This window comes from Nothoprocta perdicaria, unplaced genomic scaffold, assembly GCF_003342845.1.
Source record: "Nothoprocta perdicaria isolate Ctin4 unplaced genomic scaffold, notPer1 scaffold_288, whole genome shotgun sequence".
NCBI classification, from domain to species: domain Eukaryota; kingdom Metazoa; phylum Chordata; class Aves; order Tinamiformes; family Tinamidae; genus Nothoprocta; species Nothoprocta perdicaria.
This window is the reverse complement of record NW_020455519.1, coordinates 526,889-586,356: the sequence shown is the minus strand read 5'-3', so window position 1 is coordinate 586,356 and position 59,468 is coordinate 526,889. Positions and strand designations below refer to the sequence as shown.

At 48.4% G+C, this 59,468-nt stretch overlaps 1 protein-coding gene across 1 annotated transcript; it reads left to right on the top strand.

Annotated features, from left to right (window-relative positions):
• Positions 1–10,374: 10,374 nt before the first annotated feature.
• Positions 10,375–57,470, top strand: SLCO2B1 (solute carrier organic anion transporter family member 2B1). The gene is made up of 15 exons (XM_026041553.1): positions 10,375–10,429; positions 18,608–18,711; positions 26,622–26,759; positions 26,854–27,016; positions 28,410–28,637; positions 29,700–29,798; positions 32,670–32,800; positions 41,579–41,684; positions 46,311–46,475; positions 48,115–48,307; positions 49,143–49,302; positions 53,538–53,707; positions 55,600–55,664; positions 56,461–56,581; positions 56,948–57,470. Exons 2-15 carry the CDS (start codon positions 18,631–18,633, stop codon positions 57,120–57,122), a joined length of 1,995 nt encoding a protein of 664 aa, XP_025897338.1. The 5' UTR covers positions 10,375–10,429; positions 18,608–18,630; the 3' UTR covers positions 57,123–57,470.
• Positions 57,471–59,468: the final 1,998 nt, after the last annotated feature.

Below are 59,468 nucleotides of genomic sequence, written 5' to 3'. Positions count from 1 at the left end.
TCTCTTTCTCTCTTTCTCTCTTTCTCTCTCTCTTTCTTTCTTCCATCCTTTCTCTCTCTCTTTCTCTCTTTCTCTCTTTTTCTCTTTCTCTCCTTCTCCCAGTGGAAAATATAAACAACTGAGAAACTGCTTGCATAAAAGCAAGGCCCCTCGCTGTTGATGGACCTGTTGTCCAGTGATTTGCAGATCCCTTTTTGACCTACTGCTCCCATTCGGCACCACGACCTTGCCTGGCAGCCGGCTCCGGAGATGCGTAATGCCACATTTCCTCCCATCGAGATGCGAGGGATTTGAGACAGGAACAAAACAATGCCTTTAAACTAAGCCATCCAGCTCACCCCAGTGAGAATGACTCACCACCGCATTAATTTTGAATTTCTGAATTCCTCGGCAGAAAAAAACCATCTCATTTCCCTCTGTGCGCATAAAATGCTGGGTGTCACTGCTCGGTTATCCAATTTCCGCCAAGCGTGTGCGATCGATTCCGTATAAACTCGTTAAACAAGAGAAGATGAATAAATGATTTCGTCGCGACCATGGTGAGTGACGGGGCTAATAAACTGCAGCGCTAAACAGGACTTGGATGCCATATCAATGCATTTCTCTTGAGCGCTTGAACTCTGTAAACTGTGCGCATTTCCTAAAATGTGGATGAAGATGGACAGGAGCAACCTTCCAYGTCTTAGGACACTTGCATTTTTTTCCATGCCTTGTGTTGATCTTAAAGGATCCAGTTAAAAACGGATGAGAAAGTCACTGTCTGCCCAAAACAGAGCTAGTCTAATGAGGGCCTTACCCTGGGACATCTGGAGTGGCTTTCAGGTGGCCTACCCAAGTCCAAGTAGAGCTTGGTCAAAGGACCAAGCTTGGAAGACACTTGGTTCCCAGGAAATTCTGTTTAATTGGGGGGTCTTTCTCATCTGGAGGAGCTTTTGCAATCAGATGTTTGTTGCTAGCTCCTGTGTGGTCAGCGCTGATCTCTCATGATGAGATGTATATTSAATAGCTGTTCAACAGTGGTGATCTGGTGCTGCTGGATATACCCAGGGCACCCATGGGCCTCTGCATGTCCACACAAAAGAGTCTCCCCACTCTTGTTTTAGGTGTGCAAACCCTTTAATAAAACGCTCAAACCACAGAGTTACAGAAGAGCTGAGGTCAGCAGGGACCTCTGGAGTCATCTAGTCCCACCGCCTGCCCAACCAGGTCACCTAAAGAACATTTCACAGAACCTTATGCAGATGGTGAATATCTCCCAAGACAGACTCCACAACCTCTCYGGGCAAGCTGCTCCAGCACTCCAGTCGTGCTGATGACCATGCGTTGGTGACCAAACCCCACATCAAGGATGTTTTAATGTTTAGCTGTTTACCCCTCCAAAATTTTGGGGAAGTTTCTTCTGAAATTGCGCTGTAAAGTAAAAAAAAATTACCCAGGAGAGAACAGCATAAGAATCATCAGCACTCCAGGACTCTGTCTGCAGCTCATGACAAAAGTTTGCTGGAACCTAAACCTTGTAACTTCAAGAGAAACCTTCATACTTTGCTTCTGCCCCCAGGTGCAGCTCCCAGCTGTTCCAAGCATCCTGAGATCTACTCCTTCCAACCACCACTAGCCACACACCTAGGACAGCTCAAACACTGTCTTGACTTTGCAAGTGGAGAAATAGGAGGTCCACAGAAAGAAGGGAATTCCCTCGGATCAGCTAGCAGGCCTGTCCTACAGCAAGAGGGGAACTGAGGCTCTTGGAGGCATCCACCAGCACTACCAACCAGGCAATGCTACAAGGGTTTACAAGAACTTAAGCAGAAAACACTCCACTTTCTGCACCAGAAACAGGATCACRTCCTTARATAGGGAGGATGATGAGAGATGCTCTGAGCTGTGTTTTCCTTGGTGCTGTTTTCTCCAGTCGCTGTGCTGGGGGCACGGCACAGTCTTCATGAACATCTGCTTATCACCATCCACAGACATCTCCATGAGCTCAAAGACCAGAGCAGATGCAAGCCCTGCTCCTGCTATCGTGAGGCTGCACCTGGAGGACTGGGGACAGCTCTGGGCTCRCCAGTACAGGAGGGACGTGGAGCTTCTAGAGAGGGGCCAGCGGAGGGGCCAACCAAGATGATTAAGGGACTGGAACATCTCTTGTATGAGGAGAGACTGAGTGAGTTGGGCCTGTTTAGCTTGGAGAAGAGAAGGCTGAGGGGGGATATGATTAATCTGTATAAGTTCAGGAAGGGAGAATGTAGGGAGGAAGGGGCCAAGCTCTTGTGGGTGGTGTCCAGTGGCAGGACAAGGGGCAGTGGRTGCAGGTTGGAGGCCRGGCAGCTCCATGTGGCCGTGGGGAAGAACTTGTTTGGTGGGAGGGTGCCCGAGCCCTGGTTGAGGCTGCCCAGGGAGGCTGCGGAGGCTCCTGCTCTGGAGACCTTCCCAATGCGCCGGGATRGAGCGGGTGCCCCGTGCTCTGGGTGTCCCTGCTGGAGCAGGAAGGTTGGACTRGATGATCTCTAGAGGTCCCTTCCAACCTCAACCATCCTGAGATTCTGTGATTCTGTGAAATAGGGGCACAAGTGCTTCCGTGGACTCACCAGAGACCCACCACCCAACATGCAGGTGGGTAAATGGCTTGTTCACATGTGCCGTGCAGTGGCAATAGAGAGTTGCTCTTCAGTTTCCCATTTTGCACAGCCCAAATTTTCTGTTAAACTCAGTGCTCTGCATTTCCCGCTTGGCCCGAGGATACTTTCCCAAACGAGCTTCATCCCGAGCCAAGAGGTTCCCCAGAGATCGCTGCTGTGATGGGCTCAGTGCTCTCCGACACCAGGAGCTTGCAAGCTCCAAGCTCGCAGCTTGGAGGAGTTTCCTCCTTCTCCGCTCTCACAGTGCCACCCCCTGGCTGAGCCCTCGTTGCACAGTCTGCACASAGCTCCCCCAACACCCACCAGAACCACCATAGCCCCGCTCCATGTCCCCACGTCCAAGCTGCATCAGAGAGCAGGAGCTGACCGCCCAGCCAAAGCTGCTCCTTCTTGTCTTAGCGTTTGTCAGAGCTGTGTAATTCCAGCCCCACTTAAACCCTGTTAATACTCCCTAAAACCAGTGTGTGGTCACGGGATCGCTGCGAGTGGAAGGGACCTTTGGTGACCATCTAGTCTAACCCCTCATCAGCACGATGTGACAGGGAAGGATTTGGGGAAGTTGACGTTCACAGCTGTGCCTAGCCGGGGATGGGTCTTGGACAACACAATGTGCCCTGAAACCTGGCCTTGGTGCTCAGGGATGAGCAACCTGCCCATCCATCTCTGCTGACCAAAACCTCTCTCCAAAGAGTGGGAATTGTGGCACCTTGACATGGGACTTTCTGTTGCAGTGCATGGAACAAGGCTGATGAGCAGYGTTGGAGAGGGGACCATCACCACATCTTACCCCTGTCCACTCCAGAGTTAAACTATTTGGGATAGGGCTATTCCTGCTCTTTCCCATTAAAAATGTGCCGTCCCACTGCAATTATTGGGATGTTGGGTGGCTACAGGCACCCCATTAACAGCTGTCTGGCCACCTGCTGTGGTTGGTGCCAAGCTCAGGGCTTGTGGAGGGTTTGAGGGGAGAAGAGCTGGTCTGCGGATCCCCAGTTAAATGTAGATAACTGATATAATTTGTTGTGAAAATGAAAGTTGCAGCGATCACCAGTGCTGGGTCAGATCATGACACACATCTTCAGAGTGCTCATTATCTTCCACTATGCCCAGAGGAGCCACCTGGTGCAGAACTCTCCATTTGGGTGGGTTAATCCCAGTCCTCCGGTGAGATGTGGGCTGGTYAGGCCCTGCCAGTCCCACATTCGATACCTGAATTCCTACTGTAAGACACTTCGCCATTTTGACCTATCTATCTGACCTATCTATGTGGACATCCAATGAAATCACCTGTTGGGTGCTTCAAAATGCAGCCTTGATGCTGCTGCCTGTAGGATATTGTGAATGCTGAAAGTTGACATGAATTCAAGCAAAGACTTGGCAAATCCGTGCCAGAGAAACACCTAAATACCTAAAGACTGTCCTCACTCAGGAACCATCAACCTGCAATCAAACGGGTTTGCACTTTTGGGGGATAACCACTGGAGCCATCCCATGGGACGAGGTGGGCCGCTGGCTGGCCAGATGCGTTATGGATGTCCTTCTGCTCTTAGTTGCTCCTGCAGCATTTCCTTGATCCTCACAAGGGGCACAATTACACAGACATGGACATTTCTCTTTCCCGGTTAGAAAATCCAATTATTCTGGCTTAATGAGAAGGCACCATTGTGCCTGGAAGATATTTTCCTGATGTAGCCATGGTTAACCTCAAGCTGAGAAGCAGCCACGTGGCCTGCTGGTGGGAGGCCACCTCTGTGCAAAGCAGAGATCAGTGGAGGAGAGTGTCAGCCCACCACCTTGTCACCTTGGCTTAATTAGTCATTTGTTGAGTTGCTCCAGAAGATGCCAGAGGGACATACCCATCATTAATAACTCCTCTCTGTGACTTGCCTTTGCTRCAAGAACTGAAGATCACTTGCAAAAAAATAAAATAAAAAAGTGAAGTCAAAACCTGGAGKCTCTGGCTCTGAAGGAGAAGCTACCTGGCTCTGAAGGAGAAGACATCTGAGTTTGCAGAATGTCACATTGSTGCTGTGCACCCAAAAGCTGGCTGTGAATTCGGCTTATCTGCACACACAGACAGCACAGCCCGGCGTGGCGAGGCGCCAGTGCAGCTCCGGGCTGTTTTCTGAGCTGCTTTTGCTTTTTTTTTCTGTTTCATCCAGATTTCCAATGTCTCACGTGTTCCCCATGACTTTCCAAAGAAAATGACCCCCTCTCTAAGTCTTCTAAAATTAGTCCCAGACAGTTTTCAAACATTAAGCTCAGTCTAAGACCTCTTTAACTTATTCATTCATCATCCTAGGCTCTGCTTTCTCCTTCTTTGCCAGTGTTTACTCTGCTTGCAGCTGCAGTTGACCTTTTATCAAATGTTGATGTGAGGAAGTCATTAAACATCTCAGCTGATGGTCTTGGCTGGTGATACCACCACGGAGTGGAGAGCAGCTCTCCCTTGGGCTTCATTTGACTTGAAAACACCGGGAGTCACGTCACGCTCTTGTAACCCTTTCTATCCATCTTTCTACAGTGCCAACCGTAGACTGATCCTGGTCAAATTCCTGACTCCAGATTCCAGGATCCTGACTGATCCTGGTCAGATTCCTCCTCTTTGGTGGAGGGATGTTTGTGTTGAGATATTTCTCTACCTGTTTCTCTACTTCAGCTAGCTCAAACCCAACTAGCTCATCAGCAGTGTGCGCTGTTGACATCTACTSTGGTCAGGTCGATCCTCACCTCCATGTCCTGACCCAGGTAGTCCTTTCCTAATACTTCCCTGGCCAGATGAGATCCCCATGTATGGAAACTCCATCTTTGATGACCTTATTAGCTGCTTACAGAAGTTTCATCCACCTAATCTTCATGACTCTGTAGTAAACCYCACACAGGAGCATTTGTTTTCTTCTCCCTTCTCCTACAGACCTTCCGAGGTCTAACCACTGACCATGGGCTAAACCTCAGGACAAATCTGTACCTCCGCAGTGGAACATCGCAATCCTCTGTTCTTTCCCAAAAAGGTTTCTCCTTTTTATACTGATATCCCAGCTGTGTAGATCATTGCATTGCAGCTCTTGTCCCCACCCAAGGCACCAGCCTTGGGGACATTTGATGYACTGACCCATCACCCTCTTCCTTCATCTCCTGTTCCCCTAYGCAGACCTTCTCCTGCAGCACTACRGTACAAGACTCAGCCACTTCCAGTGCTTTTCCAAGGAAGGGGCCCCGCYGGGATTTCGGGAATGCTGCCTTGGCATCCGCTGGGGAAGTCTGTCGTTCCCACATCCTTGCAGCTGCAGCAACGCGCTCCGCTTTCYGAGCTATCCAGCTGGTGGCATTGCAGGGAACGAAATGCCTAAGTGCTTTTCTGTGCGGAAGGGTTTTTATATCTCATTTATTTCCAGGGCTGCTTTTCTCAAGGGATGCTCCTTCTCCACCCAATGGATTTTTAACAGAAATGCTCCCAGATGGGCTTTTATTTTTGTAATGTCAGATTTTTTTTTTAAAAAAAAGTGACTTTGGCCCAAACAAATACCTTGCTTTTTATTGTGCCACAGCATCTAGATTTCTCTTTCCATKATATTTCTATTACAGAAACCAACTAAAATGCTTTCTCATCCCTTTAGTTTTGACGGGGTCTCTCAGCTTGGTAGGATTATATTCCTATTGATAGCTCATGGCCAAAGTCTTCACAAAATTGCCCCACGAGAAAAATGAGGATGCTGGTGAGCAAGGGAAGAAAATAGGGGTTAATCAGAGTTACACTAGCATTTGTTTATGTATTATTTTATTACATATTTATTTTATTATTTTAGTTTGGCTACATTAGCATAGGCAACGTGCAGTGTATTTAAGTCTTAGCTTTTCCCTCTTGCTCTTCAGCAGCCATGTGGCTCATGAGACAGAGTGAGGACCATGATAGCTCCCCATCTGGTTCTACAAGAAGACAATTTGTCTTTTATTCATACCAACATAATTTGGAGAAATTGTCAATATTTGGATCTAGGGCTGGTAAAGGGCTGGTTTTTTTTTTCTTCTTTTTTTTYCCCTGAGTATTTCTATGTATAATTTAATGTAAAGATTCACTTCAGACTATCAGYGCTTCCAAGAAGGAAGTCTTTCAATAATTGAGCATCCAGCAGCGCCCGCATTGAACTCCATCAGCTAAGTAACTAATGACTTTCCAGTAAGATCCTTCCTCAGAGCAACTCTTCCCATCCTCATWGTCGTGCTATCAGCATCCAGGTCATTACAAGCAATTAAAAATGACTCTAAGCATGGATGGAAACGGTTTTGGGGAGCGATGCAAAGTTGCCAGAGGTTGCAGCTCCCCATTAGAGCTTGGATCACCTCACCAGGGCCTGCAGTGRCCTCTCTCAGCCCATGGATTTGCCATGGATTAAGCTTCTGGAAATCACTGCTGTTAACTTGCACCTGCTTGCAGGCTCCGTGGAAATAGCAGAGCCTGTAGGGACCATGAGAACAGATCTASGGGGGTTGCCAGCTGCACAAAAGAGCTTGCCCAGCTGCATATCCTTTGCTTGGGAGACAGCATCGTCTCCAGGATGCTCAGACTTAGGGGATTTACTCTTTTTAAAGCCACTGAGAAAATAGGAAAGCAGCTGTTTCTCTCGCTGCCTTCTTGTTCTCTGCATAGTCCTCCTTTAGTCTGGTTAAGCTGCAGCGAGGGGTGAAAATCTGGACCTGACTGAAGTCTCGTGCCTTTTGCAGCCTGTTTTTCTAGCGGAATTACCAGTATCCACAACTGACACCGGTTCCCCATGGAGCCAACTGTCTATAGAGCAGCTCTTTGAGAAGTGCCTCATGTACAACAAGCAATCCAAGCCTAGTCGGGCTCCTAGTGCAGCGTTAATCCCTCCCTGGAGGACGTTCGAGCCYGAGCAAGTCCTGCAGGAAACCTTGGTGCTTCTGTGCTCGTCCTAAAGACATTCCCATGCCATGAATGGGAAGGCTTCCCACCGAGAGCAGCCAAATAGCAGCTGAAAGGGGATACAAATCAAACGGACACCCAAGGGAACATGGTGGCAGTTTCTTGGGAATTAAATGGGGAAAAAGTTGCTGGTTTTGCCCCTTCTGTTGCTTTCCTTCACCCACAGCATTTCTCTTGGTCCATCTCCAGCTGTTTCTACAGATGTTGAAACGTCTTTGTTGCAACCTGACCTCCCGTGCGTCTCCTCATTGAAGAGAACCCAAATTTCAGCTGACTGTGCCCCTCGAAACGTCCTTCTGCTGTCAGAAAAGCGTCCAACGTGAGGGGTCATGAGCAGAGCAGCACGGGGACTTCTCATCGCGTTTGCACGGCCTGCAAGATTCCTCTTTCTGCAGGACAGGAAGGAAAGTCCCGCGGTCAAGGGACAGGAAAGGGAACCACGAGTTCAGGCTGTGCTTTTGCCTCAGCCCCTGGGTTTTCCTCTTAAGGACATCACCCGCAACGACATCTGCTCTGCAGGCGAGCTATCAATAACCCGCTCCCACGTGCAGCAGTGACTGGGAAAGCAGGTTCCAAGCACGGAGGCGAATGGATTCAATGCCACCGACGGACAAAATCTACACCCCAGGTGTGCAAACAGTTCCTGCAGTGTTTGGGACATGCATATCTTAGGGTTTGGGGCTATTCTGGTTCATTTGGTATGACATCAGGAGGGCCCACGTGCTAAACATTAGCCCCAATCCTGATGTTTTCCAATCCTCCCTGTGTGGAGAGGATCAGACTCCTCCTTGCAAGTGGAAGCGAGTCCCATTTGCAGCATGGGCTCCTCCTATAGCCTCGGCCACCCAGTAAATCYGGCCATTTCTTGCTGCAAACGGGTTTTCATTGCAGCAAGCAAGCATCCTGCATAGCCTAGGGAGGCAAAACAGCCAAAATATAAAATAAAACAATAAAATAGCTGCAGAAAGACGCTTGGTGGCAGCAGCGGGCAGGAGCTGGTGCCACGCAGGGAGGCCACAGGGCTCTGCTCAGCAGGCCCAAGTGCTAACACAGAGTCTTTTCTCCTGCCTCCCCTTCCCCATCTTGCCCCATGCAACATGAAATAAGTCTGGGCATCCCACAGAGCTGCTCACCTGCTGCAAAGCCCCATCTTGTGCTGCAGGGATGCAGCCAGAAGTGCAAAATATTAAAGTGAGCAATGGGAAGCTCTTCCCAAAGGACAAGGCAGGGATGGGACAACGACCTGCAAGAGTTGCCTGTTGCATGGCTAGGATGCAACCCAACGTGGTGCCCACCAGTGCTGGTGGACACGACATCTTCAGCACTCCCCTTGCAAGGTGGGAAGGCTCTTGCCCGCCTCGCTGGAGCACGGAGGCCAGCGGCACTGGAGACCAGGAGTCAATAGATGGTGCTCTTCTTGCACGTGCTATTCGAGGCTGGAGGCCGTGCAGAGCCCGTGGGCGCCCACCCATCCCACCCCACTTTCCACATCCCGGTTTGGGCRTCCACAGCCTTTCTGAAAAAGCCTTTTCCAGCCAGAAAGCAGTTTAGGCAATGCAAAATTATTCATCAGGCGTGTGAGATGCAGCAAGTCCTTCCGGAGACGCGGTGCGGCCCATGCGAGCAGATAAAGTTCATCCTCTCCGCGGYGCATTATCTGCCTCATGCAGCCCTGCCGGCGAGGACGGCTCAGGGTCCCTTGGGCCAGCAGCATTTCTGGGCGCACCCATTGAGCCTCTCCCCTTGCCAGAGCTGAAAGCAAAAGAGGGTTTAATCATTATTTGAGGAGCTCGTGCATGGGCAGCTGATAACCTTCCCCTAAAACACAGCAGGGGAAGAGCAGGAGGGTTGGACAGAGCCCAGAAGTTGACTCCAAGGCCAGTCTCCTTCCCAAATGCCTTGGCCAGCGCTCCGGACTCTTTTCCCCCAGGTTGGAGAATCCCAAAGCTGTAAAATCTTGGATTGTGGAGCTGCTTTTGCCTTGTTCCCCAAAAGGGAGACCCCTCTCCAGGTTGCTGGAGAAGTCTACACTTCTCTGAGGTCTATAATCCAACCAAACCCCCCTTGCAGTTTAACAATCCCAGCAGCTCCCTCCTCATCCCAAGGGAGCAGACGGTGGCTCTGGCCCTCCAGAGCACCAACAAATCTTGAGCTCTTGCAAGCCCTGCACCCTTCTGCTAAATCCCGTCCCTCCCTGCTCTTTTGCACCACATGGAAAATTCAGCTGCTCCGAATATCCCTGTGAGTCATTTTGTTGCCCAGATGCAACAAAACCAACAGGAACCCAGGGTGCCAAATCTTGACTTTAATGCATTAATCCCTCCGTCTCTTATCTGCAATTCCTTAATGATCGGAATAAAATTACTCTGTCCTAATCAGGAGAGTAATTGAAAAATAAGCAGCCAACCTTGGGGTCACATAAACAAACCCTCGCCAGCAAAACTCCCAAACCGGCTTCAAAAGTGGACAAGTTGGAGAGAGGAAACAAATGTGATGGAAAAGCCCCAGGGATGGGACCTTCACGTGGGGTGAAGGGGGAACGGAACAAAGTGGAGCTCAGTTCRTGCTCAGGCTTTGCAAGGCGTTTGCAAAACCCTCTGTGAACAGACCACAACAGCACCCTCCAAACTCCCTTTTTTGGGGGGAAAACTGCAAAATCCTGGTGAAAACCACTGCAAACTTTGCTGCTGTAATTGCTCTCCAGCTTCCGAAGCCGGAGGCTAAGCTCCACCTCCGCACACCCATCCCATCTCCGGGCTGGGAAGTAAAAGTCCCGAATGGCCCGAGCTCCCGCAGGCRGCTGCAAAACTTTATCCCGACCCGAGCGGCAGGAGCGAGCCCTGAAACTGTGAGTACCCTGGTGGGGACCGTGTGTCTGTCCCCCTGGCTGCATCGCTGTCGTTTCTTGCTCATTTTGCATGGGCTCCTTGTATTGGCTTGATTTGGGGAGCTGGAGCTCATCCTGCAAAAATTAAAGGGGATAAAAGGCAAAAAAAACCCAAAGACCCCAGAAAGGTGCAATGACAAATGTTCTTTCTGCACGTGCATTTTTGCTGCTTCCCCTCTGCTCTCAGTTATTTATTTCATCCCCTTGCTTTCCAGTTAAGCAGCAACACTGATTTTCTCTCCCGCCACAGCTCACGCGGAGGCTGCAGGGCTGAGTTCTGTGACGCATTTGCCTCTGCTCCGCTGGCAACGCTGCTTTTCGCCCTGCGCTGCCTCTTCCTGGCCCTTGTGGAGCACTGCCAGGGTGAACCTTTACCTGCACATCTGCAAACTTAACCCGACGGCACAGGGCTGCCAGCCAGCTCCTGCTTTGCACCGATCCGAGGCRAAATCACCCCAAATTGGTTGCAAAGAGCTGAGTTTCTCCCATCTCGGAGGAACCTGCAGCATTCGGATGCAGGAGAGGGTTCCAGATGGAGCAAAAGCCTTTGCCACCCTGTCCCGCTGCAGCCCAAGGCGGCTGCAATCGGTGCCACTGATCCCTCCTGTTCCATTTGCCTTGGATCCATTGCTCCAGGGGGGAAAATTTGTGCTTGCAATTTGCAGCAGAGGCTGAAAAACCTGTTGCTGCTGCAGTTATATCAAGATTTCTCTTAACTTGGGAGGCTCATAGTACCACCTTGCACATATCCTTGCTGGTTTTGCAATGTCCTTRTGGTGCTCCAGCCAAGTGGATGGTTCCCAGTGTTGTGCCAGGAAATGCTGGGATGTGCCGGCCGATGGTCTTTCCAATTGCTGCTGCTTGGAGCAACTGCAATGCAACAAGCAGTGCAGGAAACCTGTAGCAGCAGGGAGCAGGACAGGGACGTTGCATGGGGTGAAATGTCAGGCGATGGGATCCGTGCCGGGAGGAAAGCCTGGGATGGGATAATTCCCTGTGGAGCAGCCTGCAGGGACCCGTTGGCACAGGGCGATGCTCCCGGCTGCAGCGTTTCCTCCTGCAGGTATTTGTAGCCTCCGAGCCCTGCGTTTTTGCAGCCCATGGGAAGTCTTAAACTTCCTCTGCTGTTGGCTTCCCGCGGCAGCGTATTCTCTGCCTCGTTTTCATGGGATTTTCACCCTCAAATAGGCTGTGTGAGCGGCTGCAGGGAAAATAAATGCGTTTGTGCCCAGGTGCAATCCTGCTGACGTACTGATGTGCAATCCTGGGGGTTTTATACAGGTAAGAGATGGAAACCACCTCTGGGTTGCTGAGGAGAGAGTCRTGCAAGGTGCAAGGTGCAAGGCTTTCTGCACCCTCCGCCCCGTTTCTGTAGCACCCACTTCTTTGCAACAGCTTCTCCTTCAAAAAGACGACTTCTGCAGGGCGGGCTGTGCCCCTRTGCATGGGAGACCTCTTGCATTCCCTTTTTTTTGTCTTTCCCCTATTTTGTCTTTTTGTCTTTCCCCCCATTTTCCTGCATTTCCTGCATTTCCTCCTGTTTCTTGCAAATGGCACTGCAGAGTCCTCCCCTCTTCAGGATACCCAGCAAAACCCCATTTTTTTTTCTTATTTTTCACTCTTGCTTTATCAGTAATGAAGTACACAGGGGAGAAGGAAAAACATTCAGGGTATTGTGTACRGTGCATAAAATCCCAGAGCACAAAAATCTATCTTGGGTTTTATGGATTTACCTTCCTACAAGCTCCCATTCTGTCCTATTCCTGTGCTGGAGCCATAGCCAGTGGAAAGGGTCATCATCTGTGGGGAAAGGGTTTATATAGAATCATAGAATCATAGTTTATATAGTTTATATACTATATAAATCATAGTTTATATACTTTATTTTGTGCTTTCCTTCATCCAAACCTTGACTTTTGGGCTGCTTGGAGCAGGGAATATCTCACATATAGCTATTAGAGTAGAAGATCCAAAAGACAAGGACAAAGAAGATCCAAAAGACAAGGACATATATCTTGATATCTCATGTCTCAACCTGACTGATTGAGTCTCCACCAGTCTCAACCTGACTGGTTTCCTCCCAGTTATGAACTGGAGGCTACAATCCAGGGGAGCTCTAACCCTTTATTCATAAAATATTACCAATAACGAGCAAAACTCARCATATCCATAAGAGCTTTGCATGATCTGATGCCCTTGGACCAAGTTGCATTTGCCTGTGAATCCAAGCTCAAGTTCACACCAGTGAATCCAAAGCTCCTGGGGCTGCAAATATCCAAACAAAACAAGGGCAGGAGCTGGGGAGGTCTAAGGATGTGTTGCCTCTGCATGGAGGACCCAGGAAGGGTCTCTCTTCTTGCAGGACCTCTGCTGCAGGACAAAGCTCTTGGCCAGGAGGTCTCCATGGGCTGGATCTTGTCCTTGTTCCACAGGACATTTGGGGTTGGACTAGATGACCTCTGAGGTCCCTTCCAACCTTAAGCATTCTATGATCCTATGATTCTATGACGTGCAGCTCCAGCTCTGTCCCAGTTGGAAGGGGAAGGAGGACTGGGTCATGCCCAGGTGGTTTGGGATGGCTGGGATTGCTGGAAACCACCCAGAGCAGCCCCAAGGTGAAGCTCTGGGGCCTCCATGCCCATAGCTGCACTTCACAGGTTTCACCCCGGCTTTCCTCGTTCCTCATACTTTGCTTCTCATGGGAGCTCTGCAATGCACCACCCTCCTCACATTCCCCATTAATCTCTGCCTTAGAGCTCATTTTCACTTTCTTTTTGTCTGCTGGCCTCGGATGGGGATAGCTTCGGTGCAGATCCATTTTATCTCCCAATCTTTTCCCAGGGAGGAAGCGATGCAGACACGGCATCGTTTCCTTTCTGTGATATTATAAAGCACTTTTTTCACTCACTATTTCCAAATCACCTTCCCATTTAACACCAGCACCCTCACACATACACCCATCTGATGCTACCCCAGTTTCACCTCCGGTGAATATAAATTACCGGGAAATTTGGCCGAAGGAAGACAGATAATGGGATATTTGTTGTCGCTTTGTCTCCCCTGCCAGGATTTAATTTGCTGTGTTACATTTTCCTTTATTTACTCAAGCTCTGCTGAGCCCTGTGCATGCTCCTCCTTGCTCAGCTAACGAGCGCTGTGCTGCTATTAATAAATGTGCTGCTAGAGATCTGTGTCCTCGGGATCGGGAAGGGACTCTTGGAAGTCACCGAGCCCAGGCTCCTGCTGCTGGAGCCAGAATCGTTGCCCCAGGTCTTGGAGCAACCGGAGGGATCGGGGCACTTCTGGTGGCCACCAAACCCCTCAGCGCTAAATTGAGGACATCTCAGGGGCAAGTGGGGCATCTTCATCAGTRATAAAGGGACTTATAGCATTGCTTGGCCAAGCTCTGGACAAATACAGGTTGTTTCCTAGAGCATAGTCCCTTCTTTGGCCCTTCTCCAGGTCTTGCGTGCCTCTAGATCGTGGGGCCACTGGAACAGGCTGATAAGACATCGAGGAAGCAAGGTTATAATTAATGGCAATAGGTTATCGTAGCCTTAACATATCAGTTTGTGTGGGACTGGCCTCTTGACGTGTCCAAGCGCATTGTTGTGTCTCCCTGTGCCCACATCATCTTGCTTTCCCAGCTGGAGGAGGGGATGCTGCAACTCAGGACCCCATGGCCAGGTCCCTATGGCCAAAAGAGTGGAGCAAACATGACTTTGGGGGGATAAAAAAAGCATATCCATAGCAGTTGGAATAATGTCAGCTGATGGATCCGCAGCATCTGAAACCCCTGCTCCAAAGAGCCATCCATCAACACCCAGAATCACAGAACAGTTGAGGTTGGAAGAAACCTCTAGAGATCATCCAGTCCAACCCCCTGCTCCAGCAGGGACACCCAGAGCACAGGGCACTGGCTCTATCTAGGCATGTTGGGAAGGTCTCCAGAGCAGGAGCCTCCCCAGCCTCCCTGGGCAGCCTCAACCGGGACTCGGGCACCCTCACAGAATCACAGACTGGTGATTCCCATCAAACAAGGCTCATCTTTTTGGTCAGAAACAGACCAGCAGCTCAGGAAACGGGGCTTAAGCTGCCGTGTTCTCTCAGTTAGTGTCTTGCCAGGAGTCTGCCGCCTCTCTTGGGTTGTCTACCTCAGTGCTGCAGCCCGTTGATCCACATGGAAACATCTTCCTATGGACTGGCTAGACGAGGTTCTGAGACAGCCTCCTAGCTCTTTGCCCACAGATATGAAAAGCAGCACAGAGAAACCCTTCAGGAACATATTGGTCCACAGTCATTCCCATGTGTGACCACAGCCCGTCCTTTAGTGGGTCTCAAGGCAAGCTTCCCAGCTGCTTCCAGGCTTGCAGGCAGCAACGGGTGACTCTCATTAAACTGATTATATAAACACGTCGTGTTGTGCAAGCACAGCCTAATTGCTCTCACTTAGCTAACTGAGGTGGGTGGGATGGCCACACAGGGCTGGTGTCTGCAAGTGAGGATAATGCTGCTGATGCTGGTGATGCTGATGCTCTCCCATGAGTCAGGTATTCACCCTCACGATCCCAAAACATCTCCACTTTGAGCAAGAGGGTTGGATGCTGGTGCTGGTAGAGCCTGCAGCTTCACTGCGTTTGCACAGCAACCATGAGAGCCTCYTCTAACAGAGCCGGGCTTCTTCCCTTGCTTGCAATCCTTTAAAAGTTGTTATTGTGGCCTGTGAAAAAGCCTTGCAAAACATTCTCCAAAGGAAGAGCTTATTCATCTCCTGCAGCTGCGAGAAGCCTCTGCTGCTCCCTTTGCAGCGCCCTGGGAGCCGAGCAAAGCGTTTTAGCGTTTGGCTTAGCACCCGTTCTGCCCGCAGCGTGAGCTCGGCGCCGTCCGAGGAGCCGGGCTCGCGGCTCTTCCTCTTGCAATGCAGCTTTAAATGGGAGCAAGGAGCCGGGCGCGGGGCAGGCTCCGTGGTTTGGGAGCATGAGCAGTTAGGGAGGGCCGTGGCAGCCCTTCAACTCTTGCGTTATTGGGCGCTGCAAAGTTCTCCTACACCCACGGCTGCCTCCTGCGGTGCAGAAGAGTAAACAAGTCCCCGGGCAGCACCCTTTGCTGCCCGGCAGCGCTGGGAAYGGCCTTGCCACCGCACTGCGTGGCCTTGGTTGGGCATGCCGTGGCTAGGCTGAGCCTAAAGTGCTGTCGTGAGACAGCACGAGGAAATAGGATCCATATCCAGCAGTTTGCTCCTGGTTTTAACCCTGTAAAAATTCAGATATCTCCTGAGCGTTTCTTTTCCAGTATCTCATCCCTGCTCTGTGTCTAATAAGCAGCGTTGAGGTTGCTCRTGTCAAGGATGTCCCACATTGAGGTAGACCATGCTAAGGTGGGCACTGAAGTACAAGCAGGAACCCAAGGACTGCCCTGGCAGAGTTTAAGTGCTGAGCTGGGTTTTCCTTTTAACCCTTTTCCCCATCTCACGAATGTTGTGGGTTTTTTCAGTTCTTTTATAGCACTGACCTTTAAAATCAGTGTCACTGTGTAATGCACACAGTTCTGTGAGGGCAGAACTGGCCTGGCCTCCTTGTCYAGAACTGGCCTGGCCTCCTTGTCCATTTGCTGTCAGCAGCCAACGCAGCTTCTTCTTTGACTCAAGAAACCCCCAGGAGAAAGAGGAACCGCGCTCCATTGGGTTTTTTTAACCATTTTATGAAAATAGAGCCACCAARGGTGCAAATCTGCTTAAGAAAAGGTTAGACTTTATGCAGGTGTACCCATTGAAGGGGTAGAAGATGCCCCTAATTGAACCCTGGGTCTGGAAGGGGTAGGCAGGGCAAGCAAAATGCCCTTGTGGATCACACCATTCACAGTGTTGCGGTCATTTATTAGACATGAAATACATTAAAACGGGTAACGCAGGGAAGCAAGAGGTTGAGTCTCAGGTGCTCAGCAGCTCCACAGACATGGCAGATCCTGGAAACCCGGGCTCCTTTCCCTTGGCGCCGCTATTCCCGTCCTCAGTGTCACCTCCGAGCCTTGGAGCGTCCTCAGCGCCTCCAGCCAAGCCGGCGGCTCTAAATAATTAATCCTAACGATGCTCCCCGAGACGGGCGGCATCGGCCGCCGCGGTCCGTGCGGAGACAGGCGGGTGCGTGGGCTCTCCAGGGGCTCGGGGCAGCTTTGCGAGGCTGCTTTAATTTACGGCCGGGTTTGCTTTATCGATCCCCTCCTCTATTTCATGCTCTATCTCAGCTCTTGAAACRGGGCCGAGAGCGGCGAGTGCTTTCTGCAGAGGATGCGGTGGAGCTGGTGGCTCAGCAGCGCATGGGTGTCCATGAGCATATTTGCCTCTGCTGAGGGTTGTGTAGGACAGTTAAGATGCTCTTTATTGCTAGAGCCGACGTCAGTAAATTGTTCATTTGTTCCAGGTTGCAGCTGCTTGTTGTGGGGGAAATAGGATTAAACACACCAAAAAAACCCCAAGGTGGAGCTTTTCACCCCGTTCACTGTAGGGCTTGTAGATGCTGCCCTCGCCAAGGTGGAAATGTCTATTATAGTGCGCTGAAAAACATGCTAAAATCGGATGGGGTTAATGTGCTGCCAAAAAAAAAGTGCCGTGTCACGGGCAGGAGGTGTGGGAACCCAAAACACAGCAAATCCCTCCGTTCACAGGTGCCACCGGCGCTAAAGGAGGATGGAGCTTGGAATTTGGGGAGGGAAGGAGGGAGATGATGGGGTGACACTTCAGATCCGTGCTCATATTGCAGCAGCTCTTGGGAAGGCGGTTGGRCAGGTCAGCATCTCCACAGCTGCTGGTGCATGGGGAGACACCTCAAGTGCACCCTTGCCCTGGTGCAGGTTTAAGCCTGGTTTGAGAGGGAGTTGAAATCAGTTAAATCCCATGAGGACACTTGCCAGCAAACCCGCACCCGGCCACAGCTGGTGGAACAGGCCTAACTTTGCTGGGATCTTCGTGTCTGGGCAGGTCCCTCGGCCCACGGACTGCTCTGGCAGAATTTAAGTGCTGAGCTGGGTTTTCCTTTTAACCCTTTYCCCCATGTCASGGATGTTGTGGGTTTTTTCGGTCTTTTTATAGCATTGACCTTCGAAATCAGTGTCACTGTGTAATGCATATTGCAAAACATGGCTAGAAAGCTGTATCACTGGTGTGATATAATGTGAAAAGAGGCTGAATCCAGGTCTCAGCTGCGTCTAGTAAACCTGGGAGTCTCCTATGGAGGCTCTAGAGCTTCCTACCATGGAAGAAGARCAAAGGCCAAGGAGATTTCCACCAGTGTGGTGATGACCAGAGTCTGCTCCAGGCACTGTGTAAAGCCCGTAGGATGCTCCTTGTGGCGGGATTTGGGAAGGGATCAGGGTATGGGATGGTCATTCCAGGTATGGAGCTGATATCAGGTAAAAAAAAAAAGTTAAGAGATTCAAAGATACGAAGGAGGCGATGGATGGAGCGCTGCAGATGTGGCCTCCCCAGAGCAAAGGAGATGATGCCCTTCCTGGAGCTGCTGCCAATGCTCTACCTGAGGCAGCACTGGAGACCATTGGCCTTCGTGGCCGCCAGGGTCATGGTCACCTTGTTCTCCACCRGGATGCCCATGTCCTTCTTCAGAGCTTCTTTCCAGCAGGTCATCCCCAACCCATGCTGGTGCATGGGGTTATTCCTCCCTAGGTGCAGGACCTGGCTCTTCTCTCTCTCAAACTTCATGCTTTTCCTCTGTTCCCACCTCTCCAGCCTGTCCAGCTCCCTCTGCATGGCAGTGCCCATGGGGATATCAGCCACTACTCCTACTTTTGTGTCACCCATCCCTGTGCTCGTTACTCCAGCTGTTCGTGGAGTAAAATAATTATCAAGTAGAGCAGTTGATGATTCTTTAACCTCTTAACCTTCCTCCGAGAACTCTTAACGTCGCCTTCACCCATGCCCCGGCGATTAGGTCATTAGCGTCTGCATGTTGCTTTGCAGCAGGGAAGTGCTAGGAGAAGAGGAAAACATGCATAATTAATAACTCGTTATGGTGACCGCGCGCCTGTTGCGTTTGCATTTGCAAAGCACGGCTGGATTTTGCTGTGCTGAGCAAAGCAAATTCACGTGGAGCGGTTGGCATCGTGCTGAATGATTTATTTTGGCAGGTGGATCAAACAGACCTGCCAGAATGACAACCACTGCCACCAAGAGCAGCTTCCCGGATCAGTCCCGGAGAACGTTCTGCAAGAACCCGTTTCTCAGCATCAAGGTAACGTTGATATCACGTTTCTATCCCTCCCTCCTTGCGTTGCTGGCTTAGGAGGAGTTTAGCGCTCTGCAGAAAACCCTGACTTGATTTCTGTCTAGCAAACGAAGCGGCTATTTCCACCCAAAATAAATCATGTTGCAACACGAGCTTAACTTCCAGGTTCTGCAGCATTCAGCTTGCACCAGTGAAACTCACAGCACCCAAGCCTGACCTCCAAGAGAAGTAAATATGTTTATATAATATATGCAATATATATATAAAACACTTAGCGCTGCAGAAATTATTATTTTTTCAGTCCTGCCTGCTCTGTCCACGACTTTGCTGGCACGGCTCAAACAAATGCACACATATAGCAAAGGGAGCAGAGACTGAGGGTGGTGGGTGCTCACTCGGGCACACAACAGCCTGCAAAGCTGTGTGCATGTCTGCCTGTGTAGGCGTCTACAGAAGGGCAAGAAATGGTATCTAGTTGGCTTAAATCCTACTTGTGTGACAGCAGTAGCAATAATCACATTGACCACGGTGATTTAGGAGAAAACTAATACTCATCTCGCAACAGAATCCAATTCCTGTATATATTTCCATCTACAAAAGGGACATTTGGAAGTTCTGAGCTCTTTTCTCACACATGGCAAGGAGATAGAAAACTAGACTGTAGTCGCTCTTGTCAGATGATAATTCCTAGGTTTGACGGAGCATATGATGAGGTTTGTGCATATCAGCTTGCAAGGTGCTCTTGTTGAAACAAATGCCTTTGACAGGAATGGGCTCTGGTTATGGGGATATCCTGCTGTGAAGAAGGTGCTTGAAATAGCAGAGACCTGCGAGAGCCCGCGCTCCAGATGGTATAACGTGGGAACAGCAGAAAATCCGTCTGTTGGGTGAATAAAAGGAGAACAAGAGGGAAAATGCTTTCCCTGACATTACGTGGCCGCAGATTTGGGGATTTTCTTTGCACGCATGCAGCAAGTTTGATGTCGCACTGCAACATCCTCAGCAGCGTGGAATTGCCACGACTCAAAAGCTTTTTGCAGCATGAAACATCAATGATCTGCTGCATAAAGCTGYGCAGCCAGCATGCCGTGAAAGCGTGTGATTTAATATGAGCTTCTCTGAGCGTGGCGTTACAAGTGTGTGCATGAAAAGATATTTTCATTTAGTTAGAAGACCTGGTAAATTGGAGTCCAGATTCCCATTCTCTGTTTTATCTCCTAATTGAATGTTAATGTAAGCCAAGATAACTCATTTAAAGCTTGTCACTTCAAAGTTTTATGGCAATGCAACATCCTGCTGGACTTGGTGAAGCCTCCCAGGTCCTCCCAAGAYGAAGGTATGAGGAAATTTTGACAGATCCATGGGGGCTCCTCCTCTCCTGGGAGTGACTCCCTCTGTACTGCAGCTTCTGCTTCATACCTATTTGGTTGAACAATTGCACATTATGAAAAACACCAATGTTATCATCAATCTGTCCTTAATGCTGCATTAGTGCAGTTGGACTCATTACAGAGTCTCAATATTGGAGTACCAACGTTGTAGACCAAACCTGAGCAGGGTAGTGGGCAGATCTGAAGATCTGAGACTGGTTATGGGTGCTAGAGTCCATTGTTTTCAGGAGGATGTCCTAGAGGGCAGGAAGTGTGGGATTTGGGTGGAAATGGGCTATTGAGGCCAGATCTTCTCTTTTTGAACATCTTGCTGCTTATCTTCTGCTTGGCAAGGTCTGCAGAGCAGCTTTGGGGGATCCTCCAAGGTTAGTCCAGTGCTGCAGGAGGGTATTGTCATTGCAGTAGACTGGGACCAACCTTGACAAAGCCACTGCTGGGTATTTCCTTGACTACAGCACATGGCCAGGGTGAGCAAATCCCCTTCCCCATTCTTTTTTACCCTTCACATGTAGCTGTCTGCTGTAGCCCTTGTTTTCACCTCTGGAGCTTGTGTCCAGGCCAAGCTCAACTGGCCATACACATCACCAAATATACAATTAAACTCAACACAGGCTGTTTTCCTCAGATTGCCCTTTTTTTTTTTTTTTTTTTTTTTTTTTTTTTTTTTTTTTTTTTCAAGAAGTTAGGTCATCCTGTTCGGTTTCCAGATAACCAGACGATGTCCTCAGAAAATATAACTTCAAGAGCAGGATTTGAATAGGACTTGCAGAAACACAAAAACAATCATCCAGTGTAGCCTGTGTGTTTGAAGTGGCTGGAGGACTGAAAATCACAGCACTGCAATTTGGATATTTGTATAGAGAGGCAGGAAAAGTAATTGCTACATGTCAAAATGTGACTCGGAGACATGAAGTCCTTGTGGGGAATGGTCTGCAGCTTCATGTAATGATACTTGACACCAAATTTTGCTATATGTCACAACAGATAAAATAAGATCTGATGCTGCTTCTGTTGAAGTGCAGCATCTTGCCTTAAGCTTGAGGAGCATTTGCACCTGGAGCTGGATCCATGAGCTAGGTTCTCAACAGCTGGATCCACAGTGTTCTGAAGAGCTCCCTCCCGGTACTGCGAGGTAGCATTAGGATGCATCAGAAATGCCCCAGTTGAGATGGCTACAGAGGGAGAAACTGGTTTCAAAAGACTGTGTTATAGCCACAGTCCAACTGCAGATGGGAAGAAAGTAGATTGAGAGTGACATGGTTTGCTTGACCATAAATCTGTGGCATCTTCCACTCTAATCAGTGTAAAGAGTTCTTGCCCAAGAAAGCTGGGTCATTGACTRGATTTGAAAGGCCACTTAAGCGTTTTAGTATTGCAATAACATGATCACTGCTCAGCTGTGTCACCCCGTGGTGGCTGGAGGAGTCCATGCTTCCAGCTATSATCACGAGGTCACCTCCTCCTATCCCAGGGCAGTCATCAGGCAAGGAAGGTGAGTGGCTGTTGGAGGAACCCAAGGCTTGGTGTGATCCCATGGCCACATGATGTTTGTCCCATGGTCACACAGCTACATGTTGGCRTCTTTAGCTTTGAGGATACATCCAGGCGCATAGGACCTTCACCCACAGAGGGTGGCCTCCAGGTTCACAGAATCACAGAATCACAGAATGGTTGAGGTTGGAAGGGACCTCTAGGGATCATCCAGTCCAACCTTCCTGCTCCAGCAGGGACACCCAGAGCATGGGGCACCCGCTCCAGCCCGGCGCGTTGGGAAGGTCTCCAGAGCAGGAGCCTCCGCAGCCTCCCTGGGCAGCCTCAACCAGGGCTCGGGCACCCTCCCACCAAACAAGTTCTTCCCCACGGCCACATGGAGCTGCCTGGGCTTCATCCTGCACCCACTGCCCCTTGTCCTGCCACTGACCACCACCCACAAGAGCTTGGCCCCTTCCTCCCTACATTCCCCCTTCATGAACTTATACAGATTAATCATATCCCCTCTCAGCCTTCTCTTCTCCAAGCTAAACAGGACCAACTCGCTCTGTCTCTCCTCATATGAGAGATGTTCCAGTCCCTTAATCATCTTGTTTGCTCTCTGCTGGATGCTCTCTAGAAGCTCCACGTCCCTCTTATACTGGGCAGCCCAGAACTGCACACAATACTCCAGGTAAATCRAGGCTCATTTCTGGACTGCCACTGTCTGTGGCAACTCATCTTCACTGAAGAAGCCAGCAGATGTGTTTCTACCCCATGCCTTTATTGCAAGAAGTTCTTCACAACCTCAGTGGAGCCTTGGGCCCAGTTATGTGCAGTTATTTTGGGGTTAAACCAGACCATATTGATTCCTCCAAGGCCCATTCCCTCTTGGTCACAACAACAGCATGAGATTTTGTCGCGTGTTGAGGCACAAAACCAGCTTTTACCATGGCAGCCAATGTCTCCCAAACACCCARTAGGAGCACGACAGGGACGYCCCTGGGACRTTTGGAGTAGGAGCCAGGGTGTATMTTTGAGAGCCCTWAAATAAAGAATTCATTGCCAAACAGCCCTGGAAACACAATGGAGCTTTGTAAGAAGCTTTGCAGACAAATGAAAGATAAGATATTGGTCTCCAGTTATAGATATCTCCAGCTATATCTCCAGTTTTGCAATTTGCTGTCTACTTAGAGATGACTACATTTCTCTTTCCTCTTAAGCGTGTCTCTCTGTAGAGGAGTGGCAATAGAGGCAGCTTGGCAAAGTGGTATGAGATCCTTCAGAAAAAAAAAGAAGAAGAAAAAAGAAAAGAAAACCAAAACAAAACCCAGAAAAATATGCCAAAAAAGCAGTGTTCTCATTGTAAAAGCCCTGGTKGCAGAGAGGCACCATCCAGGGTTTTGCTCCTGATTGGAGAAGACGCATTCTCCCCATTGCTGGCTGGTATTTACTGGTTGTAAATGCTGAATTGCTAAGTTCTCCTTACAGTGATGCTTCAGAGGAGTTTATTAAAAAAAAAAGTCATTGCAAACTATTCCTTTTTTTCCTCCTCAGCCTGCACAAATGCTGTTTTGAGTTGTTTTAATGACAAAAGATTAGAGGGCAGAAGATGTGAACATGGTTCAATCTGTAATGGGAAAGAGGTACCAAACAGCTGGGACTGGATGTGGTTTTGGGATCCCTGAATTCTCTTTTATGGGACTGTGTCCTGACCTCTGGGCCTGGGATCTGGGAAAAAAAGGCTGGTTTCTGTCAAGCCAAGYCACCTCCAAAACATCTTCTTCTGGTCTTAATAACTGCTGTGACTGGTATGGATGGTAGTTATAAGAGGAGCCTGTTCCAAGGATGGCTTTAAATGCCAGGACCATTTTCTCTCTGAAATTGCAGATAAATCAAAATGATGGAGCTTCCTGATCTCCTGGAATAATGAGCCTAGAGAAATCATATTTCTGCTGCTTGTGTAGTCCGCCTGGCTCAGCCTGGCRGGTCCCACCAAGGCCAATCATGGATGGATCAAAGAGTCAATTAGATAAAAATGACTAGCTGGAGGCTTGCAATGACTCCGTGAGGAGCCAGAGGAGGACTTCACCTCATAATGCTTTCACTGGAAAGACTAAGAAAAGCAAATTGCCATGTCTGTGGCAATTGTGAGAAAAAAAATGAGTGCTAAATGGGTGGCAGATCCTGCAAAAAACTAAGGCTTTCTGCTGCACTTCCTAGAACTAATTAGCCTGCAATTGCTCAAAACCTGGAGAAAATGCAGGTGATATTCTTTGCATTCCAACTTGTTTCTTCCCTCTCTGTCCTTGCCATCCTGACTTTGACTTTCTAGCTGCTCTGCTGCTTGTTTTTGACTTGTGTCCAAAAATGTTTGTGCAGGGACCAGCACAGTTACTCTCTGTGAATTCAGGTTTTTGTAGACCTCTTTTTCAGCACACAAAAACCCTGCAGAAACCCTGGGTTTTGGCTGCTAAACAGGAAAAGGCATCAAAACACTTAATTCAAAGACAAAGGAGGCCTTCTGCTGTTGATAGCTCAATCTTAGGAAGTTCTGTTAGGTCATTGGTGGGGTTTTCCTTCCGTTGAGTTCATCCTGTTGTTTCTCACCGGGGCTGGTGCCTTCATAGCTCATAGATGAGCCCCATGGGACATGTCACATACCTGAGGAYTCTCTCTGGGCTTTCTTTAGCCACCCCATGGCTACCTGCCTTTCCCAGGCCCTCGGTCCTCCATGGACCAGCAAAGCACATCAGCAAATGGGGAAGAGGTGGCTGATTCCCACCCTAGAAAAGGAGGAAAGAAGCCTATGAAAACACCCTGCAGATTCCAATTCAGGTGCTTTGTGAGCTTGAAGCCTTGATCTTCCCCATCCGTAAGCTTGGACAACTGCCCCCAAACCTGGGCAGATCAAGAGGCACATGGCCTGTGGTTGCTCCATGGATAGAAGGACCAGGATCCTTCTTTCAGGATCTGCTTGAGTGGATCTAGAAGCTGAGAGAAACCCCAAACCATGTTTTTAAACTGGTGATTTCAACTGGTGAAAATCTACGTGAAAATTGCTGTTGTCCCATCACCTAAAAAGTCACCTTGACATGTTCCTACAAATACGTATTTCTCTCTGCTACTAAGAAACCATAACATTAGCAAAAATTGGCCATGATTGTGTCGGAGCTGCTGTTACGGTGATTTGCAGGCTTGAGGAYTGGAAGTAATCAGTGGAAAGACCTCTGGAAAAAAAAAAGGAAAAAAGAAAAACATCGTGCTATTGTCAAACTCCAAGAGCCTTGGAGTCGCTCCTAGCAGATGTTGCCAAAGCATTTCCAGTCCAAACAAGCTGCAAATAGTGGCCTGAGTCTGGATGGTCCTGGTTTGCATCCCAGCTTTGCTTCGTGAGGACACAAGCTTCTGCAGAGAGCAGTTCCATATGCTGGTATTCCAGATCTCAGGAAYCGCCTGGGCTCCGACATACCCTTCCTCCTTGTCCCCTTTTTGCACCGTAAATATCTCCTCTGCTTACAGAGCAGTCCAGCTTGGCAGAAGCCCTGCTCTGCTTCAGGAACAGAATGAGACATAGCAGAAAAAACCAGTAAGTGGCTCCTTGGTGAGAGGTTCCTGCCAAGTGCAGTGCAGAGAGCCACAGCAATGCCCGGCTCTGTTGAAAGGCTTGAAAACATCTGCTAAAAGCAGCTCCCTGGGGCTTTCTGCAGTGCCAAGGCTGAGGGCAGCATCTCTGCAGGAACCGAGAGATATCCACCACCTCTTGCAATGAGATGGGGAGGCCTCTCTCATTAGATGTGATGCTTAGCTCCTTCTAACTCCTTTGGGGACAGRGGAAGGATGACACAGAACCACATGGCAGCATGGAAGGATCTTGCTTGTCATCCATATTCAGTCATGGAGCRTTTTGGAGAGCTCTAGATGAAGGGAAAATGCTCCTCATCCATCGAGAGACTGAGCAAGTTGGGCTTGTTCAAGTTGGGCCTGTTCCAAGAGAAGGCTGAGGGGAGATCTGATTAACATGTATAAATACATGAAGGGAGATTGTAGTGAGGAAGCGGGCAAGCTCTTCTCGGTGGTGGCCAGTGACAGGACAACAGGTAATGGGTGCAAACTGYGACACAAGAAGTTCCATCCCCAGGTGAGGAGGAWCTTATTGACTGTGAGAGTGACAGAGCCCTGGCACAGGCTGCCCAGGGAGGTTGTGGAGTCTCCTTCTCTGGAGGTCTTCAAAACCCGCCTGGCTGCCACCCTGTGCCACATGTTCTSGGTGTGCCTGCTTGAGCAGGAAGGTTGGACTAGAGGATCTCTAGAGGTCCCTTCCAACCTTGAACATTCTGTGATTCTGTGACAGTCTGCTGGGCAGCTCAAGCCCCCATCCATCCGCATAGCCCCATACTACTAGCTCCCAAACTCTAGAGGAGGTGAAGTCAGAGGATTTTTCCGAGAGCTAAAGGTCCTTGGCAAGGTTTCTGTCAGGGATTGGAGTCAAACCATCACTTTCTCTGAAGGAGAAATGTCTTTTTCATCCAGAGCTCTGAACTAGGGAAAAAAAAAAAAAGAATAATAATAAAGCAGAAGAGGTGATTTATTTGCAAACACTGTTTGATGCCAAGTTTGGTGGTGGGACTCTTTCCTATCCTGTAGGAGCTCCTGTCAGCACTGGGGATAGCTGCCTGGCTTGGGCTGGGCTGGAGCAGGAGGTTGTGCAACCATCCTGCTCTGCTGACGGATGTGGAAGTCAAGGCCAACACAAACTCCTGTCAGAGCAAGAGAAGGGATTCCTATGTCCAAAGCTATTTCCTGCTGAAGAAACCACTCGCCTTGCAAGCAATAACCCTGGTAACGTTTTGGCCGAGAAATGTTTGTTGGCCTTGACCTGGTTTCAAAACACGATCAACAGCAGGAAGAGGACAGTATTTCAGAGGTGGCTATTCACGTTCAAAACCCCAACATTTGTGTATGAAATGCACTTGTTTTGTATGGAAAAATAGCTCGTTGATAGGTTGCAGCTTGCAGTCATGGTGCTGGACCGTCTCCTTTGTGTCTTGGCAGTTCTTCGTCTTTTGCCATGGGCTYCTGCAGCTCTCCCAGCTCCTGATCTCCGGCTACTTGAAGAGCACCATCTCAACCATCGAGAGACGCTACGGCCTGTCCAGCCAGACAACAGGACTGCTTACCTCCTTCAATGAGGTGACATCTCCTTTCCCTTGACCTACCAAATGCTCTACCAAATGCTCCTCTCATTCCCTTGCCCAGCATTTATGAGGCTTCTCCTATGCCACAGGTTGGAAACACTCTCCTGATCGTCCTCCTGAGTTACTTTGGCAGCCGAGTTCACCGGCCTCGCTTCATCGGCTGTGGAGCCATTCTTGTCTCCTTGGCTGGATTTCTGATGTCTCTCCCTCACTTCATCACCGGACGCTACAAATACGACCAGTCCATTGCCAGTAGGTACTCTAGGTGCATGTTTTATGCCTTTTGGGAAACATAAAAGGAAATAACAACCTTTTCTTGTGGGCCTGCAAGCTGTAGGCTTGACCTGGGGGAATTGACTGTTGAATTTTAACTTTCTGCCAGTGAAATGGCCTCAGCTCTGAGATGCAACAGCCCYGCAGAAGCAAGGATAGATGACAGCTCATGGGCTGGAACCAGAGAAAAGGGCATGAAGGCTGTTAAAAGTGGAGGATGTGCTCCTGATTACCCTCATCTTCCACATATTTACACAGCAGATAAACCACAGATAATATGAAGGTCACTCCCCAGCCATCAGGGATCCAGCTTTCTATGAGGAGAGCTGGCTGGTCTGCACTCACATGAATCAGTCTCTTGTTTTCAGTTTCATAACTTTATGTAAGGGGAGGCCTGGCCAACCCTGTCCTCAAAGCCCTTTGCAGGAAGATAACCAAAAGGATGCAGGAGGGTTGACCCGGGGAGATAGCAAAGGAATGTGAAATGCAGTTTTCTGCAGTGGGAAAGTAGGTGTTTTGCAGCTAATTCCTCCTGCTTATGGGGTATTTCACCTGTGTTTCTTCATTTCACTAAGTTGTCTCTGAGGGAGCACCTAGAGGTTCTAGAGCCCACAGGAAAATCAACCTCTTGGGACACCCACGCAGTTATATATTGCTCATGGGAAACCAGGCCAGGGAGGAGCTGTGGGTATAGGATCCCTTTCTGAAAGCAAGTGGAGATGAAAGAAGGAAAGAAAGAAGAGAGGAAACCTCTCTTTTGTTCCCTTCCCAGATCCAGCCATGAATCTCCAGCAATTTTGATAGAATTCTCCTGTAAAAGGCTATTCTCCTCCTCGACAGATATAGCGCAGTGGATTGACTCCGCTGCAAACACCAAAAAAAGTTTAATAGGTGAATAATTCACAGATAGAAACCAGGATCAGGTTATAATGTCATTTAAAGCATTTAAAAATGGTTAAATTAAACCAATTTGCCATGCCTTTCAGAGCAGCTGGTGCCAGGGCCATGTGTCCAGCACTTGGAGTTGCATGACACAGGGCACAGCCATGTAAATCTGGTTATAACAACCAGATCCTGGTATTTTAGGGGTGAGCTACATGCTCCCTGACCAGCACTCTCAGTTAGGCACCTACATAATCCATTTTGGGGTAAAATGAGTTCTTATTTGCTGAGTCACTCTTGATAAAACCTGCAATTTTTGCTCACTTGACTTCATTTCAAGATCCACCAAAAGCTACTGGAGATGATCTTGGGCTCACATCTGCTGCATGCATGCCTTAGGACTTGCTATTACCTTTAGGAAGAACAGATGCTAGGTAGCCCATTGCCAAGCTGTGTCCCCTGCCTGGACCCTCTCCTCTCATCCCTGCAGGTATTTTCAGCAACGCCACCGACCTCTGCCAGCTGGATGGCTTGGGGCCCAGTGAGAACATCAGCGATGAGAGCTGCACTCCCCACACCGTCAAGGAGAACCACGAGCTCCTCCTCATCATGTTTGTGGCCCAGGCACTGAGAGGCATCGGTGGTGTCCCCATCCAGCCCTTCGGCATCTCCTACATCGACGACTTCGCCAGCGAAAGGAACTCTCCCCTCTATTTAGGTAACATGGGCAATGACTCCAGAATTAGCTGTCTGCAGAATCAGTAGATGTTGTACTAGTCTGCATAAGCTTGGCCCAACCTTCCTGCTCTACCAAGCTCCTTTTGCAAAAATAGTGTGTTTGCTTATAGTTTGGATAGATTGGATGCAGACCAGAAAGCGTGTAGATCTGGAAAACACGATTTAGGAAAGAGGATGGAAATATTGGGCATTTCAGCCTGAATGTGATAACCATCTCCTACAAAACAATAATATCTCCTAGGAAAAAAAAAAACCTTCAACAAAGAGAGATAGAATAATCTCATCTCAGAAGGCAGCTATGGACTTAAGCTGCAAAAAAAAAAAAAAAAAGGAAAACATAAAAGACTTTGTTTAGCTATGGGAAATAATATTTAGGGAGCTTAAACACCAGAGTCAATTGCCTGGGCTTGACCTGAGCTGTCAAACTCCAAGTGTCTACATCAGCTTTTCTCCAGTGGATCCTCCAAGCTCCTGAAAGGACCTATTTAGAAAGGTCAGCTGTAGGATGRGAGTTTAATCTTACATGGATTTAATCTTTTTATCGATAATTCACATAGAAGTGTTGGCTGTTAAAAGATAACCGAGAGGCAGTAAACTGTGTTATCTAAATTAGTGATTAAACCACAAAGCGCGGTACAAAAGTCAGTCCAGATGATGCCAGCAGTTCCTCAAGTAACTTTGCATTTGCTGCTTTTCTTATACCGAGGGGCATATCGTAGTGCCAGGGGTATTGCAGCCTTTGCATGTGTCCAAGGGAAGATTTGAGTCCTGCAAAAGGTTTCCTATGAAGCGAGCCTGAAAAGCTCTGTTGGGGTTGTTAATACTTGAGAGGGAAGAAATGAAAGAGCAGAAACAAAAGCATGGGAGAAAAAATCACCATTTTATGGGAAAAGACTGTAAGGGAATGAGATAAAGTTGGTGGCAGGACATGGTACAGTTGGATCCCCATCTAGTCCATTCTGGCCCTGTGTTGATGCATCTCCTGTTCTCCGTGGTGTCCTCGCTTACAGCTGAGCCCCTTTCTTCTCCCTTCCCTCCTCAGGGATCTTGTTCTCCCTGACTGTCATCGGGCCCGGGGTGGCCTTCATGCTGGGCTCTGCCATGCTGCGCTTTTACGTTGACATGGACAAAGTGGCAGGAGGTGAGTCCATGTGTCCATGTGTCCGTAGGGAGCCGTCCTCAACGTGCAGCACCGTGTCCCTTCGCCTCCTGCAGATCTGGGGTCTCTCATCCTGCCAGATGTGCTTAGAGGGAGGCTCCTTTGCATCGTATGTRCAGGGTTGTGTCTTTTGGAGCAGGCTTCGTGTTGGTTCTTCTAACAATGTTCTGCTGTATGCCAGGAACACCAGGCATGAGCAGCTGTCTCGGGGGGAATGTGGAGGACAAGCAAAACTCGGGGAGAGACATGGAAGGGAGAAACAGGACCGAAGGAACAGGTGAAGAAGTGCTCACATGCTCTAGGTGTCCCTGCTTGAGCAGGAAAGTTGGACTAGATGGTCCCTAGAGGTTCCTTCCAAGCTTAAACAAACAAGAAAACAAGATGGGGCAAGATCCTTTGGGTAGTGACTAGGCAGCATAAACATGGGAGCTGGACCAGCATTACATCAGCTTTATATCGCTATAAATGCAATAGCTTTGGCCTGGTCTTCTCATTCTTCCCTGCTCGTTGACCTCGCCAGGCATTTTTTTCATCTGGACTTTATCACTTTGAGTGTTTATGGTACTTATGGAATGGGAACACCCTCGGGTCCTCCCACTGCTTCCTCCTAGTAGGCAACTTCACAGAATCACAGAATATTCAAGGTTGGAAGGGACCTCTAGAGATCATCTAGTCCAACCTTCCCGCTCAAGCAGGGACACCTAGAGCATGTGGCACAGGGNACCCTCACAGTAAAGAAGTTCCTCCTCACTTCCAAGCTGATTGCAGTATTAATCCATCCTGTGTCCTGCCTGGTGAGCCTCGGAGGAGCATCTTGAGCASAGACCACCAGGAGCAGCTGCCTAATGGATGCTCATTTTCCTCAGGCCCAAGTTTTTTGACCTTAAAAGCAGGTGGAAATTTTTCTGCTTGAAAGATCAGTTCAGCATTAAAACGCTTACTATTATACACCAATCTCCAAATGTTCTCTAGTGGTGCAAGCTCATGGCAGGAAAGCACTCCAGATTGGCCCCAAGGAGCCAGATGGCCAAAATTTGAGCAAAACCTCTGCAGAAATGCAATGAGCAGATTTAGTCTTTGAGTTGTGCAGCAGATCCTGTCATGGGCAGTCCCAGCTGTTAGTTTTCTTACTCATCTCTTTGCTCATTGGGTTGAAAAGAAGTATTACCCCAAAGCCTCTGTTTATTATATTTGCTAGCACATATTCTAGATGTCTTTCATTGTCTAGATGTCTAGATGTCTGTCATTGCAGAAGGTCCCTTAATCCCCCTCCTACCTGCCTCTGAAGGAAGAAGAAATGGGATTGGGGGCTGCAGTCTGCCAGTAAACGCTGCTTAAATCTTCCAAGGCACCTCCTGCACACAAAAGTTGAATGAGAAATGTGTTTGGATGGCCACAACTGGAGGACATCCTTTTTAAGAGCTACCCTCACGCTGATTCCTGGGGAAAACTAGCATGTTGTGGCTGCTTCCTGCTAAATTTAATTTGACCTTCCATTTCCTAGGAGGAATCTTGTCAGTGTTTCTCCAGGAAGGGGTTTAAAATTCCATCACTTGCTACTCCCAGAAACAGAAGGGTAGATGTTGCACCACCTGCACCACCACCATGGTGAGAAGAACGTTTCTGGAAGGACTTGCTTGTGATTGCTACCACAAGAATGCCATGCTCTACAGAAACCTTTCTTCTTTYGGACCCACCCCGTTGTGAATTTGCATCCTGGTTTCTGCATATCATGTGTTATTTATGTCGAGACCTCTTCCCACAGAACATGTTATCCTTGGCAAAGTGCCCCGTGACAGGAAAGGGTATTGGAGTGACAGATGAAGAGTGGTCAGGAAAACACGATAAAAATTAAAATCCGTAAAAGGGATATAATCCTTTCAAAGAAAAAGAAAAGGAAAAGGAAAAGGAAAAGGAAAAGGAAAAGGAAAAGGAAAAGGAAAAGGAAAAGGAAAAAGAAAAAGAAAAAGAAAAAGAAAAAGAAAAAGAAAAAGAAAAAGAAAAAGAAAAAGAAAAAGAAAAAGAAAAAGAAAAAGAAAAAGAAAANAAAAGAAAAAGAAAAAGAAAAAGAAAAAGAAAAAGAAAAAGAAAAAGAAAAAGAAAAAGAAAAAGAAAAAGAAAGAAAAAGAAAGGAAAAGGAAAAAAAAAAAAAAAAGCCTTGCATTGGTGGAGCTGCAAATGATGGGTGAGAGTGGTGGGCAGAACTCCAAAGTGCAAGTTCTGGCTTGGCCGTTGAGTTTCTGTGTGGATAGCCAGACTCTAAAAATCCAAATAGGACTCCTGGATGTCTAACGTGAGGGACTAGAATTAATTCTTATCTACAGTTTTATCTTTGGAAAGGATTTTTCCTTGTGTGTTGACAGAGAGCTTGACTTCATACCCGCTGAGTGAGCATTTCTGAGCTTTTTCACAGTGTGGATACCCCTTCTGTGAAAATGAGGTGATTTTTTCCTCCTTTGCTTTTACAAGGAGGAATTTTACAAGGATACAAGGAGGATTTTTTCCTTTCCTTTGCTTTTACAGCACAAGGATGTCCCTGTCCCATTAGTGAAAAATCAGATGGAATTTAGCACCACAGAACAAGCCAAATGCAAAAGCAAATTGCAGATGCTCTGGTTGGTCTGATTGGTCTTAGACTTGGTCTTGGATCTGACTGGTCTGATCCAAGACCAATCCAATGATTGGTCTTGGATCTGAGACTGATGGTCTACAGATTGGGAACACTAACGTCTCCAGCTTGCCAGGACCAACCAACTCTTTCCCCTTGCTAGGTGCATGAGAGGGCAGCAAAGCTGCAGTAGGATCCCTCTGGTGACCCTTGTTGAAATGCTATTTTATCTCTTTGCCCTGCAGAGGAAATCCAGCTCACGAACAAAGACCCGCGCTGGGTTGGCGCCTGGTGGCTGGGTTACCTGGTTGCAGCCAGTCTCGTGGCCGTGTCTGCGGTGCCCTACTTCTTCTTCCCACGGGAAATGCCAAAAGAGGTAGGATGGGTRAAGGTGAGACGTGCTACAGATTGCTCCCGTGAGTTAAAACATAGATGCAAACATCTCCTGGGGTTGCTGAGCTTAGTCCAAACCCTAACACTTCACAGGGCTTTGCAGAGCCTCCTTAGCATGGAATTAAAGCATAAAACACAAGTGATTTTTATTGCATTGTGCATAAATAGGCTCTTGTTCCTCACCACCTTCTGCATCCTTGGGAGACAACTGTGGTAGTGGTTTCAGGCTGTGTAATTTATATATGTACACCCTCAAATGCGATGTGTTCTCTGGCTCAATCTCTTCTCCAGTTTCAGAGAGTCCTTCCTTTCTTCTCAGGTCTTGTATGCTAAGCAGAGCTCGGTTTGGACAGTGAAACCCAGAGTAGTGTAAGCAGTTTAATRAGTCATATAATATATTTACAATAATTACAATGTATTATTATATATGGTATAGGAAATATCATCCATCATATACTATTACCTTGGTGGCACTCCAAAGCAGCTCTGTGTGTTGATAGCCCTGCTTGCATCACTCAATGCCCTGTTCATAGGAAGAGAGATGTAGGCAAGTCCCATGTGGACTGAAGTCCTACCCTCTTGTAGCTCACCCACCTAAGCCCTAAGTGGGCTGTAGCTCAGCCCATTTTCTGCAAGGCTTGAGGCTTAGCTGCTGCACCAGCATCCAGCTTTGCCCAGTGACTTGCCTGTGACCTCTTTGCTGGCCAAGGGCACACTGGAGAACTTCCAAGCCCTTTTCTCCCAGCCAAACTTGACGTCCCTTAGGTTGTAATTCAGAGGCCTGTCATCTCCCTGAAGGGTTCCCTATCTGTCAAAGGGCCAACACAATCCTTCTCCCAGCTCTGCAAAGCCCTCGGAGCTACCTGGCAGAGAAAAGCCTTTCACAGCTAAAAGCTCTCACTGACAGCCAAACAAGCATCTGACTGCTGCTTGCTTGGAGGAAGCCAACGTCTATCTCTCATTGGCATCTGCAGGTGGGACTGGCATCTCCAAAACCCTCCCAAACGCATTAGAGCTTGTGCCAACGTGCAAAACGGTCTGCGAGCTCCCCACGCGCTTGGCTGGTGGCACGTCCTGGTCTCTGGCAAAGAAGCGTGTCTTGGCTTCTTCAAAACAAGCTGTTCTTTCAGAGCAGATGTGATGCCGTGAGGCCTCACCTGGAGTACTGTGAGCAGTTCTGGGCTTCCCAGTATAAGAGGGACGTGGAGCTCCTAGAGAGGGTCCAGTGGAGAGCAACTAAGATGATTAAGGGACTGGAACATCTCTTGTATGAGGAGAGASTGAGTGAGTTGGGCCTGTTTTCTCTGGAGAAGAGAAGGCTGAGAGGGGATATGATTAACATGTACAAGTTCAGGAAGGGAGAATGTAGGGAGGAAGGGGCCAAGCTCTTCTCATTGGTGGCCAGTGCCAGGACAAGGGGAAATGAGTGTAAGCTGCAACACAGGCAGTTCCATCTCCAGGTGAGGAGGAACTTCTTCACTGTGAGGGTGACAGAGCCCTGGCACAGGCTGCCCAGGGAGGTTGTGGAGTCTCCTTCTCTGAAGGTCTTCAAAGCCCACCTGAATGCCACCCTGTGCCCTGTGCTCTGGGTGTCCCTGCTTGAGCAGGAAGGTTGGACTAGATGATCTCTAGAGGTCCCTTCCAACCTCGAACATTCTGTGATCCTGTGATCCTGTGATGCCACAGGTCTGAACGCTCCCTGTTATCAAAGCTTTGGGGACCTGTTCAGTGGGTGAAGCTGCAATCGTCTTGATATCTTGGCCACATTCCGGCCTGTGTAGTTGTCTCTCATAAATTTTTGAGAAAGCATCAAAATTTTCTTGTCTAAACAAGTTGTGTGTACACTCTGGGGTGGAATAGTTCTTCATTTCTTCTACCAGTGACTGAATTCCCTTATGGATGAGTTTGGCTGTGATTTTGGGGCTGCCTTGTTCTGGAAAACATAACCTGCTATATGCTTTTGGGGGCTACAATGATATCCTATATTCACTGCTAGGTTTCCAAACTCCTTACAATAATTATGAATGTTCCCTATTAGCAGAATCTGCTCAGTGTGTAAGACACTGCATCTTAGGATAAAAAATCTTGCTCAGAACTACTGAGAATATTAATTTCATTATCAGCTTCTGAGAGGAAATAATGCACATTTAGCTAAAACAGAGCTCTGTGGCATGTAAAGGWCAATTGGTGGGTACTGATTTAAGAAAGAAACAGGAGGATTTCTTTCCCTTCTACCAGCTGATATTTTTAAGAAATGTTTCAGACAGCTGAGCACTCATTTATTGTTTGCAGATCAGATTTTACTTGAATTTCTCCTCATTGTAGCATCTCCCCATTGGCTTCAACTGGATATTCAAAGCTCCGTAGGAAACCTGGATTAGAGCAGGTCCTTTTCTGTAGGCGTTGTGAGAAAGAAAATAAAAATGCCTTTTTGGGTTGCTTGCCCTTGTAGTAAATCAGTGCTGAGCTAAGGGTGTAAACCTGATGTTTTTTCCATCGTGAAGGGTGTTTCACCTCATGATGATGGGGTATTTCACCCTGTCATGAAGGGTAGTTCGCCTTTCCTCTCCACTGAACTGCAGGTAGCCTCATTTCTGAGGTCACCAAATTACTGCATCATCTTCTTGGAGCAACAGTTCTGCAGAGGAGCATTAGCCAGGCCATTCCTGATGTTGGAGGGGAACCATGTGGACAAAGTCTTTGGAGACCAGTTGACCCCAAGCCAGAGCAGAGCTTTCAATTCATTTGCTTTCCCTTCTGGAGGGTCTCAGGGTGTGATCACCAAGCGCCCATCTCAAGCTCATCTTCTGCTGCTGCCGTTGTATTGGCTACCTGACCTTGGGAATAGCTGGATCCAGGTCTTTTCTCCCAAGTTACAAAGCCCTGCACAGTATCTTGACCCATAACCACCGCATTGAGGCACCACAACCATAATAACCCATGGAAAAAGTGCAAGAATTCCGCGTCCACAGAAGAAGTGCTGATGTTTCCACAGCACCAACCGAGGGCTTCATTTCGCAGCCTTTATATCTCAGAGGCCAAAAAGGAATTTCACGCATTCCCAACCAGTCAGTCCTAACACAATTTTCAAACCCTTGGGACTACGGATGTCTCAGCAGCTCAAGAGACTTCCTGGGAATAAAGCATCCCCACAACACTGCGGATGTCTTTCCCCATCGCAGAGTCTACCAAATGCCATTGAAGGAACAGGGGCCAGAGCGTGACTCGTTTTTTCTTACTGCCAAAAGCACCATTTCGTTGTTTTTTTCTCATTTTCCTCCTTCTTCTTTTCTCCTGGCTCAGCCTATGTAAGTCGTTTCAGTCCTTGGTGGTTTATCCAGACCTAGGAGCATCATTCTCAGTGTACATCATTCAACAAACATTGTAGAGTTACACATCTCTCTGTCTTTTGTTAGACTTATTTGACTCTTCCAACCAGCCAAGGCAGATCTGTGTTATTCTACAACCACATTTCAGCGTAATCTTTGTTTTATATCATTTTTATTGGAAGTTCCTGGAATGACTCGTGCATTTAGTGTTAACAATGTTAATGATAATCAGAGTTTGCTCTTTCATTCTTCTTTCTTTTTGTAAATCAGTCATACCAGATCCTGAACATTTTTGTTGCTTTGTAGCTGCTCCAACTTGTCAGTCAATTTTGAGCCCTGAAATGCCTAGGAAAATCCGATTTGAGGGAGAGCTGCAACAAAGCTATAAAGTTGTCATGAGCTCAGGTGGGGAATGAAGGGAAAAGACTTTTATTTGACAAGCTGTTTAAAATCAGGACCAGGTTCTCCTAATAATTCCAGTTCAATGCAACCTCTCGGGAGTGTAAACCTTTTGCCTTGTCTATGGTGAAGCCATGTCTTGATCTGGATGGGGAAGTACAGCATTGGAGCATTTCCCAGCTGCTGAATAGCAAAAATTCAGCGATTGCCTTAAATGATAGCATGAACATTATCCCTGTGGACCAGGTCTCGTGCAAGACCTGTCTTGCCCTTGCAGTCACCTCTCGGTTCTGGTTTCATTTCGTGATGCTTCAAAGCCCCGTAGAAACCCTAAAAGGCAACTGAGTGACACTTCCTCCTAGCGGGGACAAAGCCACTCCTGTGATGCCAGCACACACTGTTTGCAAGCAGCCACTTCATGAGAAAGCTCGGATGGCTTTTATGGGGAGCAGGTCTGCAAGCCCCAGTCCTTGCCAGGCTCCCATCGGTGCAACCTTCTTCCACCTATCCTTCTGTCATGAGTGTTGATGCCCACCTTGTATCATCAAGCTTTGAGGTTTATATTTCCCATCRTTAGTTTGATGTTCTTCTCATGGTGTTTCTAATCTTGGTTAAATCCTTCCCTGCTCATTATCACATTAGAGTTGTTGTAGAAAGCAACAGCATCTCCTGGTAGCCTTCATTTCACATTAGGGAGACTAGCAAGGCAGCTGGTTGTGTCTTCTGCTGTCAGAGATGTCTTCTCTCCCCTCACCCGGCTTGCTCAGATTCCAGTTTTCCCAATATGGTCCTCCTTGCTCTGGTCCAGATCTGGTCCTTGATGTCTGTGCAATGGGTTCTTCTGTGAGCACCGTCTTCAATATTCCACAGAATCACAGAATGGATGAGGTTGGAAGGGACTTCTAGAGATCATCCAGTCCAWCCCCACTGCTCCAGCAGGGACACCCAGAGCACGGGGCACCCGCTCCATCCYGGCGCGTTGGGAAGGTCTCCAGAGCAGGAGCCTCCGCAGCCTCCCTGGGCAGCCTCAACCAGGGCTCGGGCACCCTCCCACCAAACAAGTTCTTCCCCACGGCCACATGGAGCTGCCCGGCCTCCAACCTGCACCCACTGCCCCTTGKCCTGCCMCTGGCCACCACCCACAAGAGCTTGGCCCCTTCCTCCCTACATTCCYCCTCCATGTACGTATATTTGTGTTGACTCTTATTTCTCCCATTCTCCAATTTAACGTTGATGCTTTTGCAGGTGGTGCTGCTTGTTCCCCTTTGCCCAAGCCTAAAATCTATTAGATCCCCTGCATTCCCTTAATTTATTTATTTAAACAGCAGCGTTACTGAGCAGGGAGAGCTGGCTGCTGTGATCTATGCGCCTCTGCCAACCACTAATACAAGGCGACCCCTCTTGCCATTTATCTCCATCCTCTCCAGTTCCTTTTTCCTCCAGAATTGGTTGCACTTCTTGCTTATCCGTTCATCTTCGCTCGCAAGTAGTATCCGCTGTGATAATAAAACAAAGTGAAACGAGAAGGATCTTCCACGTCTTTTATTAAAAGGCTCAGTTAGGGCGAGGAGGGAGTTAAGGGTTAGTGTTGAAAGCGTGCAGTGAGATTATAAACCTGAAAGTGCAAGGATTTGGTCCCAGTGTGACTTTAGAGTGCCGTAAATCCCACTGTTTTTCCACTCCTTTTTGCCCGGCACCTCTTTCCCTAAACAGAAAACACCTGGGAAGCCGGTGGGTGCACACTGGGGGAGATAAACAGGGCGATGCTCCTTTTGTGGCCTTTTTCACCTCAAAAATGTGGCTCTTCTGCTTGGGCTTAGAGAAGTGAAGAAAAGAAACAGGATGGAAAGGAAACATGAGTATAATTAATGCTTTACTCTTAAGACACTTCCTCACCGTGTCACGGCAAAGCCACGGAGGGGAACGTGGTGTCACAGCCAAGGACAGCACAATCCACCCCAAGTGCAAGCCCYGCCGAGCTCAGCAAATGCAGAGCATTAATTTTGCATTTATTTTGCATTTATTTTCACAAGCCATCGAGCCCTGCAGCCCCTGCCCCGTGCAGCACCTGAAGCTCTCAGCATCCTGCTGGGATGGATGGAGCAGAGCCCTCCTTCCTCAGGGTGGGAAAAGCCACTAAACGAAATCCTTTGCTGGCAGCTCACGGGAAAGATGGGGATTTTCTGAGGGCATTTTGTGGCAGAATGGGAAATATGATCCAACCCATCCAACCCTTTGATCTTGCCCAGGGCAAGAGCAAAGTGGTAGCTCCGTGGTGGCCGAGCGGGAAGGAATTGCTGGGAATGCTGCTCCAGCCCCGTGGGAGATGTGTCCGCTATCATCTGCCCCSCCTAGGTTTTGGGTTAAATTGGAGTTTAAAGAGGGACCTACAGCCCCCGGCTCAGCAGAGACCAGTGCAGCAGCACAGAGGGTTAGGAAGTCACTAGGCTGAGCTGCCAGCACAAAACCCATCCATCCAAGGTGATGTCTCCAATCATGTGACAACAACCTGGAAAAATTGGGAGAAAAAAACTGAAAAACAGATTGAAAAAGCACCTGCTGGATGGAAACAGGAGGGCAGCTGCAGATATGGAGTAACCTGGAGCTTCCAGCTCTGCCTTGATACCACCCTGTGCCGCTGGTATTTGGGATCTTCTGCAGGATCTGGGTCGCCAACGGGGGTCCCAGGGGTCTGGTGTGGTGGGAGCAGCTCCTGCAGCCCCGACAAGTGGAAAAATAGCAATTTGGGGGGCTAAAAAAATTTGAGGGTGGTGAAAATAGCAATTTGGGGGGTTAAAACAATTTTGAGGGTTAAAAATAGCAAATTTGGGGGCAAATTGCAAGTGCAAGTGTTACTGGAAAGGGTTGGTCTCTCTGCTTGGGTTTTCCCAGGGCAGCTTGGCACGAACGGTGGCCAAGAACAGTCCCTGCATTCGCTGCAAACAAGGTGCTGCAGCGGCTGATTCAGCTCGGTGGGAAATAGGGTCCGCGTCGGAGCGCGACCTCGTCGGGAGCCGAAGGAATTCCGACGTGGTGGAGGGTTCGGAGCTGGGAGGTCTCGCGTTGAAAATAGTATCCCTGAGCTTAATTCTGAGCCGGTGCACAGGGCCAGCTTGTGCTCAGCCGGAGGGAAATGCTGCAGAAGCCCCAAATTAAGCAAGGAAAACCTCTTAAAGCATGATCATTCATCTTTCCCTTTCTTTTTTTATTTTTTTTTATTTTTATTCATTGGAATAAACCCAGGCTGCCGCAGGCTCTGGTTGTCCTTCTCCSAGGTGCAAAGCTGTGCAGTATAAGTGAGATTTTTTTTTCCTCTTTCTGCCAAAGCAAGTCCCACTGTTTTCCCAGCTATGTTGCAAGGCACAATTCCGCAAAATCCAAGCGCGGGAAAGTTTTGCAAGACGCTTTCCCTGTTATTTATTGCCTGTTTGGTTTTGCTTGGCAAGACGCAGTGCTAGACAGCAGGGAAGAGCCAAAAGGCCAGAGCGGAGCATTGCACCGACAGCCTCCAGGTTGCCAAATCCCCCACTCGGATGATGGATTGCAGCTCACAATGGCATTCAGGACTGGGGATTATTGAAAGGCCACGGATTTTGCTTTATTTCCCCTCAATGTGCAGGCAGAGCCCAGCATGCCCTTAGCTCTCGGAAATAAAAACTACTGTAAGCTGAGGAAACCACGGGCAGGAAGAGCTTGAATGTATTTTTGGAAAATAAATACAAGCAAATTCTGCTTCTCTGAGACTTCTTTAGCCCTAATTGAAAAGTGAAAGGAAGCTGGATCTAATTTTGCTGTTGAAAAATGTGCTAATCTCCAAATTCAGCCAATCAAAGCCACAAAGGGAGTTTCACTAATTTCACTTTTGCCTTGCCTTCCCTCTTCGAAAATGGAATACGATGATCACGGTGTGGGCCACGTTGACCTCTCCAATGACTCTCTCTGACTCAAGGAGTCTCATTTTCAAAGGAAAAGAAAGGAATTTAGCCAATGAGCTGTAGAGTTCCTTCTGTGACTTAAGAAAATCTAATTCCCCCCGAATGGATTCATTTGTCCCGCTCACATTAGCTTTGTGTGAGCGGCTGCAAATGTGCCGTGGCTGCGCTGAGGGTAACGCATCAGAAATGGCTTTGCTGGCTCTGAGCAACCAGCCGAGAAATTGTTGCGGTTTCCCATGAATAATAATAAAAAAAAAAGCATTCTCATCTGGACACTTGCTGCTATTATGGATGTGCAGTAGCAAATCTAATCTGATTAGGACGCTGTATCGAGTGATTCCCTTGGAAGCTCATAGGGTAGGAAACGGATGCACTTCCAAGAAACTCTTCCTCCCTCATCCTCCTTCTTGCTCATGCAGGGATGGGGTGCTAAACCAGTTGGACTCTTGCCCGAGATGCATCCAGCTCCTGATGGAAGCAGGGATGATCCTGGGCATCCCAATCTTTCCCTTTCTCCATCCTCTGTCTCTCATCACCGTTCTCAGCTCTTTGGCCCAAATTGCACACAAGATGTAACTCACTGCAAGCATCCACATCCAGGTCTTGCACACTCCTGGATGAGTCATTAAAGAGCTGTTAGCACCAACTGCAGTCCAATTAGAGGAGTAATTAGAGCCAGACAGAGCCATGTGACCCCCAGTTCCCAAGATCTCAGGAGGAGGAGGAGGAAGGAAGGCAGAGTTGCAAGACCTGATCCTGTCCAGCAGCAGGACCAGACACAGGAGGTCCCATCCCTGCTATGTTATTAGGTGGGAGAAAAGACACAGCTAAGATGTCGAGCACACATAGGGGCTGCTGGTGAGAGGGGCCAGGACGTTACAGAGTGATGCTCAATGCACCCCAGCTGAGGGGTAACAAGCACCCCATGCCCCAAACTGGGGTGTATTTAGCACCCATTGGGTGGATTCTGCCCCGAGGTCTCAGCATATTTATCCTGGATTTTCCCTGTCTGCATCCCCCTGCTCACAGGGACCCAAGGGACCCTCTCCCAGGCTTGGGGGGGACCGTGGCGTGACAGCCTCTCTTGTGTGTCCCCAGGTGTCAAGCAGGCAGAAGCACAGCAAGGAGAGCGAGGACGCCCTCAGCCAGCTCCGCTCGAGGTCCGAGCGCATGCAGAACATGTCTCTGACCCAGTTCATCAAATGTAAGTCCATGCACAGCCCCACTTGCTGCCCCRGAGCTGGGAGGAGATGCCTATGCTTGCACCAACGTGCTGGTTTGGGGAGCAGACCTGGCCATGCTCCATCCTGCTGCACGCAGCTGATGCTTCTCACGGCCACCATCTGAGCAACTGGGTTCACTTGGAGCAGGGTGAACTCGATCCACTTCAGTTGGCTTGTTTAGGAACCGTCAGCCTCAGGAAATCGTCTTGGGATGAAGGGAATCAGCTGGGCTTTAATCCACTGAGACAGCTGCTAAGGGTTATTTTCAAGGAAATACTCAGTGCTTTGGCAGTGACTTAAGAAAAACGATCTTCTGATGTTAACCCGTGTTAAGCTGCAGGTTTTCTGTTGCCTGGGAATGGGTGCAGTGGTTGGATGGGATTTCCAGATGGGATGTGCTCTTTGCTTTGGAAAAAATGACTCAGAAAGGAGCTACCTGTTCCTGGGTGAAGGCAGATCCTTGTCTCTGCTGGTGAGTTTGAACTCAAGGTCTGCTGAGCTGTGCTAAGAAGTTCCCCAATTTGGAGTATTTGTGCCCTAAAACCCTGCAACACTCCAGTGTCTGTAACTTGTGCCAGCCCAGCAATTCCCCCTTGAGACACCTGGAAAACGCAGTTATTTTGCCCTTCTTTCCCAACAAAACCCTCCCTGAAGCTGAAAGCAGGGCAGTAGCTCCTGTGCAAGGGTGCAAGCAGAGATAACATGGGTTAAATCAAAAGACTTCAGTCCCAGCTCATCGAGGGGGTCCCTTGAGAGATATTTTTCCCCAGGTTTGTGATATCCCTTTTTTCTTTCTCCCAATATTCCCAGCTCTGTTTTTCCTGTGTTTCCCTATGCAATGCTTTATGAAAACAGCATCTGGAGATTTTCCAAGYCGAATCACCTTGAATTTTATACTTTGAGTTGATTTAAAACAAAACTCACAAAGAAACACAGTATTTCTATGCATGGAGGAGCTGCTCTGTAAACACACAGGAGCATTAGGAGATAGATGGTGCTAGACCACCAGAAGAAACCAACCGTAGCACTTCCCATTCCCWGATCTCTTGCAGGAGAAGGAGCAATCGGTTTCATTAGGTCATGGTTTCACCTGTGGCTCTTCTCTGTCTCATGAAAAATACGCTGGTTTTCTGGCAAAGGGCTGGAAATGGCAATGGAAAATGAGCAGAAGTGGTCGGGACCTCACCTGCTCGCCGGTCCTTCTCAAGGAAAGCCATGTACCTGGGTTGACCTCCTGTCTTGGTGTCACCACTGGGATGGGAAGGATGATGTTTTGCCTTTGAAAACTGGCCTCATGCTTTCACATGGGACCTCCAGGGTTGCACGGCTGTAAGATGGATGGAAATTCAAAGAAAAATGAGGAATAGCCCACTTGGAAGGAAGGCGGAGAGCCTGGAATGCTTTCCTTCCGGAGCTGATGTCTAGTGAAAAGGCAGTTGCCTCTCTGGACCTGGACAGAGCCAAGGGGAAACTCCAGGTGCCGAGAAAGATGCTGCATGGGCTGTGATTCAGCAAAGTACTTGAGGTTCTTCTGTGAGCAGAGGAACAGGGAGGAACACTTTTCGAGGTTCATTTTTTAAGGCTGAAGTGAGCCTTAAATTACTGAGATGACCTGGAGGAGAAAGGGATGCCCTGAAACTCTGCTTAGTCACGTATTTCAGCGCAAATGATATTCCAGGGCAAATGATGCAAGAGAAAAGGTGATTATGGAGGAGGGAAYGCAGCGTGTCGCTTGTTCTGCTGCTTCGCTGTGCACGGAGGTGACTGAGAGGAAAAGCCGACTTCAAGGAATTTCTACTGGGAACTAACCAGGATGGTTGGGAGTCGTATTCCCTGAGCTKCTCCATTGTCCTGGTGTCTCCCAAAGCTGGCAGGGAGCTTGGGATATTTCTGGGACCAGGTGCAACGAGCACAGGGAGGGATTTGGGAGGCTGTGGGAAGCGTTCCTCAAGGACAAGAAGAGGTTTTTCCATTCATAGCTACTAGCAACAACAGGATGGAGCTGTGTACACAGTAAATATCCAAGCAAAGCTCTGGGGACACTGACAAACAACGAGGTCAACAACCTGAGACAGGAGCAGGCTCCAGGCACCAGAATCATTCAACCCTGGGAGAGAAACAGGGGAAGGATCCTGGCTCTCCCTCAGATGACATTGGGCTGCTCCCCATATTTATTCCTGGAGCTGCTCATAGCAATAGAGAAAGCAGGATTTAGCTATTTCTCACTCATTTCCATTGCTGATTTCCAGGTGGCTGCTGAAAACACCTGGGAGGATGCTTGGCTTTGACTGCACGTACTGGGAATTAAGGCATTAAAGGCAAATCGTCAAGGCAATTAAAATATTGGGCTTGTGACTTTTCTATGGTGCCTAAACATGCTTTCAAGGGTATTTTAGATATGTTTTTTTAAGATTTTTAAGATTTTTGTCCCAAATTGCTTTTAGTTCAGGGAAGGAAGTTGGGCTGGTGCTATCAGGAGGGCTGGGTATCTAGTGAGATGGTGATTGCAAAGAACAATCTCTCCTGTTGCTTTCTGTCATAGCTTCAGAGCCCTGATTTGGGGTGGGAGAGAGTGGAATAGTTTGATTTAAAAAGCCCAGTAATATCTAGGGAAAACCAACCTCTCCTTGTGAAAGATTTCCACTGCCTTATGTAAAATCTAGAATTAACTCCTGGGAGATCTTTGGGCAAGCACATTGAGATTTCCCATTTCTCATTCATCTAGGATAAAAGCGAGGCAGGAGTATCCTTCAGAAAGCAGCAGCTCTGCAGATCCCTGAGAGCTAAATCGCCTGCCCTTGGGGAGACCTTGGWCTCATCTAGATGAGGTTGCTGGGGCAGGTGGCCTGTTTTCTACTGCAAACTCGTCATCGCAGCCCATTTTCTTGTTTGGTAACTGCTGTCCTCCCCACTTGCTGCCATGCCCATGTGTTGACTTCCTTCAACTTCATGTCTTGCATTCRTGGACCTTTTTAGTGCCCTAAGTTTGATGCAGCATCTCCCAGCATCCGTGTATGGAGCTGTTTGCTCCATTRTCCCTAAGAGAAAGCTACTGAGAAAAGAAGGTTCAAGGCAACTTCTCACCATTGCAGAGGGACTTTTGCTCTTGAGGTAACTTTGTGGCCCACTAAATAAAATGCCCAGCTCGAGGTGACTTCCAGACAAGCTGTCCTGGGTGCGTTCCCTCAACGTGCCTGCGCCRATGCAGATATAAAGATTGTCCCAATGTTTTGGAAAACGCTGAGAATCAGCACTGTTAATTTATGGCCAATCCTTACATTAATCCCCCCTGCTAATTCCTTATCTCTGCTCCAGCATATTGGCTCATGGCGCTTTCATCTGGGAAACTCATCRGCTGTTTGTCCAAAAGTCACCCTTAGTTTTACCCTTTACTTGCAGCCTGCAGGACTGGATGAAGAACAAGGAGGAAGACAACGATTTAAGGGAGAAAAAGCACAAGCAGAAAGTGGCTTCAGGCTTTGCAGGGAGAGAAATTTGCCTTGAGCAAGGAAASGGCATCATTGCAGCTGGAGCAAGGAAAGAGCATCATTGCAGCTGGTGGGATTCAGTGGCAGGTGTCCCGATTCCCACGTTGTAGGTTTGCTGAGCGGGCTGCAGATGCCCTTTCCCAGCTGCTGGGGCATTTTTCCCATGTGCTTCTCTCCCCTAATCAAAAGACGCATCAGTGYGATGGAAATAAAAAGCACGCTGAGATTGCAACTGCAGCAAACCAGCGAATTAACTTTCTTTAATTGCTTCCCAGCTACTCCTCGTGTGCATTTTAATGGAAGTCTTGCAGAAAGCATCAGGGTGAGGGGATGAGAAGCTGCTTTTATTTGGGGGGTAGGTGTTTGTAGGAGTTTTTGCACGCTGTCAGTGCTGGTTAGTATAATATACACAAGAAACTGCATCCAAGACGTGGTGCCAGACTCTGCTCCATCCCAACAAGGCAAATACCTGTCCCTGCAGGGCGAATTCACATATTTAACACGATCCTAAAAACAGGGTGCAGCCCTCAGGCTTTGCCCGTGGATAATGCAGGATGCTGGCGTGTTTTCCATGCTGCTCTCCATCATTCCAGTACGGTCTGCACTGTCGAGAGGATGAGATGAATCGAATCTACAGAGGCTGAAAAACTATCTTTGAGGGTTGGGACATGTCCGGAGGGGAGTTTTTCTCTGCTCCTGCTTTCTTTGAGGCTGGAGATGCTTCTCAAACCCTTTTTGTTGCTTCATCTTTTTCAACACCTGACTTGCACGGTGAATTCAGCACCCTAGGGCCAATTCCTGGCACTGATGGGACGAGCTGCCCACTTCTTCACCTTCTTTCTCCAGTTATTGATAGGAGAGCCTGGGCATCTATAACAAGACACTTCAAGTTCCTCATTCTAGCTGAAATCTGTTTTATGTTTATTCCTGTTCCTCCTTTTAATGCCTGAGCAGATTTTCTGGTCTGCGGGGGCAGCGAATGTTCCTAAGAACTCACCAGGAAGGGATAGCAAGGTTCTGCAGAAAAATTCCAGTGAAACGCGAAGCTTTTTCACCTTCCGTGGAGCAATAAATTTCGTTTCACCCCTTCTGTGATTTTTCTTTTTCTTTTCCTTCCAGATTTTCCTGTGGTCTTGCTGAGGAACCTCCGGCACCCCGTCTACCTGCTGGTGGTCTTGGCTCAGGTCAACCTCTCCGCCATGGTGGCCGGTTTAGCGACGTTCATGGGGAAGTTCCTGGAGAGACAGTTCTCCCTCACGGCATCTTTTGCCAACATGATCATCGGTAAGTGCTGCTGTCCTGCTTGGGACTTGCCAACTTTTGGGCACTTCTTGGAAAATAATCCGGAGACTCGTAAGAAACTCAATTTCCTCTGGAGCTGCCAGTTTCCTTCCATTCCTTGGAGGTATATGTTGAACCAGATCTAAGCCTGAGTGGTTTCCCAGGTACTAATTTCCTTCCTTCCTTTACATTACAATCTGACCTTGCTGGAATAAAACCTTGCCAGACAAAGCTGTTTGCTATAATCAAGGAGAGAACTTGATCTCATTGTGTGACAGAGGTAAAAAAAATAAATAAATGCACCTTTTTTTTATAGGAATTAGTCATGCTGAGCACTGGGTTAAGGGTCTTGGAAGTGGGACAAGATTATGGCCAGAGGTCCCTTCCAAGCTGAACAAATCTGTGATTCTGTATTGTAAGAAGCAGGTAGTAAACAAAATGCAAAACTGGAAAATTGCATGCATGTATTTTGCATCAAGACAAGGAAGACCCATTAGACTTTTTGTAAACCCTTCAAAAGCCTTGCTCCGTTTAATTAATTGCTCATAACAGTTAGGCTAATTGCTAGCTGTTGATATCGTTACAAAGGACAGGATGAAGCTTTAAGCAGTATATGTTCTTGYGAGATTAGACTTCTGTTGCTGTACTACCCTATAACGTCCTCTCYGGGCTAGGATTGCACTGTGCAAATCTATCATGATAATAAAAACACAAAGAATAAAGCTGTGCTCTTATGGTAAGTCAGGCGGGTTGAAGAGTTCAGAGGTCTAGGCAATAGATGCAGAAGAATTTGCAATGATTTTAAACAAATAATGTGCRTTCTTCAGGGGAAGGAATTTCTAAATTCTTCAACAAATCAGATGACAAGGAACAGATTGGAAGAAGAGAACAAGCTGGTAAAGCTCTTGAGCAGGCGMAATATAGTCAGAAACCATGAATTTTTCTTTTCTTTTTGTTTTGTTTTTGGACACATTATTTCATCAACTGTTTCACGATGCAGAAATAAAGCATCCTCTCCAGGTTTACTTGCTATTTTCTGCCATATTCCCTGAAAGACTGTATTTTGAACAGTTAACTCTCTCTTTTCCATGGGATCTGATGTTTGGGTGATTTGGTGCGTAGATCTCCCATTCATCTAYCCAGATGGGAGCCTGCTTGCAGTGAGATCTTGCAAAATTACTATTTTTGATCTTAGTGTTATTCTGCAAATTGGGTATCTTTCAGATCATTGGTGCCGCATCCTAGGAAACCCACAACAGATCCTCCTAATTGGGTTTTTATTGCAAATGGACCWATGGTTGTTCTCTCTTTCTTGCTCAGAGCTTAGAGGATAAAGATCAAGATCTAGGTCCAAGCTATAACTCTTAGTCCTGAGCTACTAGGCTAAACAAAGCACTTGTATCTCTCTATTCTTGACTTCTTCCATCTCCAAAAAGGTGCTTCCTTTGCAAGTCACTTTGAGAGCTAGTGGTGCCAGGATGAAGAGAGCTACTTTTTGGGTAAACGAGCTCAGAGATGTTCATCGTGATGTTCACCCTGATGTTCACCCTGATGTTCACTCAGAGGCTGCTGAAGGAAGGTAGTAGGAAGATCACCATTCTTTTGGTACGTCAGCTCTCTTACTCTTGTTGTCTTCCCCCAGGTGCTGTGAACATCCCCGGAGCGATGGTTGGGATTGTGGTGGGTGGTGCCATCATGAAGCGCTTCCAGATGTCCCTGAGACAGTGTGGTGCCTTGTGCATCCTCGGCATGTTCCTCTGTGTGGTCCTGGCTTTTCCCCTGCTCTTCCTYGGCTGCCCAACGCAGAAGGTCGCTGGCATCACCTACAGTGGCAGGTACCAAGAACTCAAGCGATGTGAGGTGACCAGCATGCATCTGCATCTCACCTTTGCTACCTCCAGTTGGACTCCTCAGAGTCAAGATGGGAGTTTGAAAGTTAAGCGGAATACCTAGAAATGAGGTTATTCCCTTATGAGAAACAGTTTAGGGTGATAGAATAAGGCTGGAAATGAACATGTAGGGGGAGATCAATGGTGATTCTGCTGCGTTCTTGCTCACTCTAACTCACTCCTGCTGACTCAACTTCGTTGACCATGAAACCCAAGGTGAAAGCCATTTTGGCACAAAAAACACAAGATGAAAATTTCATCTTGGAAAATGCAGAATGTTAGTCAGAGACTAATACTTTGGCAAGAAGCCAACTCTGGGTGATTACCTGCAAGGTGGGGATACTTTGAGGGTGACAGAGCTGGCACAGGCTGCCCAGGGAAGCTGTGGAGTCTCCCTCTCTGAAGGTCTTCAAAACCCACCTGGATGCCACCCAGTGCCACATGGTCTGGGTGTCCCTGCTGGAGCAGGGGGTTAGACTAGATGATCTCTAGAGGTCCCTTCCAACCTCAACCATTTGGCTCAACACGAAGCAAGTGTGACTCCCTCAACCCCTTATGACCAGTCTGCTTCTCCCTGCAGAGCAGGGGCTGTGAAAGTTTATAACAGAACTTCTGTGGGTCCCTTAGAGGTTACGTAWGTGGATGGTTGTGTCAAGCAACAGAGCGTTTCTCTGCCAGAGTCTACTCCTGTTTTCTGCATAAGATATCACAGAATCACGGAATATGTGTATCAGCAATGCTCATAGGTACTAATATATTCTCTTATCTCTTCCTGGCACAGCTCTGAGTCTGAACACCATGCTCTGGAGTGTAACCTTCACTGCAAGTGCCCCGAGAGAGCCTACAACCCCATCTGCGGCTCTGATTCCATCGAGTACATCTCGCCGTGTTACGCTGGCTGCGAGGTCGTAAATATTGATGCGCTTCAAAACACGGTTCTGGTGAGTCATTCCCCGCTGCGCTAGTGCCATGGCTTGGGTTGGCAAAAGAGGGATGACCATTGCAGTGCTCAAGCCTGTCTCTTAGGCTCTCTGGCATCTTCATTCCCATCATCCTTAAACTGGGACCTGGAAGGTCTCCTTTCTTGGCTATGGTGGCGTAGGAGGATGTGCAGTAATGGAAGGCAGGACCTGTTGTAGCACCTAGTGAGACCCAGACCAGTCTCTATGGATCCCTTTGGTCCTCAAGGCATGCCCACTTACACCAGGCTCCTGCTATGAACTGCTCCATGAGCAGGAACTGATGGAAACCATGCTCTAATATAGGCAGGTTCCTGCTATGAACTGCTCCATGAATAGGATCTGATGGAAACCAGGCTCTAATACAGACAGGTTGTGTGAAACGACAGCAGAAAAGACACAACTGATAGCTACAGGAGGAGAAATGGGTATGTGACTTGTTTTAGTTCCACTGCCTGCCACCAAATACATCAAGCATCTATAGGTCATGCATAAAGATGAAAGGAAAGGAGGTAAATCCCACTTTGGGGAACTCAGTCAGCAATTCTGTATGCACTGGGAAAGCCATGCCCAGATGGACTGTTGTCCCCGTTCACACAGTGCTGACATCTAACAGAGTTCCTATCCCAGCTTGCATGGCTTCAATCCCACCCATAGACCTTCAGATATGCAGGACAAAATGCCATGGCCTGGTTGTGATTTGCATGTCCATAAGCAAGACTGATCCAGCCAAGTGTCTGCATGCAATTCAGAAGAAAAGACCCTTGATGTGRACTAGAGAAACGGGCTCCACTCCTGACTTTCCCTCTGATTAGCAGAGGCCTGGCCAGGTTTATCTAGATGTCCTTTACTCCTTTTCCCCTGGTTCTTCCTGCTCATGTCCACCATAATCCCAGCAGAGCTGAGTTTTCGTAGTGCCAGTTGCCTGTTGAATCTCCAGGGAATACAGCTCTACAAATAAATAAAAAGGGCATTTCTGCCAAGCCAAACACCTCGCTGAAAAATATTACTGGTTCATTTAGGGTAAGTCGTTTTCCTCTCTGCTCTTGGCGCAGGGCGTAATTGTAGTGTGGAACTGGCTCGGCGCTGTTCCTCTTAGCAGCGTTTGGTTAATTAACAACACTTCATTTTAATAACAATTATGTTCTCTGCCAGAGCTTATTCCCAAAGCTGCCTGTCTGCAGCCTTGCGCCAGCCTCGTGTGCGAGAGGAGACTTTTAGCTTAGGCAAAGTCAATGCCAGSCCTTTGGCATCCCCCATTCCCAGATCCGACCCCTTTGTGTAATCATTACCTGATGATGGCAGCTACATAAAATAAAGCCTCCCTTTATAGTGCTCTGCAATTAATACCTAGTAAAGCCAGCGATCAGTCTTAGGCCATTCACCGACTCGTTCTTTTGACTCTTGTTGGGCTTTGACCCAGTTTAAGTGGTGCAAGAGTTGCAACCAAAGGGATTTATCTCTCTATAAGAAAGCCCATCCCTATGCAACCTGCAGCTCATGGAGCCCATTGCATCCCCCAGGGGTGCAACCCCCAGGGGTGCTGCAGGCACAATTAAGCTGGGCTTTGCTCTCTGCTCCTATAGAGCAGCTTCAGTGCCCTCTTGATGGGCCACAATTGCTTTTTTTTTCCCTTCTTTTTTTTTTTTTCCTGAAGATAAAGATTTAAACCCTGCCCATCGCTCAGCCAGAGCAAACACATGCATAACACAGAACCTCTGCCCTGCTGCTAATTAACCCGGATAAGGGTGTGCTGCATTTCACTATTCAACACAGCAGTTATCTCACTCTTGGCAGCTGAATTTTATCCCATTCCCCCAAAACCTGCAATTTTTGTACTCGTCTTCACTGAAACCCTTTCCAGGGAAAAGCCCTTTCCGGGTTGTTTTGTGCCATTTCAGTTTTAGCACTGTCGTGAGCAAGCTCTTGGATGCATGATTTGCTCCTTGCTTTCCCTGACACCTCCCAAATCCCTGCCCCAGGGCCCAAGCTCGGGACTTGGCAAATTTTGCACAAGAGTTTTGGTTGAATTTGGTTTAATGCCAACAATTTTCAGTGTTTTGCCATTTATTTGGGCTTAGCATGATGCCCAAAACAGAAGCAAGACCCTCATGCCCTGGACTCTCCTTGTTTGCAGACAGCACCGCACCCCAAAACTTGGGCTGCTGAGAAGTCCCAGATGTGGAGGAATAAGGAAAAAATAAACAAATAATAAAAAATAGAATAGAAAAATAAATAAAGCAATGTAGACACAAGCCACTTTCTCTTTTGAGAGAGCAATTACCAAGGATTACTGTCAGGGATGTCTAGCGTAGCAGAAAAACAGGAGGCTGGCTGCACGCCAGCCCGCTCCTGCCCGGAAACCACACCGCTGTTTTCGGGGCTCTGCTGGGTTATTTTCTCCTCCTGGCCATGCGATTTGGGCCCCGTGCTTTGCCCGGCACAGGGAGCAGCCTGGTGCTGCGTCAGCACCCCGGTGCAGCTGCCCGGATGCTCGGTCGGGTGCAATGGGACCACCGCCAGCATCGCAGCGGGACAGATCTCAATAGGRTTTTGCAGCCTGTGGATTGCTCCTGGGTCTGCAATCCTTTGGATCTGGAGGGTGAAACAGGCTGAACGCTGTCTCCTGGCTCTAACCCAGGCCCTTTTTCCCCGCTTGGCCTTGGTCTTTGTGCAAATCTAAATGTCACAACTCTGCATCTCTATGGGAGGCTGTTGGGGATGATTGCGCAGATCAAGCAAGTGTTGATTTATCTAATTGCGTTTTTGTTAACCACTTTGGCCCAAATTAATCTCAATTATCGTAGCCACTTATCTGCAGAAAGGACAGAGGGGTCTCTGGAGACCCACTTCTCTCTCAATGATTGCAGAAGGACCCCAGGCAATGAGTTTGCTTGAGGGCCTCTCCGATGGCCGGGAGAGATAAATCCCAGCCTTAACTTAAAATGTTAAATCCTCTTTCTTAGGGCTGGAAGGAGGCAACGTGTCCCCTCTCATTGCAAATCTACCCCTTGCTCTTTTTGTGGAGAGGTTCCTTATGGTTCCTTACGTGGGGAGGTAGGAACAAGCCCTTGGGAGACTCTGGGTTGATCCAGCTTCTGGGACCTCTTTTTGGTGAATTGTCACCCTGTTGTGAGCCTGTTCCTCTCCAGGGTATCTGAGACTGCTCTCTTTATTTAAAGCTCTGTTCCAGACACTGAGATTTCTTGTTAAAAAAAAAAGAGAATTTTGAGAAAAAGGAAAATCGTAACCCTTGCCTAGGGCATCCTTTCTTTTCTAACGCGGTGCCAGCTAGTTCTGACCTTCTCTCCAAGGTTAACTTTGGCATTTCCACCCCTGTGAAGTATTTCCTGACTCAATATCCCACTGAGTTCTGGCTATGTGAGAGCAGGAGATGGATGTTGTGGCCCAAGCCATAACCCATTTCTCACCTTGTCCTGCCAGGGATCTTCAGGCTTGTCCATGAGACAAGCCATGCTCCCATGAGATGCTTTAAACCCTTCCCAGATGCAAGGTTCTCCCTGGCCATGGATGAGCTGGCTGGTCCACTCCTAGGTTTGGTTACCAGCCTGGGTAATGATGTTCCCAGTGGTCCAYGCTGGAGGAGACAGAATCTAGGAACAGATAGTGGAGCTCAACCTGCTCCCCCAAAGATTCCTGCCAAATCATGTGGCAAGGTCTTTTCCAATCATARTGATTCCATGAGCTGTCAAGCTCACCTCAGGGTTGAATATTTCAAGTGCCGCAGGTGAATTTTTCCAGCGTAGAAGGAGACATGCCAAGAATCCAGATTTATGCGAGACGCCGAGGCATCTAGCTGACAAACGATGACGTTAAAATAAACCTATGCATAAGCATCCTTAACACACAACGAGTGTGAAACAGAGGGCAGAAAAGCCAAGACAAAGCACGGGAGACATAGGAAGCACTGCTGGGGTYGCATGGACAAGGCAAGGGTGCATCTGGGTGCTCCTGAAAGCCTAGAGAGCTCAGTTAAGGTACCACAGTAGCCCAGTTCCCCACCAGCTCACACATTTTTCGCATGGATTTTTTTTTTTTTTTTTGGTATTTTCTTTTCTGAAATATCTCATGCTAATCACTGCTGATTATTTACAAGCAAACCCTAAATGCTCCTCTCCTGTCCAAAGCTGGCAACTCTATGTGGTACCTCCGTTGCCGTGATGATCATGAGCAGCCTCTGAGTTTTCTCTTTCCAGAACTACACCCGCTGCAGCTGCATCTCCGAAAACGGGTTTGCAGGTTCTGCCAAACCCGGGGCCTGCGGCACCGGCTGCTCCCACCTGCTGCTCCCCTTCGTGGTGCTGTCCTGCCTGGCGGGCATCCTGGCGAGCACGTCCCACACGCCGTCCTTCATGCTCATCCTGAGGTGAGCGGAGCGGAGAGGACGCTCCTTTAAGTAGACCCCAAAAATGACATTGAGAGGCTGAGTTTGGGGAAGTGCCATTGAAATCGGGGAGGAATGTGCAGTGGTCAGGTGAGGTTGTTGCATCCAACAGGACATGTCCATCTTCTAGACGAGGCTTCAGCTGGAGCTGCCTCCATCTCTCTCTCCTTCTCACTGTGTCTCCTTCCTCTCTTTGCATTGGAGCAGATGCCCAAGACGGGGTGGAAATGCAGAGCATCTGAGCAGAACTCGCTCTTGCAGACCCCGTATTAGCAGAGTTCCTGCCAGGCTTAAGCAATAAGGGCTCCTCTAACAGCTCGTTAGCTGCTGCCACTAAGAAGACATCAATGCCCTGCAGGGCAAATAGAGATTTTAGACACTGCATGGCCACCAGCATTGCTCTTGGTGGCACGTGGCCTTTACCAGCAGGTTCAAGCAAGGAGCAAGGTGGTTGTCCCCCCATGCAACCAACACACAGCCACCCTCCTGTGGGGCTTGCAGAACCCCCTCATTTTTGCCCCCATTTATGTACGTAGCCCAAAAATCCCCTTTCAGACCCAGCAGCCTCTCGATTCCTCTGGCCCACCCACAGCGGACACTCCAGTAACGAGACACGCTATTAACTCYGTGTTAATTTAGCGTGGCAGCGTTTTGGCACTTTGTCATGCAGCTCCACGTGGAGCAGGGAAGCCTAATTGCCTGCCTTCCTCCTGAGAGGTCTCACTTGAGCAGAGCCTCGGTTTTTTCCTAAAAAACCCAGTCTCCAAGGAGGGCATTAAATGGGATTAAGCATCTGCGGGCCAACGAGCAGAACGGGTGCCAAGGTTCTGCCCAGGACTTGGCCAAGCTGGGAAGCTGATCCAAGAGACTAGTCTGGAGTTGCAACAAGCTCAGAGCCCATTGCTCAGGATTAAGACTCCCTTCTGCCTCCTTGCACCCCAGATCTACAAGGGGGATGCCTACCAGTCCATAAATAGTATCTCCAAGCTCATTTGCTCCATCAGAGCCCCCAAAACAGATGTTTCTGGGGGAAGAGAGGTGGTCCAACCTGGTTTTGCCTTGATCCTYTGCATTATTAAATGACTGTTTATGCCATGGGAGGATTTAAGCATACATACAGCAGCAATGAAAGCGGAGCTCTCTGGGGTGTTTTGAGTCTGGGGGTACTCTGCTGCCCTGTCCTATTGGACATCTCTATTCCGAGGTAGGAAAGGACCTCAAAATGTTCATCATCTTGGTACCACTGTGATCCCCACATAGGAATTTCATTACCTTTAGAAAATTTTGTGTGACCTTGGCAGAAAGCACAGTCTGAARTATTTCAGAAAACTGGAGGGCCAGCAAAAATACACCCTCTTACACTGAATCACCCAAAAAAACCCACTTCCTGATGGCAAATCACTTTTTCATTCACAAGCATGCTTTGTATTGCTTGTGCTTTGCAGAGCCAGGGGCTCTATTGGCATTTGCTTGTGGTTTGCTCGTAGGGATTCTTTAAATTAAAAAGAAAACAACACTTAGCTGAGCTCCTCCCTGTCTCCTGCAGAGTTTGGTCAGATTTTAAGGCCAAAAAAAGACTGTGGCAAGCGTCTAATGAATGAGACATCATCTAATGAATGAGACATCGTCGCTTTTGCTGACGTCAATGGGAAAGGTCTCAGGTCCTTGGTGTTTGGGCAAAGGGGTGGCTTTGTGGCTGAGGTCCCCAAAGAGCTAGCGTGGTACCAGAGAGGGAAGCCTCTGTCCTTCCTTAAGGGCAAAAAGGACACGCTGAATTTTTGAATTTTGTTTTCATCTTGATTTTTTTTGTTTTTGTTTTTTCTTGAATTTTGCTTTTTCTGAATTTTGTTTTCTTTGRAATTTGTTATTTTCAGGAGCGTCCAGCCTGAGGACAAGTCGTTCGCGGTTGGGATGCAGTTCATGCTGCTGAGAGTTTTAGGTAAGTTAAGATATATTGGGACGCCGGGCTGAGGATTGCAGCAGCTGCTGCTGGTGGTTGGCATGGGGTTGATCCCTGTGGAGCCCTGGGCCTGCAGAAGAACTCAGATAGGTTTTGAGGAGGCAGGAGACATCACTGGAGGTCCCAGGAGTGGGTCAGGGACCAGGATGCTCCTCACTGATTCCTCTTGTCAAAGAATCACAGAATGGTTAAGGTTGGAAGRGACCTCTAGAGATCATCTAGTCCAACCTTCCTGTTCAAGAATCATCTAGTCCAACCTTCCTTGTCTCACCAGTTGGTTCCAGCTTTCTCTTCAGCCAAATCCACCCCAGTCTGGTCTTGAGCAGTGTAATTCTAAGCTGATTTTCTTTAATAGTGTAGACAAAATCATAGATATCATTAAAATCTCCCTGGCTTTTCTGGAGGACAGCTTGTGGTTGGGTTTGCCTTTGGCATGTTGGAGGCTGCAAATCAGGACCCATGACCCCACCAGGTATTTTTCATATGGAAGAAATTCATTTTAATCCCAATGTCACTCAAATGTGCCACAGCAGCCATAGGAAGGAATGTGCCTCCATGGTTCAGGAAGGAAAAGGGCATCATTCCTGGCTTGAGCCATGGTCTCGCATCCAAAATTAGCGAGAAATGAGGAGCTTCTCACCAGTGTCCCCCGAAGTGCACATTAAACCTGTTTAAGCACCCAGGTCTGCTTAGCACATCTTGGAAATTATCCCAGATGGGATCTGTTCCTGCAGAGCTGCTCCCATGACACGGCCTCTCTTCCCCTGTGTTTTAGCGTGGATGCCCAGCCCGGTCCTGTTCGGCAGTGCCATCGACACCACCTGCATCCTTTGGGAGAAGAAGTGCGACAAGAACGCCGCCTGCAGATACTACGACAACGATCTCTTCAGACACAGGTAGGGCCTTTGTGAGCCCCTATCACTGGGGGCTCATGCTGCTATGGTGGGAATGATGGGATGGGCGGTGGGAAGGTGTTATGGGGGCATCTTGCCATCTCCCACGTGCTGAACCCCAGTACATGGCCTTTTTCCATGGGATGGGATCCAATAACACCAGGGAGAAGCCCATCCCAAGAGCCATTCCAGTTCCTTCTGCTTCTCTTCTACAGCCTTGGTTTGTGTTGGATCTACAGCTCTTGGATTGTGTTGGATGAGACCCATGGAGCTCGTCCTCACATTTGGGGTTTGGTGGGTGCCCAGAGACCTGGGCAACTACTGTGCACCCAGGAACTGCCCATGACTTCTTGTGCTTCCACCCTACAGGTATCTTGGACTCCAGTTTTTCTTCGAAGTGGGAGCTCTCCTATGCTTCGTGACTGTGTACATCATTCTCAGGCGGCAGGAGAGAGAAGCTGGGAGCGTAGCAGAGACAAAGACAACCCCAGAAAAGGAGAAACTGGCAGGAAASCCCACAAAGAACCCAGAATCCAAAGTGTGAACAGAAGATGTGAACGGCGCTCCATGTGCCCAGGAGGAAAAGCCAGGAGGACTTGAACTGTGAAGGAGGGATGCTCGGAGCAGCGGAGATAGGACTGCTTCTAGGTGGGCTGTGCTACTTGTGTCCTGCCTGGAGAGTCCTCCTACACGCTATATCCTGCGCCTGCCTCCATCCAAACGCTGCAGCTGAGCGTTTGCATGGATCAGGCCCCACACATTAATCTTCGGACACCGCAGTCTYCCAGATTTATATTCCTCTAAGCGTTTGTTCCTGCTGGCACTCTCAGCGATGCCAGCGTTGAGCATTAACCACCCAGCTGAATTATTTTTTATTAAATGCTTTTTAATAAATGGTTTTGTACTGTACCCGTACGTCTCTGTGAGTGATGGACTGTCCTTGCCCCCAAATGCCAATTATTTCCTGCTCCTTTCTCTCTCATAGTGTTAGATGGTCTCTCAACTCTTGGAGACATCATCCGGCTCCAGATGACTGATGGGATTTTTGTCCCGTGCTGGGGACCATTGCATGAACCAGCTTGCACATCTCCCTCAGCTGCTGGGTAGAAGTTCCTTGTTGAAGGAGTTGGATGGTGAGAGATGAGAGTAAAGGAATTGGGGACAAGGATTAAGGAAGGTGAACACCAAAAAGAGCTGCAGATCCAGCCCAGGAGAAAATAGAACTGCAGRGCTGTGGTGCTTCGGCAGCCTGGTACCGTTTTGCAGCAATAATAATTATCACTTATGGATTATCCATGCTTGTCAAAGTCCTTCCTCCTTTGAGAACAGCAGAACTTTCCCCAAGGCCCCTTTTTCCCAAGTCAGCAAGGTCGGTCCCTCCACAGATTGGGCAGAGTTCACAGCTAATCCATTTGACCACARACCCAAAGAGTCGTGCCACACTTCTCCAGGCGGTCCCTGCTGGCTCGAGCTCTAATTATAGGCTGAAGGTTGAGCCTGGTTTTATTTCAGCTCTGCTATTTCCTGCCTTTCTTCCATCTGGGGGTTCCCGTCCACCCGAAGGCAAACGGCAGCGCTGGGCTCAGGCCACCAGCGCAACAATGCAACCCATTGGCGAGTTTGTCTTCTCTGGTTTCAGAAGGAGAAAGACCAAATATGCAGGAAAARAAAAACAGAAATAAACAGCAGGGAATAGCCATGAACTCCTTGCAATCTGCCTATAAGTCACATATTAAAGGTGTGTGTTTTGCATCTCCATACAGTGGTGGAGGTTGTGAAGGACTCTGGTCACCTGCCTGGTTAGGATATTTTGCCAGGTTGTTGGCCCAACCGTTTTGAGAAACACAATTAATATGCTTTAGGGCAAGGGACTGAAAAAAAAAATAATGTGGTGTATTTTGTTTATTGAAGAGGCGGTTAACAGAGAGCTCAGTGCTATTCATCTACATCGCAAAGTGACTTCTGGCATAGAAGAACATGTTAGAGGAGACAGACTGGAGAGATGAAGATAGACCATTCTATCCATTCTGGATGGAGTATCTATCTACTCCACTCATATGGAGTTTTCCATAATTTTCAAGTTTTGACAGGCTATTTCCAAAGAAGGCGTTCCAGAAAGCATGGGATTGCACAGCGTCTTGGACAGGACAAGSGACGAGGTTGGCCATGATGTTCTCTTGAGGTCCTCCTGGCTCTTTGCAACCAGGCATTTGCGAGCATTTGGTCTGCACCTTCGGCCAAAAAGGGTTCTTCTCGGCGAGGAGCAGGTCCTTGGCTTGCAAACGGTGTCTTGCGTTGTTCAGCAGAGCCTCAAGCCACTGCAGGGTACTTTCCAAACCGCAGCAAACTAATAACGACCTAATTTGCTCTGAACCTCATGAAAAGCTGAGTGCTGTAAAGTGCTCTGCTAGGAACACCCTTGGGTTGGGTTAGCGGATGGCTCAGGTAGGAGGAAAGAATCAGAACGTCTGCAACTCCATCTCATCAGGCCAGATGACCTCCAAAGTGGCCAGGACCAGCACACCGAGCCCCACAGCAGCCCAGCCTGGGAAGCAGCCAGCAGATAGGACCACAGCGCCAATTTCTCCATTTTGGGGAGTTGATGCACAATTTCTGGATGTAAAATTGCTGTTATCATTTTGCTGGTTTTGTTGGCTGCGTGTTGTGCTGGTGGCAATGGCCAGGATGGAGATGGAGGGCGACGGTGCTCGGGCACAGCACAGGGCTCTCAAAATATCAGAGCGAGACCCTCAGCTGCACGAACCGAAACCTTTCTGAAAGCCCCCGGATTGCAACAGCTGCTCTTTAATCCTCGTGATTACCCGACATCCACTGAAAAGGAGCCACGGGGGCTGTTTTCAGAAAGGCGAAGGCAGAAAACAAAAAAAAA